Below are 72,089 nucleotides of genomic sequence, written 5' to 3' on the forward strand. Positions count from 1 at the left end.
GCTTCAATGCATGCTCATATCCTCTACCAAGCTAATTACTAAGCTAAGCTATGCTAATATGAGTGATTATGTGAGGAGATGTACATCTTTCTCGTAAGATACTCCTTCTTCATCTCAATCTACTCTCATACCCTGCTAGCTCTCACCATGTTCGAAGGTGTGTGAGGTCTTGGGTCTGAGAACGGGGATAATTCAAGTTGTGTTTGATTAAGTGTTTTGCTTGGTGTATGAAGCTTCCATCTTCATTACACTAGCTAGTCTTGAAGGAACACAAAGAATCGTATTGTACAATGTCTCTCTTGATGGAAGAAACCATAATACAAAGCCTTTTGGAGGGGGGACCGGCTCCATGAAAATCCGGTCCTCAACTGTTGTCAATAGCTTAATTTCTCTCTCTTTTGAAAGTATTGTCGATGCTATCTAACTAGGTGTTATGCTTTTTGTTGCTCTCTCCACCCAAGCACTCTTGTAATTCTCATTAGGAATCTATTCTAATGAAATGCCCACTATGTTCATGCTAATTTCAGCTACACATAAGTTATTAGGCCATTAAATGTTACATTGGTATCAGAGCTCAAGGTTTCTCTTTTCTTGCTCAAGAAGGGAGGTCCTCAAGCTAGCTACAAATGGTTGGTATTATTAATTGCCTGTGAGTAAGTAGAATAGGGATTTTTCAGCCTTGCAGTGCGCCTGCCTTTGTGTAGTTAACGGGGCATCACCGTCGAGAGCTATGGTCTTAATAGTGGAGTCCTACGGGGCTTGCCTACGGCTTAACCACTATTGAGCTATTAGAAGCTTGACAGGAGCCGGTGGTGTCTTGGTGTCGAAAGACCCTCTCTTCTATTCCTTGCAATTAATGGTATTCGAGCCACGGGTACAGTAGCTTGAGTGCTTTTTCTAAAGGGGTAAAGAGGAGTAGCAACTAGGGCTCGAAGTGCCAAAGTATACCTAAAAAGTTTACACCTAAAAGTTGTTAGAATGGCTAACAATAGTGAAGAGAGTGAAATTAATGTTGATAACTTTGATTTTGCTCATGAGCAAGCTACTAATGATGCTTCAATGCTTGTTAACTATCTTGTTTGTAGGCTTCAACAAGCCATGGGCAATCCATCTCTCCAAAGTGAAGTGCAACGGCAGCTCCGTGCTCACGGGATTCTCCAAGCTCATCACCATGACGAGAGAACACCTAGGAAGCCTCCTTGTGAGACTACCAAAAGAGGTCTCTCTCCGATTCGGGAAGAAGAAGAGAATCCATATGAAGGGCTCAAGAATTTACTTCTTGATGATGCATCTCCTTCCCAAAGGAGAACTCAAGAGCCTCCACTGAAGGAACGAGAAAGAAGCGAGTCTCCCGCCACCTCAGCGGAGATGGCTCCACGAAGACGGCGGGCTAAACGCTCTCCATCACCACCAAAGCGGAGAAGACCATCGTATTCTTCTCCTCACCACAATTCAAAGAGGGATGATAAAAAGCAAGAGAAGAAAAAGGCGAGAAAGAGGACACCCTCTTCTCCATCTTCTTCATCCTCTTCCTCTTATGAAAGCTATGGTGAAGACGACAAAGATCAAGACAAGAAAAAGGCGAGAAAGAGGTCACCCTCTTCTCCACCTTCTTCAAATTCTTCACCTTCTGAAGAAAGTGATGGTGCAACTTTTGAACCATCAAAAAGAAGAGGCCATAGGAAATCCTATGCCGCATGGAAGAGGTCGTCCAAGCTGAAGAAATTCAAAGAGGGAGGGAAGAGCATCTCTTTCCTTACCTATGATGGCACCTTCGGTGCTACGGACAAAGTCTTGGCCTTTATCCAGCAATTCGATGCGGCGTTTGGAGATGAGGGCTTTACGGAGTCCTCTAAGCTACGCCATGTAGCTATGCACTTTCAAAAGTCCGCCAGACAATGGTGGTCTAGCCTACGAGCCAACGGTGAAGCTCCACGAACATGGAAGGCTTTAAGAGCTTCCATTATGAAGCAGTTGTTGGCCACCGATGCCAAAGACAAAGTACTCACCGAATGGCGAAGCTTAAAGCTCTCTCCCAATGAATCCATCCACAAATATGTAGACAAGTTTTGGGACCCACAACTCAAAGCCACTGTCTTCAAAAAGTTGGATTTTGGAGAGCAAAAGCAACAATTTTGTGCGGGCTTAACCAAAGAAATGGTGGAGTATGTCAACTCCCAAAGGCCACATACCATATCGGCGGTAATACACCATACTATGGTGGCCTCTCGAATCAATTTCCAAACGGGGGGTAAAAGAAATAATAAGCCCCCGGAAAACAAGGGTTCCAATGAGCCTAAGGGGAAGGACAATGTCCAAAAGTCTCCTAAGGGCAATTCCAACAAAGCTAAAGAGAAGGGAGTTTACAAAGGAAAGAATAAACTCTCTCCTGAAGAGCTTGATCATTATCGTAAGGATAACCGGTGTTTCAAGTGCGGCGAACAAGGGCATGCGTACCGCGCTTGTCCCCAAAAGAACAACCGCCAAGATCCTCCTAGAGCTTCTTTGGTTGAAATCCAAGAGGAGGAGATTCACCAAACTCACCACAAAGGATCTCCTCTATGCCATGCTTGGGGAAAGGTAAGAGAACATGATGCTTTTATTCTCTTTGACCTTGGTTCTACTCACAATTTCATATCTATGGAGTTAGCCACCAAGCTAGGCATACAATCTTACGAGATGGGAGATATCCTACCCGCAGACAGTACCTTCAAGGGGCTCTTAAGAAGCTTCAGTCACTCCCTTAATCGGGAAATTGAGGCTTCATGTCCAAGGCTATGTGGACAAAGAGGACTTCTTTATCTCTCCTCTCAAGCATGAGGATGTAATCCTAGGGGCACCATGGTTTGACCGCCTGGCTGCCGATGTTAAATTTCCTGAAAGGAGAATCTCCTTTAAGTTCAGGGAAAAAGACATGTATATAGATGCTAAGGATATGGGTAACACCATCCCCATTGTACATACACCAGCTTTCAACAAGTCAATAAAGAGCTCTATTTCCGTGTACATGATTTTTGTTAAAGATTCTCAAAATGAACCTAATTCTTTAGCAAAAGAAAATAAAAGCAACCAAAAGGAATTAGAGTTATCCAATTTTCTCAAGGGGTTTCAAGATGTTTTTATTGACGACATCCCTTGTGAGCTACCTCCTAAACGAGGTAATGATGACCATGCAATTGAACTTCTTCCAGGGAGTTCACCGCCTAACAAACCTCCTTATAGAGTTTCTCAAGCTCAACAAGAGGAGATTATGCGGCAAGTGCATGAGTTAGTTGAGAAGGGCATGGTTAGGCCTAGCTCATCTCCATTTTGCTCACCTGTGCTATTAGTGCAAAAGAAAGACGGCACATATCATATGTGTGTCGACTATAGAGCACTAAATAGGATCACTATCAAGAATAGGTTTCCCGTTCCACGGGTAGAAGACCTATTTGATAAGCTACAAGGATCGACCTACTTCAGTAGGATTGACCTAAAAAGTGGCTATCATCAAATAAGGATAGTTGATCAAGACATTGTAAAGACCGCATTTCGTACTACATTTGGTCTTTACGAATACATTGTCATGCCTTTTGGCTTGACCAATGCACCAGCCACATTCAACCGCTTGATGGAGAAGCTGTTCAGGCCTCATCAAACCTTCACTGGAGTGTTCTTTGATGATATTATCATCTACTCTAATTCATTGGAGGAACACAAGCAACACCTCCAGGTAATATTTCAAGTTTTAAGAGAGAATAAACTTTATGTTAATCGAAAGAAAAGTGAATTTTTCTTGCAAGAGATTCAGTATTTAGGTCACATTATCTCTCAAGATGGCATCCAAATGGATCCATCCAAGTTAGAGGTAATAAAAGGATGGCCTAAACCAAGGAATCTTCATGAACTAAGAAGCTTTATAGGTATGTGTGCATACTATAGATGCTTCATAGAAAAGTTCTCACAAATTGCGGGACCATTACATGACCTAACAAAGAAAAGTGTTAGGTATACATGGTCTGCTAAGGAGAACAAAGCTTTCGAAAAGCTTAAAGAAAAGCTTATCCCTCAACCTGTGCTTACACTACCGGATCTCTCAAAACCATTTGAGGTCCAATGTGATGCTTGTGGTGATTGCCTTGGGGCTGTTTTTCTCCAAGAAGGGCACGCCATAGGCTATGAGAGTCGAAGGCTCGACCCTGTTGAGCAAGCTGTAGGCATATATGAAAAAGAACTCCTTGCAGTTCTACATGCCTTAGACTCATGGAAGCACTATTTATTTGGGACTCCTTTCATTCTGCGAACGGATCACCAAAGTCTTAAGTACTTCATGACGCAGACCAAGCTCTCCGACAAACAAATGAGGTGGGAAAATTTCCTTTCGCAATTTCATTTTCATATTGCTCACATTGCTGGCAAGCATAATCAAGTGGCCGATGCACTCTCAAGACGACCGAGAGTGAATGCGGTTTCCATAGCAACTCACAATGATCTATCTTCAATGATAGATGAGTATGCTATTGATCCCGATTTTAGAGATGTGATTTCAGCCCTTGCATTAGGGAAGAAAGAAGAACCATTTACTTTACAAGATGGTTATCTTCTCTATGGCAATAGACTATGCGTTACTAACTCACTACGTGAGAAAGTAATGTATGAATCTCACGCTCCCCCATATGCGGGGCATAGAGGGATTCAGTCTACCTTAAAGGGAATTGAAACATATTTCTATTGGCCTACCATGAAAGTGAACATACAAGAGTATGTTTCCAAATGTGTGGTATGTCAAAAGACAAAATTTGATAGAGGGAAGCAACCTGGATTGCTTCAACCCTTGCCAATCCCTAATTCACCTTGGGAGAGCATATCCATGGATTTTATCTTTGGATTGCCTAATTCTATCCATGGGAATACGGGGATATGGACGATAGTAGACAGGTTCAGTAAACAAGCTCATTTTATACCTGTCAAAAAGACTATCAAAGCCCATCAAATGGCAACCCTCTGCATTTCACAAATTTTCAAGTACCATGGCTTGCCAATGTCCATAGTGTCGGATAGAGATCCTAGAATGACCAGTAATTTCTGGAAGGGTCTCTTTGAGAATTTAGGAACAAGGCTAAACTTCTCTTCGGCCTATCATCCACAAACTGATGGCCAAAGTGAAATAGCTAACCTAACCATTCTCGATCTACTAAAATCCTATGTAACGGAAGTAGATCAAAGATCCCAATGGGAGAAGTACTTACCCTTAGTAGAGTATGCTTACAATAACACTGTACATACTTCCACAGGAAAATCACCTTTCGAGGTAATTGAGGGAAGATCAAAAAGTCCCTTGCTACTTAAGGTACATGGGAAGATCTTCGCTGCAGATGAGTATAGCCGAGACCTACAAGAATCTTTCCAAAAGATTAAGGATGCTATCTCTATCTCACAGCAAAGGCAAAAGGCTGCTGCTGACAAGCACAGAAGAGCCCAAGCCTTTAAAGAAAACGATTGGGTCTTGTTAAAGTTTCCCAAGGCTCGATTAAGGCACACGACGGGCAAGAATCCTACGGGCCACCAAAAGTACTATGCTAAACTAGCAAAAAGGTACTATGGTCCCTTCCAGATTCTTAGGCCAATCAATGAGATGGCATATCAACTTAAGTTGCCCAATCATTGTCTCATACACAATGCTTTTCATGTGAGCCTATTAAAGCCTTACAAAGGAGAGCCACCTCAAGAACCAACTATTGAAGACCCACCGGAGATCGAGGACCAAGAGGAGGTGTTGCAGCCCGAGTCCATTCTCCAACATGAAGACAAGGTATTAAGAGGCGGTAAGACTATCCGACGATATCTTATTAAGTTTAAGAATTATCCTTTCGAAGATGCTAGATGGATGCAAGGCATACAATTAAAGGATAACCTAAACCTTGTCAATGCTTACAATGCTTCCCAAGAGTAAGCAAATGTACAAAATGTTAAAAATGAACAAAATTTTTGTCTTATAAGACTCTCTTTTTCTTTATTTGTGCACAAAAATGTAGTATGCATGCTTAGATCAAGTTTGCGGAGACGACGTCTCCCAAACACCAAGTAGAGCTTGTCACTCTACTATGGAAGACTGATAGGACTAATGTGCAGACATGCTTGCGGCAGCCTCAGGCTCTCAAGCGCCAAATGGACTAGTCATCCATTATGGAATGATGTCGTAGGGTAACATAGGGATCCTCTACCCGCTAAGAAAAGGACTCATGAATATGCTTTATCTTCTCTACACCATAGTCGAGGACGACTATGATTTCAAGAGAGAGGTAATGTCATAATGATCAATATCTAATTCTCCTAAATGATTTTCTCATATTAAACTGATCATTTAATGTGGGGAAGTGCCAAGGGAGAAATAGCTAGAATATTGGTTAAGCCAGCAGACCGGCCACAGTAGGGATCCAAAGGAGGGAAAATAGGGATCCAAAGGGGGGGCCATCTGCAAAAGAGCCATGTGCAAAAATGGGCTAAAAAGACCCCAAGGTTCAGCCCATTAAGACTTCCAAAATGCTAAGGTTCCAAAATCCAAAGGTTGTGTCCAAAGGTCAACCCTAGGGAAAATTGGATGCTTTGTGTGTGCCCTAAAAGTCTTTGCACATCCCTACATGGGAGGGGGCGAGCCCCAAAGGTAGGGGATGAGAGAGAAAGCCACACACACACACACAGGCTCCCTTTACACAAAGGGAATGAGGGACACATGTCAGCTCCCTAGGCCAGATGCCCACAAGGTGTGCCCAATTCCTATTGGAAGACCCTTGAAGTGGACCAATGAGAATTAAGCTAGAGTAAATGTAGTTTAATTAATTTAAAAACATTTAATAAAAGAAACCAATGAGAATTAAGTCTCCTAGAAGACTATTGGGCAGTCTCCCAAAGGGTCCAATGAGCATTCAGAAGCCCCATGGCTTGCCTGATTTCTATTGGCCAGGAGACAAAGGGGTCCAATGAGAGTTTAGTTTAATTATTTAATTACCTAAAGCTCTCACAAAAGGGGAAAGGGGGACACATGTCAGAAGGCTATCACTTATGCTGCTTAATTCCTATTGGCTTGACTTGGGGAGGTCCAATGAGGCAAAAGCCAGACCAAATTAGCAGCTAGGGCTCGCCCAAGAGAGAGAGGGGGCTGATTTTTGCTTGGATTGACACACACACACTCACACTTGACCATGTGTGAAGGAAGAATACTCTATCTCCTCCCAAGCTTTAATGGAGAGCTCATCACCTACTCCAAGCTTGTGAGATAGAAGCCTACATCAACACTCTCTTGGCATGTGGATGCAAATCCAACCAAGAGCCAAGCTTCAATGCATGCTCATCTCCTCTACCAAGCTAATTACTAAGCTAAGCTATGCTAATATGAGTGATTATGTGAGGAGATGTACATCTTTCTCGTAAGATACTCCTTCTTCCTCTCAATCTACTCTCATACCCTGCTAGCTCTCACCATCTTCGAAGGTGTGTGAGGTCTTGGGTCTGAGAATGGGGATAATTCAAGTTGTGTTTGATTAAGTGTTTTGCTTGGTGTATGAAGCTTCCATCTTCATTACACTAGCTAGTCTTGAAGGAACACAAAGAATCGTATTGTACAATGTCTCTCTTGATGGGAGAAACCATAATACAAAGCCTTTTGGATGGGGGACCGGCTCCATGCAAATCCGGTCCTCAACTGTTGTCAATAGCTTAATTTCTCTCTCTTTTGAAAGTATTGTCGATGCTATATAACTAGGTGTTATGCTTTTTGTTGCTCTCTCCACCCAAGCACTCTTGTAATTCTCATTAGGAATCTATTCTAATGAAATGCCCACTATGTTCATGCTAATTTCCGCTACACATAAGTTATTAGGCCATTAAATGTTACAGGTGTCCTAGACCTCCTCCTAAATTTCCGTTGCATTTCGAGTCCGTTCAAGTGCCGAAATGGCGTGATGACTTAGAGCTGTGAGAAAGGACATAGGCAGATTTCCTTAATCATTGAGTGTTGGTTTGCTTGTTGAGCTAGTGTGTTTGCTTGTTAAGGTTCACTTCGTGAGATTGATGATCTCATAGAGTCTTCGTGCCCAATCCGAGTCACTTTCCCTGAGTATTGACATTATGTTAGTTCCAGAAAGCTATGCTGTAGACGTCCGTCGCGGCGATCCGCTAACATTGGCGCTACCGCCGGGGGTATGATCCTTAGATGGTGAGTGACCTAGTGCGTATTTAGAGTGTTCTTTTTCTAAAGATTTGTCTTCCATTCCATTTACACTTTAGTAGTGAAGCAGCTAGACACGGGGTTTAGTGCTTGATAGAGTCTAGAAGTCGAGGACTTGCTAGATCTATTCTTGATAAGTAAAGAGGGTTGTGAGTGAGATAGCCAAAAGCATTTCATTTTTCAATTTTCTCTATGCTTTCAGAGTGTTGTTCCATTTTTTGTTTTGACTTTATTTTGTACCGTTTTGTTTGTTTTTGTTTCATGTTTCATTTCAGTACACTTAGGAGTAGGGTAAGTAGAAACTACCACCATCAAATTTGGACTAAAGGATTCAGGAAAAAAAGGGTGAAAGCCATATTTTGGCAAAAATGACCATAACTCCGAAAATTTGAAGATTTGATGGTAGAGACCTCAAAAGTGATCCAAATTCAAACATTTGTGGATCAAGGGCATCAACATACTCTCTAGAATTAATCTAAAAAGTCTGGCCAGAATCTGTGGAGGAACATGGATCGTGATCCATGTACCCCAAAAAAACCATTTTTGGTGAAAAGTGACCAGTTACAGTGAGCATCGGTGGGAAACTGCTTTGATCAAGTTTGCTTGAAAGAAAAACTTAAAAATCACTTCAGAATTGGCTGTTAGGGCAGAAATAGTAAAATATGCATTTCAGACACAAATTAAGCAAATCTTGAGATTTTGGGATCCAAATTCAAAAAGGGGTGAGATTTAGCTTCTACAAGGCATAAAGAACCAACAGAACAAAATTCATGAAAAAATGCTGCCAAACATGGATCGCGATCCATGTACCTTTTTGACATTTGGGGTTGATATTTGACAAGTAAATCCCTGATATCATTTGAAACAACTTTGCCAAAAGGGACCACGTCAAAAAATTGAAAAAAGTTGGTCAATATAGCCAAATACAGAAACTAGTCAAAAACCGTAGGACGAACACAAAAACTCACTTTTGACTAGGAAAAAGTTATCCAAATTCAAAAAGATTTGGGGAATAGTATCACCATAACATGAACTCAAGCTGACCAAGTTTCATGTCAAAATGTGGTCAAACATGGATCGCGATCCATGTACCTCATGAAAAAATTTTGAATTTTTTTTGACTGAGATTTGAGCAGTAGGTAGCTGAGACATAGACAAACACTTTTCCCAAAAGAACTATATGCAAAAAAGTTGCAAAAAGTGGTCAAAAGAGCCAAAAACAGAACATTGTCAAAACTTTCACATCAGACTATAGAAGTCAGTTTTGGTTGAGCAAAAGCGATCCAAATTCAAAAATATTTGGGAAGCAAGCTACAAACATCATAAGCTATCAGCACACCAAAAATTCAAATCCAAAAGTGGCAGAACAAGGATCGCGATCCATGTACCCCTGAGAATTTTTTGGACAGAAACTTTTTCAGCCTATAGCAGAGACCATTGTGAATAAAATTCCCCAAGGAAATTTTGTCAAAAAAGTTCAAAAAGTGGGTGAAAAGAGCCAAAAAATTTTCAAGGTGAAAACCCTAAAACAGACCTGTGAATTGACTTTTTCCTGACCTAAAAAAATCCAAATCACACAAAAGCCATATAGCAAGGATCAGGGAACCAAGAGGAAGCTATGTGCCAAGTTTCAGTACCTTGTGACACAAAGGTACATGGATCGCGATCCATGTTCCTTTGTCACAAATTGAGACCAAATTTTCACCATAGTTAGAGGACATCACAAGGAGTCTAATGGTCTTTTCTAAAGTGAATTTGGATACCAAAAACTAAACCAAAAGCCTTGAACTACCAAGTACTCTGACAAAGTGCCAAAACTGACCTAACTTTCAATCTAGATGTCCATTTTCAAAAATTGATACCATAGGACCTCCTAAGCATGGTGAATCTGATGATACCAAGAGAAGTCAATTTGGGCTCCAAACATGGATTGCGATCCATGTACCCATAGTGACAGCTTGACCTAAAACTTTCCAGATCGGTAGTGCTTACACAACAAAACATATCCCCAAGTCCAATTTTGGAAAAAATTGAGCAAATTTGGGTCAAAAGTGAACAAAACAGGTGAGAGACTGAAAACCACAATGCAGACCTTGTATTGACCATTTGGCCTGTCAAAACAAGTCCAAATCCAAAAATATTTGAGATTTAGCTTGTGGACATAGAGTGCAATAAGCTGCCAAGAGATCAAGTCCGGATGTGGTTGAACATGGATCGCGATCTATGTATTTCAACCTCAGAATTTGATGAAAATTGGTATATAGCATGCACATGAACTTGTCTATACACATTAAAAATTTGGAGAAAGAAATCTGACAGGGAACATGGATCGCGATCCATGTACCTCTCAGCATAGTGGGGGTATCTGACTTGGTGATCTTGTAGACATACTTGAGGACATCCCAAATCTCAAGTTTGAGCTAAAAATACCTTCTAGAGACCTAGATACAAGCCAAAGTCCTTGTGTTTTGGTCTTAGAACTGTTTTGAGTGTTGTTTTAAGTGCAGTTCACTAAAAGTGCTCTAACTTTTGATAGACAACTCCAAATTGAGTCAGGTATAGCTAGGAAGAAAGCTTGCGGGCAATAGCAAATCCAAACTTTTAGGGTACCCAAAACTAGTTTCCTAAATCCAAACTTTTAGGGTGCCCAAAACTAGTTTCCAGAGACCAGAAAGTCATAAATTTCTAACTTCTGAGAGACCTCATCAAGGGCAAAAGGGGATAGGTTTCACTAAGCCAAAGTGGGATTGTCAAGGACTATCTTGAGAAACTTGAGTGGGCGTTAACCATGACAAATCATCCACCACCAGGGTTCTCTACTCCACTCAAAGACATGAAAAACGCTACAATGCCAACAACCATAGGATTGAGAGAATACATAGAGGAGAGGCATCCTCTGATCAACAAACCAAACGTGAGATTCATCAAAGCCGATGAATCCATGAGAGTGCATACAGATTACACACATGATGGCTTGTATAGATTCACAAACAGGGATCCATATATCTTTTACAAGTGTATAGAGCCCAATGCCAGGGAGTTGACCACCCATAAGAACCTCTATGCATTCACATATACAGATGCCAGTGGAGTGCAAGTTTTGATGGTAGGTAAGTATGGAAGAGAGTACAAAATTGGTCGATCCAATTGAATTAGAGAGATACACATACAAGGGTACTCCAATTCCTACTTACTTTCAGCCAAAAAGGATGCCAGAGCGCATATCAGAGAGGATTCCGTCTGGATTTTCTCCAAGATGAGAGGAGCAAATGAGAGATGTCTTTCCAAGAGACAACAAATTGGTAAGATTGGTGGCTGGACCACAACGATTAAGACCATATCAAGTGGCTCAATGTGTCAAGAAAAAGTATAGTGGGTCAAGGGATCCATATGCTCATGTCTCACTCTTCAAACAAGTTTTGAGAGCTGAACAAATTGCGGATTTCCATACTCAGTATGAGGGATTCGGGTTAACATTGGAAGGAACAGCCTTGACTTGGTTCCAACCACTAAACAGAGATGATTTCCCAAACATAGCACAACTCTTACGAGATTTTGTAGAGGTTTTTTCGAAAAGGGGAATCAAACACAACACAGTGTCCCAAATCTACGCTTTCAAACAAAAAGCAATCAAAAGAATGAAGGAAGCTTTGCTTCGCTTCAAACAATACATTGAGAGATGTCCTATGAGAGAGCTACCACAAGATGAGAGATTGTCAGTTCTCTTCATAGAGGGCTTGTTGAATGAAACTCTCAAAAAGGACCTACATTTGAAAGGATGCACGACGTTTGAGCAAGTCACTAGAGAAGCTCTATATCTAGTTGACAATTGCAAGGCCTACGGAGAGGTGACTGAAGATACAGACAACACGATTAGTAGTGCCTCTTCTCCGACGAGCGAACCCACCATAAAGCAAGATGTTCAAACTCCTTGGGAACCAATCATTGATCAAGTGGTTGAGGGAGTGATTAGAAGAATTAACCAAGGCTACATACAGAACCCAATTGTAAAACAACCTCAATTGAGGATATGCAATACTTGTGGAGGGGATCATCCCACTCCTCAGCCAAATCCACAACGTGTGGTAGGGCAACAATCACCTCTTCTGAATAATGGTAGAGTGGTAGTCAACTACACTCAGCCAACGTATGTGCCACAACCCACGAGAAACCAATACTCCATGGATGCAAATACGCTCATGTTCATAGCCAATCATGAGTATGGTTCAAAGAACATCCTCACAAAGAAAGAAAAAACATTGGCTGGATCACCAGCTATGAAACAAGAAGGTCCATGCTATGAGTGTGGAGATGATCATTGGGCACGAAGTTGTCCAAACAAGGGTCCACAAATAGAATTATTTGTGTTCTGTGAACGTTGTGGGATAGACCATCTACACCAACACTGTGCTAAAAATCCAGATTGCAAGGGGAAAGCAATAATGAACGTTGTAGGCGTGATGCCTTCTTCAAGCGGATCCGAGGTAGAACCTGCCATTCCTTTAAACGTGATGACTCGAGCTCAAGCTCAAGAAGCTTCCAAAAACAAACCAGCTAAAAAAGCGACATTGCCTGTGCAAACAGAATCTGAGAACAAATCGGTGAGAACCTTCGGAAGAAGATCATGGAAAGGCAAACGAGACAAAATGAAATTGAAGAGGCTGAAGGAGAAAGCGGCTTTGGAAACTAAACTAAATCAAACAAGAGAGCAGCTTAGACAAGAGCAAGAAAGGAACAAAAGCGCAAAGGGACCTAAAGAGTCAAAGACTAACTCAAGAGGTTCATTCTTGTTCGACAAAGTGAATGAACCTTTGGATGCAATCTTGAAAGCTTATGAAGCTAGGCTAAAACCCAACCAAACCCAAGAGGATAGATGGTTAACGTATCCTCATCCAGGGTATGAAAAATAGAGGTTGCAAATGTGCAAGGAGCTCATCCAGAAGGCCCAAGCTCTTATAAAACCACATGTTCCAGATGCTCCCAAAACGGAGGTGCTAATCCGTGAAAAAATCCAAGAATTGGAAAGTCATGGTATTGTAAACAAAGACCAGGAAGAGCCAAAATTTGAGGCACCTTTAGATACAAGGGAAGTACCCAATACCACAGATGGGGTGGGTTCACAAGTAGTGATGCCTATTCGGAGGTAGAAGAACCGTGGCCACAATCCTTATGGGAATCGATTAGAAACCAAAAAGATGGTAGTGCTACCTTACAATCAGCACCTATTCCTGAGATAAACATGGATCATGAATTTTTCCCAAGAGATATACGATCTTTATACGGGGATGTCGGGTCTGTCGCATCTGAAGATATTAAACCATGCTCTCTAAAGACTTTGCCATATTTCATAGGAGAACACGAGACAAAATCGGAGGTTAAAATGGTACCTTCTCAATGGAAAGCCACACCAAAAATGATGGATACCAAGAGCTTGCATGAATTGATGTCTTCTCCTATACAATGCACAGTTTATCTCTCAGAGCTACTAAAAATTAGACCGCATCTATGGGGCCAATGGGCAAACACTTGGAAAACATGGGGCTGAAAATCCCTTCACATGACCAACTTGCATATGAAAACATGGATGACACCATGCCTAAGAAACCACAGACAAAGCCAGTACTACCGGTAAATAACGTGGGTGACTACTTTGAAGGAGATGAAGGAAACACCACCTTACCACTTGAATACAAAGGCGTAAAGACGGTTGCTATATTAGATAGTGGGGCAGGAATTTCCATTGCAACCAAATAAATATGGAAAAAATAGGAAAAGCCTGCTCTTAGGAAAACTCGAATGAAACTGCAATTAGCGAATGGATACATGGAGAAACCGATTGGAATATTAGAAAAAATCATTGTATCCTCGTGTGGCATCGAGTATGAGCACACCTTTGCCATAATGAATTTTGACAAGAGCAACAACTTTGACATCATATTGGGCAAACCATTCATGCGTCAGCTCAAAATGGTACAAGATTGGGGCTATGACTATATCTACTTGAGACACAAAGAGATCACAACAAAAATCAGTGTCAAAGATCATAGTTATAGAGATGTAGTGCAAACCCCAAGGGAAGACTTAAACTCCACAACTGATTTGGAAAGCAAAGCGCATATTTGGATGTACGGAGCTCCTGAGAGTGGAAGTCTTAGAGAGGAAGATTTCATCCTAGAGCGTTCAGTAGAAGATGAGGCATATGTACCAGAGACATTTCCAGAGGAGTTATTTGAACCCTTTGGATGGGATCAAATACTGGCGACTCTTGATGTCTGTGTGAATGAGGTGACCCTTACTAAGTTTTGCGATGAAGATGGGTATGATGTAACTCCCTTGTTTACGATAAAGGCGTTGAAGGAAGCTAACGAAGTTTGTGAGTGTGAAAGCAGAAAAGGTGAAATAGATAGCTACGTCATGGAGCATGATGCCAAAGTGCACATAAAGGAAGCAGAGCAACAACGAGAATATGTCATCATTGACATACATAAAAAATCACCAGAAGCTATTTCAAAGAAGTCGACTACAGAAAAAGTACAAATGAAAGCAGATGAAGGAAAAAATATTCCAAATTCAACGTCAAATGTTCAAAAATGTTCAAAATCAACGTCAAATGTTCAAAAATTGCAAGATCAAAAGAAGAACAGGGACAAGGAAGAAGATCGATTGTCTCCTACGATGATCAAATTCAGCATAAGCGGGGAAACAGGACTCAAAATCACATGTTCAACTGTGATAGATCCAAAAGCAACAAAGAATCTAATGACATATGGAACTTGGATCATGATGGGAAAGCCGCCAATCACAGAGCTAGAGGAGATCGTGTACACAAGTTCAAAAATGCCGATTCCTAGCTTTGGCATGGCAGAAGCCATACTCAAGTTGAGTACTGGGGAGTACAAGGATACTTTCCACATAATCGACTCCCATCACATCAGGGAGATTCTAGTCTTGACAGAAAGCTAGAGGAACGTCTTCTTTCGACAACAATCAAAAGTTGCAACAAGAACACCATCAAAAGCCCCAAAAGCACCTCAAGTCAATGTAAAAAAGGAGCAACCAACCATCGCGGGAAAAGGTAAAGCAAAGATAAACACTGAAGTATATCAACCTCACAAGACGAATTTACCCTCAACGAGCCTCCATAAAGACTCCCACGAAACCTCTACATCAAGAGCCAAACCATCAACAATGCAATGGAAACCAAAGCAAATATTCTACCAACCAAAGTTTCCATCACACAAAAGCATCCAAAAGAAGCCAAAGAATGTCACCCAAGTGTTGGTATCCAAAGAGCACATCAAAGTCAAAGACCCAGTTTGTGTTGGGATTAAAGCCCAAGTGGCCTCTTATGCGGATATGGCCGCCCGCCCGCCTAACTCACTTACCTCTAATTCTTTGTATATACTAACTTATTCTTTGTGAATACTAAGGATTTGGGAGATAACCCTTCTAACAGATCTCTGCGTACTGTGTACTGTGTAAGCTCACTGTGTGTGTGAGAGAGTCGACCCACGCTCCGCTCCGCGACTTCAATTGGTATCAGAGCCTTGGTTCAGTGCGGATTTGCGCAATCGCGCGCGCGCGCACTTTTCCGGCAGATTCTGGATCCGGAGTTCGAAGATTCACACTCGGCGTTCCGGGAGCGTTTCCATCAGGCGACCTGGGGTTTTACCCCCCTTTCGAAGCCGTTTATGCCCTCAGAATTTCGTTCTGAGCACTACAGCAGAAGATAGATTTCAGCCGCAAAGAAATCCGTCTTGTGTAGATTGGCAAGCAGGAGGTGGTCGACATCAATATCGACATCGACATACATCACTTATTCGTCTTCAGAGCATCATCTATAGACAAGGTACACATATATATCATCAGATATATATATTGCAGTCTGCATTGCTACTTCTTGTGCTTGCCAGGTTCCAGGGGAGGTGTGGCCATACGACGGCTTGACACCACTGGCATGTATTGCAGATTGATGTACTGTGATTGTGGGTCTGCTAGTTGTGAGTCACGCTAGCAGACAGACCGCCGCAGCGGTCATAGGACAGTGATTGGTCTATTATAGGATGTATGTTAGTTCTGGGCAGTTTGCTGAGCCATCTGAGAGGGTCGTGTGTGAGGTTTTTTTGAAGCCAAGCACTGGGGGCTGGGTTACCCAGTGTGAGGTGGATTAGGTTGCTGGAGTTCCCCTCTACACGCATCCTCTTCGGCGACTTTTATCCCTTAGGATGTATGACTTTGTGTAGACACTGGATTGCATCTTATGCGTCAGGCCGTTGAGGCATTGTTCAGGGCTCAGTCTTGAGACAGATACAGGTTCTGTCATCGCCCAGAGAGGAGACAGTGTATGCTTACAGGACAGCATATTACAGGGATTTTTTAGATTTGTCATTGTTCAGCTTGTTGATTACAGCTTGTTTACTGTGTACAGAGGCCAGTTTACAGGGGAAACTCTGCCGGATTTTTCTCAGGAGTAAACAGTTTGGCAGATATGGCATCTTCTCACAGTGAGACTCTTTACAACATAAAGAAGCTGGATGGCACAAACTTTCCATTCTGGAAGAAGCAGATTTGGCAGGTTTTGGTGCAGAAAAAACAAGTGAAGCCACTGAAGCTCAAAGGGGAGAGACCAGAATTTATGGCTCAAGATGAGTGGGAAGAGCTTGACGAGTTAGCTTGTTCCACAATCATGCTGACACTGGCAGAAAATGTTTACTTCAACGTAGCAGAAGAGACTACAGCGTATGGCGTATGGCAAAAGCTATGTGATATGTACGAGAAACAAAGTGCTGCTTCTCAGATTTACTGGCTCAAGAAATTGGTGGATTTGAAGATGAAGGAAGGGACAGCCATGTCAAATCATCTGAATGAATTTCACTCAATTTTCAGCCAGTTAACAGCACAAGAGATAGTCTTTCCAGATTCAGTGAAGGCTATGTTTCTCTTAATCACTTTGCCAGACAGTTGGGATACTTTTCGTACAGCGTTAAGTAATTCTGTCGTGCCAGAAGGTCTTACAAGTGCCAATGTAGAAGGCAGCTTGCTCACAGAGGAAGTGAACAGGAAGAACATTGACAAAGGCAAAGGCAATAGCGCTTTGGTCGTTCGAGGGAGACAACAGTTTAAAGAGAAGAAGGGTAAGAAGGCACAAAACCGAAGTAAGTCTCGTGATTCGAAGTCAAAGGATGACATAGAATGCTACCATTGTGGCAAGAAGGGTCACATGAAGCGAGACTGTACGAAGTGGAAACAAGAAAAAGGCAAAACAAAGAGTTCTGAGCAAGATGAAAAGAAGAGTTCAGTGAAGATTGAAGAGGTGAATGTCGCAGGATCTGGTTCAGACAGTGATTCTGGTATAGCAGCTGGTGACATCTTCCTTACAAGCAATCTTGATTCTGTTTTCTTGACTGCAGAGGATGGACATGCTATGAGTGATTGGATTATCGACTCAGGGGCATCTTTACATGTTTCTCCGCACAAAGAGTGGTTTACATCATATGTGGCTACTAAAGATTATGTCAGACTTGGCAATGAGCAGGTTTGTGACATACTTGGAGTGGGAGATGTGCAGTTGAAGTTTCAGAATGGCTCTTCTTTATGGCTTAAGAATGTCAGACATGTTCCAGCAATCCGAAAGAGCTTGATTAGTACAGGGAAGTTGGATGATGCGGGTTATGTGACAGTTTTTGGGAACAGCGCTTGGAAGATCTCCAAAGGTTCGATGACTGTAGCACATGGCAGCAAGTCAGGAACTCTGTACACTTTACATGTTTCAGAGGTTAAAAACCATGTAATTAATGTGATTGAGCAGCCAAGTGTGTCACTGTGGCATCGTAGGTTGGGACATATGTCAAAAAGAGGAATGGAAATACTTTCTCATTATGGTTATTTGCCTGGATTTTCATTTCAAGATTTCGAGTTTTGTGAGCATTGTGTTTATGGTAAGCAAACACAGGAACCGCACAGATCAAAGAGGAATCGTAGGGACGAACGGTTAGCTCTTGTACACAGTGATCTATGCGGACCAATGCCTAGTTTGTCACTAGGGGGAGCAGCGTACTTTTGTACATTCATAGATGACTATTCTCGCAAAGTATGGGTTTACTTCTTGAAGCACAAGGATGAGGCGCTCAAGGTCTTTAAGACATTCTTGCAGCTGGTGGAGAATCAGAGTGGTCAGAAGCTGAAGTGCTTGAGAACTGACAATGGTGGAGAGTACGTTTCCAAAGCTTTTCAAGACTTTTGTGAAGCAAAAGGGATTAAGCGGGAACTTACTGCACCATATAATCCTTCACAGAATGGGGTTGCAGAACGTATGAATAGGACCATACAAGAGAAGGTCAGAAGCATGTTGTCAAATGCTGAGTTGCCTGATGGATTTTGGGCGGAAGCAGTGGCTACAGCAGTCCATTTGATCAACAGGTCTCCTAGTAGGGTTCTGGATAAGAGTGCAGTGGCCGAGATGCTATGGACAGGCAAGGCACCTTCGTATAAGCATCTCAGAGTCTTTGGTTGTGAAGCTTATAGCCATATTCCTAAGGAGTTCAGAAATAAGTTAGAACCAAAGAGCAAGAAGTGTATATTTCTTGGCTACGGAGAATCGGGCGAGATGGGTTACCGGCTTTGGGATCCTGAGTCCAGAAAGCTTATTCGTAGCAATGATGTGCATTTCAATGAAGCCAAGTTTCACGCTAAGCCAGAGAAGACAGAGGAGATCAGAAGAGTTGTCTTCAGGGAAGATGGACCTAGTGCTAGCACATCAAGACAGCATGGTCAGGCTCAGGAACAGCCTATAGTGGCTAGAGAGGCAGAATCAGTTGTGGTGAGACGTTCTGAGCGTGTCTCCAAACCACCTGATCGTTATGTGCCATCTCTAAATTATGTCATGCTCACAGATTGCGGAGAACCATCTTGTTACAAGGAAGCATTACAAGTGGTTGACTCGAAAAAATGGCAGTTGGCCATGCAGTCAGAGATGACAGCTCTGCATAAAAACCAGACATGGAAGTTGGTTAAATTACCACAGGGCAAAAAGGCTCTACCTTGTAAATGGGTTTACAGGTATAAGATCACCGCTCATGATAGTCAGCCAAAGTACAAAGCAAGGCTTGTTGCCAAGGGCTTTAAGCAAGAACAAGGCATTGACTTTGATGAAGTCTTCTCTCCAGTGGTCAAGATGACTACATTGAGATGCTTTCTTGCATTGGTTGCTATATTGGATTTGGTGTTGCACCAAATGGATGTCAAGACAGCGTTCTTGCATGGTGATTTAGATGTGGAAATTTACATGCAGCAGCCAGAAGGGTTTGTTGAGAAAGGCATGGAACATTTGGTATGCCAGTTGTTAAAGAGTCTTTATGGCTTAAAACAATCACCGAGGGCATGGTACCATAAGTTCCACCAGTTTATGCTTTCTCAAGGCTACAAACGTAGTGACTTCGATCACTGTCTATATACAAAGAAGGCTAAGGATGGCAGTTGGCTGATCCTTATTTTGTATGTGGATGACATGTTGATTGCCGGCAAACACTTGGAAGAAATTTCAGCTTTGAAGTCAAAGATGGCAAAATCGTTTGACATGAAAGACATGGGTGAGGCAAGTCATATACTTGGTATGCGCATTGAGAGAGACAGATCAAAGAAGTTGATTTGGTTATCTCAAACAGAGTATATTGACAAGGTTTTGCAACGTTTCAATATGGAGAAGGGAAAGGCATTGAGTGTTCCATTGCCACCATATGTGAAACTTAGCAAACAAGATTGTCCTGTGTCTGAGGAAGAAAAGGCTGAAATGGATAAGATTCCATATGCGTCTGCAGTGGGTAGTTTGATGTATGCAATGATTGCTACACGTCCGGATATTGCATTTGCAGTGGGAGTGGCTAGCAGATATATGTCAAATCCCGGCAAGAAACATTGGGAGGCAGTGAAAGGTATCATGAGATACTTAAAACATACAAAGAGTATGCGCATATGCTATGGTAGTCAGGATTTGAGTGTCAGAGGATACACTGACTCAGATTATGCAGGAGACTTGGATAAGAGGAGATCTACATCAGGCTATGTCTTTACATTGGCTGGAGGTGCCATATCATGGCGATCTCGATTACAAGATTGTGTTACGCAGTCTACTACAGAAGCTGAGTATGTTGCAGCAAATGAGGCATGCAAAGAAGCTATTTGGCTTGGTAGATTGGTTGCAGACTTGGGAATCAATGCAGATATGCCAGAGTTATATTGTGATAGTCAAAGTGCTATACAATTGGCAAAGAATCCAGTGTTCCATTCGAAGACTAAGCATATTGATGTCAAATATCACTTCATTAGGGAAGTACTTGAAGACAAGCAGATACAACTGCTGAAGATCCACACCAAGGACACTCCTGCTGATCTACTCACAAAGGGACTTCCAGGAGAGGGCTTTGTGCATTGTCGTGAGTTATTGGGCATTGGATAGATGGCAGCCATGTAAATCTTTGTACATTTATGTTCATAGATTTACAGTTACTTAAAGTGCCACATTGGACTTTAAGTGGGAGGTTGTTGGGATTAAAGCCCAAGTGGCCTCTTATGCGGATATGGCCGCCCGCCCGCCTAACTCACTTACCTCTAATTCTTTGTATATACTAACTTATTCTTTGTGAATACTAAGGATTTGGGAGATAACCCTTCTAACAGATCTCTGCGTACTGTGTACTGTGTAAGCTCACTGTGTGTGTGAGAGAGTCGACCCACGCTCCGCTCCGCGACTTCAGTTTGGATACATGAAGCACAAGTTCAGCCTCAACAACAAAAGGTGACAGGGTGGGTAGCATCAAACGAGTCAATCACTGCTCAAGGCTACTTCGAAGGAAACATTAATGTTTGGGCCAAAAAGCCTAAACTAGCAGCCTGGATGTACTCACCTCAAGAAAGAAGTTCTACAAGGAGCAAGCCAAGATATCAACGGAATACAAAAAACACAGGCAATCAAAAGAACAACAACAAAAGGCAAACGAAAATACCTTCCAAGCGGGCAACGCAAAAAGTTTGGGTACCGAAATCATACTTCAACGAATATACCCAACACAAACAGGTGAATCAACGGATGATTCCGATTAAGCTACTCGAAGCACAAGGATTTTATGAAGGTAACAATCAAATATGGTTACCAAAAATTGTAGCTCAACCTAGAAAAATGGTACTCAATCAAGAAGCGCCACAAGGCTCCACCCAAAGGCACACAATCAATAGACAGAGCCAAGAACAAGTCACCATTAAGGGTGCTACAACCTCCAGATGGATACCTTGTCATCAATTACAAAAGCAAGGCTTCTACAAAGGAAATCATCAGATCTGGCTACCAAAGCCTAGTGTCCATCAAGTCATCGAGCAAAAGGAGCAAATGTAAAAGACGATCACACACGAACCAAAAACAAGATGGGTTCCAAAATTGCTAAAGGAAATTCAATCACAAAGAACCCACACCTATCAACAACCGCTTCTCATGGGATATAAAGCAAAGGCTCCATCAATCTCTACAGCAGCTGAAGAACTTGTTTCACAAAGCAGTGTGAACATACGACAAGCAAGTCAAGAAGAGCCAACATATGCCAACCTACTAGACAAAATGGTGGCATCCAAAGACCAAAACAAGGGAAAAGGCCTAAATTTTTAGAACTTATGGAATTGGGTTTCTGGACTTGAACAGGTAAGTCCAAGTTGCCATTAAAAATACATGGCGTTGCACTTCACTTTGGAGGGATGGATTGCCCATAGCTTGTTAAAGCCTAGAAACAAGGTAGTTAACAAGCATAGGGGCATCATTAGTAGCCTGCTCATTAGCGAAATCAAAATTATCAACATTAATTTTACTCTCTTTACTAATGTCAACCATTCTAACAAATTTTAAGTGTAAATTTTTTAGGTGTACATTGGCACTTCAAGACCTAGTTGCTACTCCGCTTTACCCCTTTAGAAAAAGCACTCAAGCTATTGTACCCGTGGCTCGAATACCATTAATTGCAAGGAATAGAAGAGAGGGTCATTCAACTCCAAAACAGCAGCGGCTCCTGTCAAGCTTCAAGTAGCTCAATAGTGGTTAAGCTGAAGGCAACAAGCCCCGTAGGACTCCACTATTAAGACCATAGCTCTCGATGGTGATGCCCCGTCATCTGCACGAAGGCAGGCGCATTGGAAGGCTGAAAAATCCCTATTCTACTTACTCAATTGCAATTAATAATACCAACCATTTATAGCTAGCTTGAGGACCTCCCTTCTTGAGCAAGAAAAGAGAAACCTTGTGCTCTGATACCAATGTAAAATTTAATGGCCTAGTAACTTGTGTGTAGTGAAAAATAGCATGAGCATAGTGAGCATTTCATTAGAATAGACTCCTAATGAGAATAACAAGAGTGCTTGGGTGGAGAGAGCAACAAAAAGTATAACACCTAGTTAGATAGCATGAACAATACTTGAAAAGAGAGAGAAATTAAGCTATTGACAACATTTGAGGACCGGATTTACATGGAGCCGGTCCCCCTTCCAAAAGGCTTTGTAATATGGTTTCTCCCATCAAGAGAGACAGTTTACAATACAATTCTTTGTGTTCCTTCAATACTAGCTAGTGCAATGAAGATGAAAACTTCAAGCACTAAACACAACATCAATTCCCTCACGCTCTCAGACCCAAGACCTCACACACCTTCAAAGATGGTGAGAGCTAGCGGGATATGAGAGTAGATTGAGAGAAAGAAGGGGTAGTCTTACGAGAAAGATGTACATCTCCTCACATAATCACTCATATTAGCATAGCTTAGATTAGTAATTAGCATGGTAGAGGAGATGCGCATGAATTGAATCTTGGTTCTTGGTTGGATTTGCATCACAAAGCCAAGAGTTGTTGGTGAAGGCCTCCCTTCTCACAAGCTTGGAGTAGGTGATAAGCTTTCCATTAAAGCTTGAGAAGGAGAGAGAGAGTCTTCTTGCTTCACACATGAGTTTGTGTGAGTGTGTGTGGATAATGCCTTGAGAAAATCAGTCCCCCTCTATCTCTTGGTCGACCCCTCTTGCTATTTGCTCATGTTGTAACCCTATTGGCCCTTTCCAGGCTTAGCCAATGAGTATTAAGAAGCATAAGTGATAGCCTTCTGACATGTTTCCCCCTTTTCCCTTTTGTGAGAGCTATAGGTAATTAATAAATGCAACTAAACTCTCATTGGACCCCTTTGCCTCCTGGCCAATAGGAATCAAGCAAGCCATTGGGCTACTAAAAGCTCATTGGACCCCTTGGGAGACCGTCCAATAGTCTTCTAGAGAGCTTAATTCTTATTGGTTCTTTTATTAAGTGTTTTTAAATTAATTAAACTAGTTTTACTCTAGCCTAATTCTCATTGGTCCACCTCCATGGCCATCCAATAGGATTTGAGTACACCTTGTAGGCATCTAGGCTAGGGAGCTGATATGTGTCCCTCTTTCCCCTTGTGTAAAGGAAGCTTGTGAGAGAGAGAGAGAGAGAGAGTGGGTGTGTGTGTGTGTGTGTGTGTGTGTGTGTGTGTGTGTGTGTGTGTGTTTCTCTCTCATCCCCTACTTCCAGGGCTCGCCCCCTCCTATGTAGGACTTGTGAAGACTTTTTGGGACACACACAAAGCATCCAATTTCCCTAGTGTTTGACCTTTGGACACAACCTTTGAATTTTGGAACCTTAGCATTTTGGAAGTCTTAATGGACTGAACCTTAGGGTCTTTTAAACCCATTGTTGAACATTTCTCGTTTGCAGATGGCCCCCCCTTTGGATCCATATTTTCCCTCCTTTAGATCCCTCTTGTGGCCGGTCTGCCAGCTTAACCAATATTCTAGATTTTTTCTCCCTTGGTACTTCTCCATATTAAATGATCAGTTTAACATGAGAAAATCATTTAGGAAAATTAGATATTAGTTATTATGACACACTTACCCTAATATAATTAACAAAATCAACCATTATAGGCTACTTAAGGACCTCTCTTCTTAAGGAAGAAAAGAGAAACCAAATGCTCTGATACCAATGTAATGGAATTGGCCTATTAACTTGAGAGTAACGGAAATTAGAGAGAGTATAGCGGGTGAATATAATTGAAGTTAGCAACATAAACATAGCATTTAGTTAACTTGGCATGAACAATACTTTTGCAAGAGAGAGAATTTAGAGTACATGACAATAGTTGAGGACGAGATTTATGTGGAACCGGTCCCCCCTTCAGTAGGCATTTGTATTATGATTTCTCCCATCAAGAGAGACTTGTTACAATACAATCTTTGTGTTCCTTGTGACCTAGGTGATGCAATGAAGATGGAAAGCTTCATGTATCACAAGCATAACATAAACTTTGAGGAAAGCATTAACTATCCCAAGACCTCAAACACCTTCGAAGGTGGAGAGAGCTAGCAGGGAATGAGGGTAGGGAAGATGAAGACAAAACATTTCATAGGAGAAAGAATTAGTTCCTCACTTATCATCACTCTTCTTGTTAGCATACATCATAGCATAGTAATGAAGATGGAGAAGATGGAAAGATTAAGCATTCAAACATGGCTCTTGGTTTGATTTGCACTCCATAGCCAAGAGTGTTGTTGTAGGCTCTCAACCTCTCTACTTTCTTGGAGAAGGAGAGGGAGCTCTTTCACTTTGCACTTCACACAATGAGAGTGTGTATGAGTGTGTGTAGGAGAGTATACCCACTAAGAAACCCCCCTACTAGCTTTGGTAGACTCCCCCCCCCCCCTTGTAGCTCATGCTTGAAGCTCAATGGACCCCTCCAGGCCTAGCCAATCATAAGCAGGAGTCATACCAAGCAACAAAGATAGTCTTGGGACAAGTGTCTCCCTTTACCTTTGAGAGAGAGGACTTGATAAATGTTAAAACAATTAATTAAATCTTCTAAATTATCATTGGTCCCCTTGGGTGGCCAACCAATAGGCTTTAGGCACACCATGAGAGAAACATGAGGAGAAACTTGATAAGTGTCCCTTTTGCTTTGTTTGTACCAAGTATGCCTTGTGTGTGTGTGTGTGTGTGTGTGTGTGTGTGTGTGTGTGTGTGTGTTCTCTCTCATCCCCCCTCATGTAGGGATCGCCCCGTCCTTGTAGGGATTGGCATTGACTTTTGCACACCTCAAGCCACTCAACCTTGGGCCTAGTTCTCACCACAAGCTTGGGTTGGGTTCTCACCTCAAGTACAGCCCTAGCATGACAAGCATGACAAGCACATCAAGCATCTCAAACATCTCAGTCATCAAGCACCTCAAGCACCTTAGTCATCAAGCACGACAAGCACCTTAAGCACCTTAACCTTGGGCTGGGTTCCCACCTGAAGCTCGGCCCTAGCTTACCTAAGGTCAAAGGACTTTTACACTAATTATTGGAGGTCTTCAATGAAGCTAACCCTAATGTCTTATGCTCCATTGGTTAGCCTTGCTCTTTGATAAACCATCTCTCATTTGGGCCCCTTAACCATTGGCCCTGTGTTGAGATAGATCTATAAGCACATGTCTATATCTTAACCCTTGTTCCCGTTTATTCTCCCGTATTAAATGATCAGTTTAATATGAGAAAATCATTTGGGTTGGTTAGATATTAGATTTTAAGAGAGAGAGAGAGAGAGAGAGAGAGAGATGCCAGGTGCGAGAGGGAGAGAGTTCTTTTGCTTTGTCATGCGATGCAAATGAGTAAGAGATTCGTGTTGATTGTCATGTTGACGTGTTTGGGGAGTTGTGTGGGAGAGGGAGGCAGACGGGAGGCACAGAGGGACGGAAAGCAGTTTGGGTGAGGCTTTGGTAGCGCAGGCGCCTGGGTGCAGGTTCATGAGTTCATGGAGGTGAAAATGCTACTAGGTAACGCTACACGGGCCAAGAGGGGTCCGTCGCAGAGGGGATACAGTGTGCCGTGAGCAGCCGATCTCGAAGAGGGAGAACTTGCAGAGCGCTACGCAAGGGGGAGGGCCTTGTCTGGCTGAGGAGGGGTGACAAGAGAGAAGGAGATGGACAGGAGCTGAAGGAGCACCGAGAGCGTGTTCTGGTGAAGCGACAGTTGGCTGCCTTGTGGTAATGAAGCCAGGCGAGGAGGAAGATGTGAACCAGTGCAGCTGCAATCGACAACGAACAAGAACAGCTTTTATGACATCTCCAAGACTCCGATAATGAAAAAGGTGTGGCAATGGTGATGATGAAGCAGGAGGAAGGCACAAGTTCATAGGGAGCTCGAGCACGAGGCTGAGCCGCTGAGGCATGGCGATGGAGCACTATGTTGTCCTCTCTCTCTCTCTCTCTCTCTCTCTCTCTCTCTCTCTCTCTCTCTCTCTCTCTCTCTCGGGTGATCAGGTAAGTGGTATTTTTAGGGGCACCAAATTTAGACTAGTAGGTACTAAAGATCTCACTCAAGATTCGTATCCTGTCGAACCACTAATTAAAGTAAATGACCACTAACTTCATCCATCATGAGAAAGTATAATTAATTTTTAAAAATAAAAAATCAAGCTTTAAAATATTCTCACTTTTTCACTAACAAAAAGGGAACACATCATTAAGGCCTTAGCCCTTTGTGCAGGCCTAATTTTTTTTGTTTGGTGTGACATAGGGAGGCGAGAGAGAGAGAGAGAGAGAGAGAGACGTTTGGTTTTTGTTTGGTGCTTGCATGGGTTAATTAAAATAAAGAAATAAAGGAAAATCGAAGGTGGTCGTGGCAAAAATAAGACTTGTTTACCGCTTGCCACTCGCTGTCCCACAAATTTTACCACGTGTGCAGGACGTGGCATGCAGAAGCGCTTTGTGACTGGGTGGCGGCCATTTGGAGCCAAAGAAGAGGCAGCCAGCTCTCTCTCTCTCTCTCTCTCTCTCTCTCTCTGTGCATCAAGCGCCGCTTATTTCAACTCTCCTGTTGCATTTCCACTCTGCAGATTGATTCTCGTCTACAAGCAGACTCTGAGAGAGAGAGAGAGAGAGAGAGAGAGAGAGAGAGAGAGAGAGACGAGCTTGTGTGTGATTTTGCTAGAAAAAATGAGGGCTTTCTCCACCCGTCTTGTTGCCAAGGTCCAGCGCCCTCCCTTGGGATTCCCCTCTGGTGCCTTCCGTGGCTTTGCTTCCGCCCAGCCTCAGGAGACGATCAACTACGGCAACATTGCGGACGACTTGAAACCCAAGCCCAACCCTGCTGCCAAGCAGCTAAACCTCGACCAGCAGCCGCCCTCTGGCACCCACGCAAAGGGAGACCGCCCAAAAACCATCGGTGATGTATGTCGATGCAATGTGCATCTTACATTTGTAGTGTTCAATGGCAAGCTGCATTTTCTCTATATTGGATTCTGTTATGTCTTGCATTTTGATCAAGCGCTAATGTGGGTCTCCTTCGACAGGCGCTTGAGAACGCCGCCCAGAAGGCGAAGGACAAGCCCTTGGAAGTGAAGGATACCAGGGCAATACAAAGTGCCGAGGCCCGTGCTGCGGGGGCACCTTCGGGTGTGATGGGTGGTCCATCAGCCCATGCTAGCAATTTGCTCAACAACCAGGATGGGGCAACCCTTGGTGATGCTCTGAAGGCATGTCCTTATCTATATTTGTCCTCCTTTTTCTGTTATATTGAAGCAATTGATTGCTTATGTATGCGCGTGCCGGGGCGAAAATGCTTGTTTTTGTTGATCATTTGCAATGTGGTTGTTGGAGCTAGAGAAGTTCTTGAAAGAGATTGGATGGATTGGAGCAGGATGCAAAGGATTATCTACCCGCGGACAAGGTGGCGACACAAAGGGATGCATATCGGGTGATGCAAGCGGAGGCTCGAAATGATCCACGGGGGCAGGTGCATCCAGAGGGAGTGGCAGCATCACTCCAAGATGCGGTGGAGTACAATAAGGAGAAGGGCTTCATACCACAAGACAATGCAGCAACTTCTCCCATGGGAAGAGGGCGGGGTGCAGGGGGGGCCTCTTAAGCAGTTAAAGAAACTTAAGCCCCTTTTCTCGCTTTGTATAGCGTTCACACAGAGTCAAGTTTTTTGGTCCCAAAGCTTAGGGAAATCCATGTTGATAGGCACTTTCTAGATTAAACCTCCTTTTTTCCCCTTTGTCTTGGAGAGCCTGCTTCACAAACATCTTAGCGCATGGAACCTAGGGAGAGGTCAAATGTCTTCCTGGTACTCGTACTGCGAAGTCACTTCTTGGAATCAACTTTCATGCCAGTTTTTCATGGGGTTCGGTTTTGATTCTTCAATTGCTGGATGTGTTTGTCAACTTTCATTACATGTGAGCTAGCTAAAATCATAAAATCCCAGTTAGATTTTGAGCTTGCCTTGATGGAAACCGGCAAATTTGCTCAACTTTTAGTGTAAATACCTGCAAAAGCTTCAAATTTTGACCTTGACTGGTCGGATTTCAAGTTTGCCCTTATTGTCTTCGGTTAGGAAAAATGTACTTTTCTAGCCCTGGCCCTCCTTCCGACTTTGCCCCTCGCGAGTGGGAGTGGTCGTGCACGCATACTCTCTCTCTCTCTCTCTCTCTCTCTCTCTCTCTCTCTCTCTCTCTGCACAACATTACAATTCTCCCCTCGTTTTTGCACACGTGCAAACACTCGTCTCACACACACACTAAAGGGGTTAATGTATGGCCACTTAAAACATGGGTCAGCAGGTGCCTCATCTTTTTTGGGGTCTCAATATAGAATAGAAGGATATTTAATTTGAATGATTTGACAATTCCCATTGAAATTATATGTTACAATGGTAGTTTTTTGTAACTACTCTCTTTCTTTAATATAAATATGCTCGCCCTTTATGAAAAAAGAAATTATCTGGTACAATTGATAGTTCCCATTGATATTTGATACGAGAAGATAGATCAAAAGAAATTATCTGGTACAATTGATAGTTCCCATTGATATTTGATACGAGAAGATAGATCATATCAAGATTTTACCGCTCCCCAACATTTGCCAATCATAATTCCTATATATTTTGGTGATATTTTCCATTTAATTTTAAGATGGCCTTATTTGGATTTCAATCCATTATTGGCCCATCTATCTTATGCTAAATAGATCATATCAAGATTTTACCGTTCCCTAACATCTGCCAATCATAATTCCTATATATTTTGGTGATATTTTTCATTTAATTTTAAGATGGCCTTGTTTGGATTTCAATCCATTATTGGCCCATTTATTCTATGCTAAACAACGCTAGTGCGGCAAAAAAATCCCCAAGTATTACGCATGGCATAATTTGAGAATCTCTTGTCTAAAAAAGGACTTGATTTGCCATAATTTGAAAATCTCTCTTCTAAAAAACAACTTGATTTGTATAGCGTTGAGACGAGCCAATTTTTTGGTCTATCCAAAAGAAAACTAATCAACTAATCTGGCTAGGTTGACCTTGTCATAGTAGTTAATGTGCCAATTGGTGTAAATGTACAAGTACTAGTCATTGTAGATAATGAGTAAATTAAAGAAAAGAATAACGTCTATGTATATTTATCCCCTGCTCGCTCTCTTAAGAACGAGATAATGGACTTGGAATTCACTATGGTGATTTCATTTTTTGTGCACTCTACTTTCATCACTTTGTTGTCATTGATACTCGTTGAATTGTAATTCACCGTTCTTAAAAGAGGGGTGAATAGAGTATCAGTAAAAGGTAAAATAACTAGTTACAGAATGAGAACAACAGACGATTATTTTGAAAATAAAATTATGCACGGTATTAATCTCGTCGTGGTTTTGTCCACTCATGCATAGAGTTGATAGGTGACCTTGTTGCAAAACCCACATGCCTTGAAGATGGAAGATGATCTCATATGTGCACTTCTATTTTTCTGTGGCAACCATTTTGGAATCTCGCTTTCAGACAAATCCTTGCAAGAACTAGTGCAGTCGGCGGACCAAGAGATACCTAAGGTTATGGTGGTGTAGAAATCTGTATCGCGCCAAGGAACTACTATTTGTTGCTCCACTTTACTCATGTCTTTGAACGACTTCTACTACAAGCTCCAGGTACTCTTTGTTGATCGCGATAATTGTGCAACAATTGACCTGCTTGTGTATTAGTGCATTGAAAGCTATCGCTCTTGCTTTTGTATCGGGGGTTTATCGTTCAGTACCCCCTTATATAACGTGCATTCGTCGGATATTTAAAAAAACCTTTTTTTTAACATGTCTAAATGAATAAAATGAACTTATTTTAAAAAAAAATTTCAAAATTGAATATAAAAACCTTTTATTTTAATGTATCTTTGTTGGATTCCCTAAATTTTTTGCATTTTAAAACCCTTCTTTTCGAACTCACGTTATACATTAACATGATTACATAGTGCATCCCGCGAGGCTTTTGTGCCATGTGGTTTTTGCTATTGATGCCAAGAATTTACAATTGACATCTTTTTATTTTTTTAGAAGTTTTTCTATGCAATATAAACTAAAGTCAATGTTTCGTGTGTAGTTCATTTGATGAACATGAGACATAATGTTATGCATAAATATTCATTGATGCTCGAGGGAAGCCTGAAAATGTAACTACTAGCATTGTCGTTGTGTCTTCATCGGTATGGAGCTATCACATCCCTACCTTGGCTCTTGTGCGTGAATTTTTTAGTTGTATTTTCACTATTTTGCTGCAAAATGCAAGCAAAGTTTTTCCTTTTCACTCTCCTCTAAATCAAATGTCTTGAATTTTTACTGACTCAAGGCTAAATCAAGAACCGTGCTATTGAGATGTGGATGCAAAATAATAAAAACAAGTTACCAAGATGATATGAATAATTCATCCACCTTGAGAACTTGTGCTGCATGTCATGGACAATGAGTAAACCCTATGTCCCATGGACCATGGCTGCTTTGTGGAGCTTGTGGGATGTGTGATCGAAAGAAAGCAACTCCAAGAGATGGCCCAGAGACAAAATTGTGCATACCAATATTTTAAAATGGCTACAAATTTATCATTCCATTAGTATGATCATTGATATTAGCACCAACCTCATACCATCAGCATTGTCGTCGCATGCACCGCTATTTTTGACGTTTATGCCATTGATAAAACCCATAACTTTTTTTGGGAAGAGTAAGTTTTTTTGTTGTAGCTACTACAAATAACTTATTGACAACCATTTTCAGTAGTTGTAGCAAATAATTCACACTATACCCAAAGAAAGAGCGATTTAGAACTTTTGGTCACATGGCTTAGCACTCACAAATTTCTCTTTCAAATCATGCGCCTATACTGACATCCTTAAAACTATGGTGACAATTTGGTTTAAAAATTGATAATCATAACTTGTTTGCGAACAGATATGATAACAAAGTATGTCAAAACTTTCTATACGAACCATACGACCAAAAACAGTAACTTCTCAAAATATATCATTTGCATTTCAATATCACTTGAAATGTAGATAAAAATGCAACCACAATATATAGCAATGGCGAGGTATATACTTTACTTCGTTCAAATTGTCAATATCATTGAAATGCAAATAAAAATGCAACCTACAATGTACAACAATGGCGATTTATATACATATTTCCAAAAGTATACATATGCAAAACCAATTGACGGGTTGGACTAATAATTATATTATCATTTGACAAAATATACAAAATCACCATCAAGCTATAGTACGTATAGTTGATACCATGCCACAATAACAATAATATGCTCTAAAAAATATGCGATAAATAAAGTCCGACTATCTGCAAAGCTTTACAAATAAGTGTCAAATGGTCAAAAACTCAAACAATACTTGGAGTTAAGAGTACATGTATCATACATATCAAAGATAATGAAAACATTCACATAAATAGCAAAAGTAAGGCATATAAAAAATACCATATCTCATATTCTCACATCAAAATGATAGACATGCAGGACCAATCGACTTGCGTCCGTAAATATTCTCCATGTGCTCTAAAAGAGCAATCAGGCCGTGTGAGTAATCATAGCCAGGGTTTAGTGCTTGGTAGAGGCTAGAAGTTGAGGATTTGCCAGGTCTACTATTGATAGGCATAGAGAGTTTTGAGTGAGATACGAAAAGCATATCATTCTTGATTCTTTGAAAGTACTGCTTAACCATCCATTTCACCTTCAAATTCGCATTGTTATGTTAGTTTTTGTTCCTAGATTCATTTCAATACTTAGTAGGCCAAGTAGGCAGCCAAAACGACTTTTTCACAAATGCATTAATTAGTTTGGGGAGGGGGAAGAAAGGAAAAGGGAAGGGTGGGGAAAAAAAAGGGAAAGGAGAGGGGGGGGCGGGGGGGGGGGGGGTAGGGTAGGTTGTTGGGGTGGGGGGGATTGTATCCTTTTTTTTAATGGCTCAAAGGGAGCTCAAGGACCAACGTAGGCATATAGCCTAGTGGTTTAAGTTGAGTTTCATACTATGTAGGTGATGAGGTCAAGTGCTACTCATTAATATTGGTTTTAAGTGGTGACATGCATGGACATGCTAATTGGAGATGCTAAAGGATCTTGGGGAGATTTTATCTAATGAAAAACAAAAGTGGAGCGAGTAGGAGCGAAGTAGAAACCATTACGATCAAATTGGATTGAAAAGTTCAAGGCAAAAACTGTCAAAGACCACATTTTGGGCAAAGATACCATAACTCTAAAAATTGGTATATTTGATGGTCAGCTTGAAAATTGATCAAAACTCAAAAAATTGTGCAAAAGGGGATTACCAAACCCATAAGAAGCAAATTGGAAAATTGGGAAATCTAATGGTCATAGCTTGAAAGACTATATAGTATTCTATACCTTGAAACAACACTCCAAGAAATTGAAAAGACAAGGTAATGATGGCATTTGTAATCAGTGATATATCACTTAGTGGAGCCATAAAGTTTGCAACATTAGAGGGAGAGGAGATGCATAATTTGCCTCTCAACACTGACATGCTAGACATGATTCACCAAGCAAAGGAACGCAAGTAGATTTTTCAAGCCATCCAAGACCATGCCCAAAAGGAAGAAAAGTTGGGAACTTCAAAGTGCAAAGATCGATAAAACACAACTCTAATTTGACAACTCGAAACATCATCTCCTTCTATTGAAGAAATTCACATAGAGCAAAATTGGTTGGAGATATGGATGTACAAATAAATATCCAATTGGCAGATGGATCAACAGAAAGGGAACTTGTAGATATTGGTGCAAGAGTCAATGCTATGAACTATTCGACGTACCTAAATCTGTCGCCAATCAAAATCGAGCTCAGAGGAGCTAACAAGGGCACCATAGTCAGCTTAGGATAGCCAATGTATCAATCAACATTGATGGAAATCAATGTCCACATAAATTTTCAGATAATGGCATACACTAACCTTAACAAAGCAATTCTTAAGAGTTTCGTGGATACGAATCTATATATGAGAGAATGTATATATGAGTGCAAGGAATAATTTTGGCCAAATAATAATTATTTTTAGTAATTTGTTTTTTTTTTACATAATAAGGATTAAAATTTAATAAACAAAGCCAAAAAAGTCAGATTCAGGTTCTAAAAGCAAACACCAAAACACAGCAAGAGCTTCGAACATGTCAAGTTTGGAAAGATTTGGCACAAGTCAAAATTTGGGCCAACTTACGCTAGACAAAAATTGTAAAATCAGGGGCAATAAACAACCAGACATCCAAATTATGAGCCATCTGAGCTGCACGTGGTATACCATGAAAAAGGTGAGCAAATAAGGTAAGTATGCGTTCAACACTTCGGGTATGTCAAACACATATAGGTAAAATTCAACATGATAGGCCTCATTTGCATTCTGTCTGAGAGAGAGAGAGAGAGAGATTCTTGTCACATTTCCACCTACTACGGACACTCAGAGCCCTCTTATTCCACCAAATTTCATAGGTATGAACCTTAACCAAGCAAGATTAATTATGAATGTTCCACACTACACAAAAATGATCATAGCAACTACACAGATTGAATCCACAATAGTGATTGTGCAACTAGTTAGGGGCCCATTGGGGCATCATATGAAGCAGATTTACCCAATGGGTTCACTCCTAGTCGGCTAGACCATCACAGGGCCATGATTTTTTGTAATCTTTTTTTTTTGGGAAAACCTTGTATAAAAGAGGAGTCTTGATTATTGAGCCGCATTGTTGTACACTCTAAGCTGTAAAATTTTTGTCTTTGAGCTAAGAGCCTTGTAATCCTTCCATTGGCCAAATGAGAAGCCCTAGGTATAAGGTTCAAATTTTTCAAGTTTTAACACATCATTGTATCTTTATTTAAAATTTTGAAGATCTCTGAGCGTATGACTGAGAGCCGCTAATTTGAAGCACATTGTAATCCATTTTTCTCAAGCTCGGGTAATGAAATTTTGATTCCAAAAAGTGGATTGTGGTCCTTGTCTCTTGCTCTTTAAGTTAAGTGTGATCATTCTCAATTTTTTTGTGGTTTGTGATTGCTTGTCTATGAGCTAAATCTGTAGTTTTGAGTGCAAAAATGGTTTTTTTTTCACATTTTGACCATAGGAGAGTGCTCCTAGACCATAGGGGCGTACTTTCTAGACAAGACCTAGATAATGATGGATCGTGATTTTGGTGTTGTAATTAGGTTGCAAGAAAGCACACACAACCTGAAGAAGACGAAGGAAACTCAAGGCACACAACAAAGAGTGTGTTACTTAGTGTGCAATGAAAAGATAGATAGTCCAAGAGTGATGGGCATATATACAATGCACGGGGGAAAAAAACTCCTAGTGAGGGAAAAAATGCCACAACGGTCCTAAGTGTGTTCACACACATCACACCACATGTATATGGTAACAAATCCCCCTTAGGAGTGATGCAGGGAACGAGAGCTGGCTCATAAAGTATAGGGAAGTGCCATGCCCTGAGGACATGATCAGTTCACAAAGGGGAGTAAGCCCAAAGCTTTGCAAAAAGCTTCAAACTTCTCACGAAACAATGCCTTTGTGAAAAGATCTGCAAGGTTGTCATGTGTTGGCACATAAGCCAAATTGATCTCTCGTGCTTAGAGCCTCTCCATGACATAGTGGTAATTCACCTCAATGTTCTTTATGAGAGCACAAAAAACTCGGTTCCTCACAACTACCAATGCTCTCATAGTGTTGGCAGTGTCCTATCTAACACACAAATCAACCATAAGGCGTCTAAGCCATACAAAATCGATCATAGCTATGAAGACTGTCTTGTACCTAGCCTCACAACTAGAAGTGGCCACATTAGGTTGCTTCTTGCTCAACCATGAGATACATGAACTTCCAAGCATGAAACAAAAACCACTTGTGGACACTCCATGTCAAAACAACCAACCCAATTCGAGTCCGAAAAAGCATCTAAGTATGGCGGCAATGACCCCCATTGGGATAAAACAAGCGAAGATGTAAAGTGCCACTTAAGTAGCAAAAAATACTCTTGACAGTCTGTCAATGCTTAGAACCTGGGCTATGCATGAATTGTTGACCTATGAGACTGCAGACTAAATATCTAGCCAAATAAGGAAACCAACAAAAGTTTGGACACCGGAAAGATCATTGATGAGCTCACAGCTATGGCGGGTGCCTTTGGAGCATGGCGTGCAGGTGTGGTGCAGCAGACGAGGAAGAGAGAGAGAGAGAGAGAGAGAGAGAGAGAGAGAGAGAGAGAGAGAGAGAGAGAGAGAGAGAGAGAGAGAGATTCGATACCACTGACAATGGACTCGAGACAAACAGACCATGGCAAAGTTCAATCACCTGAAACTATGAGTAGAAGTCCCCCCCTTGACTATAACATAGGTGTGTGTGTGTACTTCCCTCAAACAACCATCAGTGTGAGACATACCAGAACCCGACCAAACAACAAAGGGTGGTCTTACCATTATATTTTTATGGCAGTGTCTATAACCTATGCAATTATTGAGAAATAACTGACATAAAGGAAACATAAAGACAGACTAAAGAAAAACAAACTACAGGACATCACTTGATGTGTTGAAAATCACTACTTAGGCCAGGGTGAATCCTCTGATGCCGATTATGGGCAAAATTATGCAGTTCAATTTCCTCCCCTCTCTCTGAATAGGCGGCTGCTCCGGCGTTGCTAAGCCGAGAGCTGAGGCTGGGTAGGGCTCTGATACCATATGATGAGCTCATAGCTATGACGGGTGCCTTTGGAGCATGGCGTGTAGGTGTGGTGCAGCAGAAGAAGAGAAGAGAGAGAGAGAGAGAGAGAGAGAGAGAGAGAGAGAGAGAGAGAGAGAGAGAGAGAGAGAGATATTCGATATTGCACCTCAAAAATAATGCTACATACCTATTGCATTAAAATGTCTTTACATATATAACTTTGTGAAGTGATATCGACCACTCCTTGACTCATGCAATCTCTAGTAAGCCTCTGCATGTGTGAAGAGGCTAGACATCACTGCAAAGGGCTTGAATACCCAACAATCACCAGCATCATGAAGACTCAATTTCAAACCTATTTCCATGGGAGTGGAAATAGGTTTGCAATCCTCAAGTAAAAACTTTACATAGTAATGTCTCTATGTAACATGTCTGCAAAAGGTAATACCACCATCAAACTGCTTAAATTGTATGCCCAAGTAATGATGCAACAACCCCAAATTTAGAGAACCAGAATGAGAAGTACATCATCCTCACGCTTTACATACAATGTGCTTTCTATTGGACTGTTACGAAAGCCTCGTTTGATCGAATGAGTGTCATCCTTCTCATACCAAGAACGAGGAGATTGCTTCAACCCATACAAAGATTTCTTACATTTGCACAATTTATCCTCTTGTCCTTTCTTGACAAAACCGTGAGGCTGCATTACATAAACTTCCTAAAAAATGTCACCATTTAAGAAAGCAATAACAATGTCTAATTGATGTACATCCCAACCAAAATGAGCTGCCAATGCACATAGAAAATGCACAATAGTCATACAACAAGTGGGAGGCGAAAGTCTCTTAATAATCTATGCCTTTTTGTTGTGCATAACCCTTTGCAACAAGTCGAGCCTTATAGCGATTAATCTCACCATCCGGCTTGTGTTTCAACTTGTAAACCCACTTTGTACCAATGGCCTTTTTGGAAGGAGAAAAATCATATAAAGTCCATGTGTCATTTTCTATAAGTGCATCATGTTCTGATTGCATGGAAACCATCCAATTTTTTGGATTTTGTGCTTCATCAAAAGACAGAGGTTCCTCAACATCATGTAAGCTAAACATAGCCAAAGAATAACAATGTGATGCATAAGATGCATGGCAAGAACTTGCACGAGTACAAGTAGACAAAGGTGCATACAATTTACTGTCACAGAAAGTATGCACCAGCCCATTTAGGCATATCTCTAGCCTTTTCATTCTCAACCCTTTCCTCATCAAGCACATGATGTATATCTGCATCAATAATAGGCTCATCTGTAACATTTTTAGAAACCCCCATAGGTTGTATATTTGCCTCATTGAAATTCACATTCAAACTTCCACCACTAAAAAGAGGCAACAAAGTGTCATAAATGTCATGTAAGCTTACATTATTGTCTCTAGTACATGACAGGAAGGGCTGAACAAAATCTTTCACAAACACAACATCCCATGAGACTAAGATACGCTTTGTTTATGTATGATACAACCTGTAAACTTTTCTTTCAGCACTATAACCAACAAAAATGCATTTGACAGCCTTATCATCCAATTTTTTGCACTGCGTTTTTGGCACCAAAGCATAAGCCAAACAACCAAAAATGTGCATGTGCTCAATAGAAGGCTTTCTATCATGCCATGCTTCATGTCATAAACTACAAAGCTTTTTTAGGACACTTGTTAAGTACATAAGTGGCACACATAATAGCCTCAAGTCAAAACGAATGTGGAAAATCTTGACTTTTGACCATACATCTTGCCATTTTTGTGAGAGACCTATTTTTCCTCTCAGCAACACCATTTTGCTGAGTTGAATACGGAATTGTACATTGGTTTTTTGTCCACGACTATCCAGAAATGCATTAAATACATGAGACATATACTCCCCCCTCGATTGGAATGGAGGGTGCCCATATTACATTTTGACACATTTTTCAGTCATAGCCAGAAATTGTTTGAAGCACATAAACACTTTGGACTTCACTTTAAGAGGATACACCCATGCATGTCTAGAGTAATCATCAATGAAAGTCACAAAGTAAAGGTAATTTCCCAAGGACGAAGTTTGTATGGCCCCACAAACATCACTATGCACAAGCTGCACCCTGCATGTGGCCCTAATTGAACCATCCTTTGGAAAGTTTGAATGATGCATCTTACCCAAAATACAGCCTTCACAAACATATTTGACGGGTGCTTCAAGAGATGGCAAAGAAGCAACCATATCAAATTTTTGCAAACGTAGAAAATTGGTAAAATTCAGATGCCCAAAACATGCATGGCAAAGTTTTGCATCTAAAACAACCTTTGAATCCACAAAAAAATTTGCAAAATTTTGCCCACAATTGTCATACAAAGTGAGCTTCAACAGCCCATAGCATAAAATGCCATATGCAACAATTTCATCACCACAACTGAGGTCATGTATTGTACATCTGTCATCCACAAATTTGACTACATGTCCAAGTCTAGCAAGTGCATATATAGACAAAAGATTCTTCTTGATCCCAGGTACATAAGATGCATCAACACAGTGTGAAAGAACTACCATTTGTAGCAGTAATCACAATCTTTCCAACTCTCTAAACTGGATAAGAGGCATTGTTGGCACAAGTGACTGAATTCCCATGACGGATAGACTCAAGAGAGGTAAAAAAATCACGTTGTGAGGTAATGTGCTTTATAGAACCACTATCAAAATACCACACATGTGAATTTGCAGCAATTGACATGCATGAATCATGGACAACAGGATCATAAGTACACTCTGGACTAAAAGCCAATTCTGCATCAACATCAGCATCACAATCTCCTATCACAGAAGACTCAACAATAGTTGCATTTTTAGTGAAACCAGCATTTGTAGTGGAACTAGCCTCTTTCTTCTTAGCCTCTTTTGCCTTCAACTTAGGACACTGCTTCATCAAGTGATCATTAGCTTTACAATAATGGCAATGCATCTCCTTTTTTCTCTTTTCACCAGAATTCTAGATAAATTGCTGCCAGCAGAAGCATTAGGAACATGTGATTTACCACTCGTAGAATAACCATGAGAAGTGGCTACATTGCAGTTATCACCTTTTCTTTGAGCAGCAATAAAGGCATGCTCAATTGCAAGCTCTCAAGTCCTTTTTTTTTTGGAAAGTGACTCTTGCAAAACAATGTGCAAAATGCATCAAACTTGACAACATCAGGATTTCCTTGGGTCATAAGTCTCCAAGCACTAGCAAAAGTCTGGTAAGAATATGGTAAAGCATCAAGAACAATCTGCACAAGAGAATTGTCATAAATGACTTCACCTATAGAAATAAGTTACTCATTGATATCCTTGACACTAGCAAGGAAAGTTTCCATATCATCTTCCGCATGCATAAGCTTTGAATCCAGCTCTTTACGCGGCAATGCAATTTTTTCCTCATTACGACTTGCATAAAGACCAGCCAGAATATCCCAAGCCTGTTTTGCAGATTTCACAAAATGAATGTGAGGAGTAATAGTGCTCTTTATAGACAATGTAATCAATGCATGAGTCTGCGCATCTTTTATATCCCAACAAGCTTGCTCAATCGTAGGGAAAATAGCTCTGGAAACAGCAACCCTGCCACCAAAACCTGCAGCATCCTCAACATTGCCTACATCCTCAGAACCATGAGGTACATCAATGCCCTACACAATATTCCAAATTCCCTTTGACACAAGAACATGTTGCGTCATATAAACCCACATAGGCTAATTGTCCCCATCCTCATTAGCAAACATCTTGAACACATATGTGTTGCTGTTTGCCATGGCAAATGTTGCACCTAATGTGAAAACTTCCCAAAAGAGGATAACAAAGCATGTGCAACGGAAAGATAGATATCCCTAGAGTGATGGGCGTGTATACAATGCAAGGGGGAAAAAACCTCCTAGTGAGGGAAAAAATGCCCCGACGGTCCTAAGTGTGTTCACACACATCACTACCACATGTATATGGTAACATTTGGTACCTTATTGGATAGTGACCAAACTTATTAAGATAGTGCCTGTAGGCCTATTATACCTCCTCCTAAAGTTTTGTTGCATTTTAAGTTCGTTTGAGTGACGAAATGGCATGATGACCTAGAGCGGTGAGACAATACATATGCAAATTTTCTCGACTAGAGAGTGAAATATTTTCTAGTGTTGATGATATCTTAGTTCCATAGGTTCACTTCTTGAGGACTGACAACCTCAAAGAGTCATATGCCCCATCCAAGTCGCTTCTCTGAGTATTGAAATTATGTTATTGTCAGACAGCTATGTTGCAGACGTCTGCGCGACGACTCGCTAACAGGAGTCCTGATGGTTTGTCAAAGAGAAAGGCTAACCAATGGAGCTCAAAGACCTTAGGGTTAGCTTCATTGAACAACTCCAAAGGTTAGTGTTAAAAGTCATTTGCCCTTAGGTAAGCTAGGGTTGTGCTTAAGGTGGAAACCAGGCCCAAGCTTGAGGTGCTTGTCGTTTCTGATGACTGAAATGCTTGAGATGCTTGAAGTGCTTGATGATTTAGATGCTTGAGGTGCTTTTCATGCTTGAGATTCTAGGATTGTACTTGAGGTGGCAACCCAGCCCATGCTTGAGGAGCTTAAGGGCCGAGCTTGTAGTGAGAAATGGGCCCAAGGTTGAGGGGCTTGAGGTGTCACAAAAGTCAACACATATCCCTACAAGGAGGGGGCAAGCCATGCAAGTAGGGGGGGTGGTTTCTTGACCACTCTATCTTCCAGAAGAGACCCCCAAAAGAAGACTCTCTCCCATAAGATAGGATGAATCCAAAGAGCAAGAAATTAATGAAACTTTAAGTTCCTCTAAAGATGTGTCTCCACAAAGACGGCGGTCTAGACGATCGCCAACTCTTCCCAAGAGAAAATGTTCAACCCACAGCCCTTGTCCTTGTCACTCCAAAAGGGAAGAGACGAAACAAAGGAAGAAAAGGGTAAGAAAGAGGCCACCCTCTTCTCCTTCTTCTTCACCTTCCTCCTCTTCCAACGAAATCTATGGCTATTCTCCTAGAGAATACAAGAGGGGACGACATCACGAATCATACCCTGCATGGCGAAGGTCACAAAAGCTCAAGAATTTCAAAGAGGGAGAAAGAGTATCTCTTTTCTCACCTATGATAGCACCTTTGGTGCCACCAACGAAGCATTGGCCTTCATCCAGCAATTTGATGCGGCCTTTGGAGACGAGGGCTTTACGGAGTCCTCCAAGCTACGCCATGTAGCTATGCACTTCCAAAAATTGGCTCGTCAATGGTGGGCTAGCCTTCGTGGCAACGAAAAAGCCCCAAAGACATGGAAAACTCTACGAGTTTCCATCATGAAGCAATTCCTTGCAAGCGATGCAAAGGACAAAGTGCATATTGAATGGCGCGGTTTAAAGCTTCTCTCTTATGAGTCTATCCACAAGTTTTGGGATTTACATCTCAAGGAAACTGTCTTTCAAAAGATAATACTTTGCTGAGCAAAAGTAACAATTCTGTGCGGGATTACCTAAAGAGATAGCAAGCAAGCACACATTCCTGTCAAAAAGACTATTAAGGCACACCAAATGGCAACTCTCTTCATATCTCATATTTTCAAACACCATGGATTACCAACAACCGTCATGTCAGATAGCAATCCTAGAATGACCAGTAATTTTTGGAAGTCTCTTTGAAAATCTAGGAACAAGATTAAATTTCTCTTCGGCCTATCACCCACAAACAGATGCCCAAAGTGAGATAGCCAATCTTACGATACTCGATCTACTAAAGACTTATGTTACCGAAGTAGATCAACGCTCACAATGAAAAAAGTACTTAACTCTTGTAGAGTATGCTAACAGTAATATTGTACATACTTCTACGGGAAAAGCACCTTCTGAAATCATTGAGGGAAGAGTTAAAAGTCCCTTGCTACTTAAAGTACATGGAAAGATCCCGTTGCCAATGAGGATAACGACGGGCAAAAATCCTACGGGCCATCAAAAGTATTATGCTAAGCTAGCAAAAAGATACTATGGTCCTTTCCAAATCTTGAAGCCCATCAATGAGATGGCTTATCAACTCAAGTTGCCCAACCATTGGTCCATACACAATGCTTTTCATGTGAGCCTACTTAAGCCCTACAAAGGAGAGCCACCAAGTGAACCAATTATTGAAGACCCTCCCGAAATTCAAGACCAAGAAGAGGTGCTACAACCCAAAGCTATCCTTCGGCATGAAGACAAGGTACTACGACATGGTAAGATTATCCGACTCTATCTTATTAAGTTAAAAAATTATCCTTTTGAAGATGCTAGATGGATCAAGGAATACAGCTTAAGGATAGTATGAACCTTGTCAATGCTTACAATGCTACATTAGAGTAAACAAATATACACATTTCTTTTGAATGACCAATGTTTTTGTCTTATAAGACTAGTTCTCTCTTTTTATTGTACACAATTTAAGTAGTTTGCATACTTAAAATCATCTTTGTGATGACGGCATCTCTCAAACACCAAGTAGAATTTGTCACTCTACTTGGGAGAATGAAATAGACTAAAGAGCAAACATGCTTGTGGCAACTATGTCTCCCAAGCACCAAATGGGTTAGTCATCCATCTTAGAAAGATGTCGTAGGGTAAAAAAGGATCCTCTACCCGCTAAGAAACATTGACTAATGGCTAAGGCTTTATCTCTTCTACCTCATAGTCGAGGATGACTATGATTTCAAGAGAGAGGTAATGTCATAAAATCTAATATCTAACCAACCCAAATGATTTTCTCATATTAAATTGATCATTTAATGTGGAGAATAAACGGGAACAAGGGTTAGGATATAAACATGTGCTTACAGACCTATCTCAACACGAGGCCAATGGTAAAGGAGTCCAAATGAGAGATGGTATGTCAAAGAGCAAGGCTAATCAACGGAGCTTAAAAACCTTAGGGTTGACTTCATTGAAGACCTCCAAAGGTTAGTGTTAAAAGTCCTTTGACCTTAGGTAAGGTAAGACTGCGCTTGAGGTGGGAACCGAACCCAAGTTTGAGGTGCTTGTCGTGCCTGATGACTGAGATGCTTGATGATTAAGATGCTTGAGGTGCTTGTCATGCTTGAGATGCTAGGGTTGTACTTGAGGTGGGAACCCAGTCCAAGCTTGAGGGGCTTAAGAGCCGAGCTTGTGGTGAGAATTGGGCCCAAGGTTGAGGGACTTGAGGTGTGACAAAAGTCAACACATATCGCTACAAGGAGGGGCGGTTGCTTGACCACTCTCTCTTCCAAAGGGCACCCCTTTCTCAAGAGGCAAGTAGAACAGATGTCAAGCCCCTGGCTAGGCTACCCTCAAGGAGTGTCCAAAGCCTATCGGTTGGCCTCCCAAGGGGTCCAATGATAATTAAGTAGATTTAATTATCATCAAGTCCTCTCTCTCAAAGGGAAAAGGGGGGGACACTTGTCCTAAGACTGCCCTTGTTGCTTGCCATGCATCTTGCATGTGATTGGCCAGTCTTACAGGGGTCCAATGAGCTTCAGGCTTGAGCTACAAGAGGGGTCGACCAAAGCAAGAAGGGGGCTAGCTTGGGGGGTATACTCTCCCACACACACACACGCACACTCTCATTGTGTAAAGTGCAAAGTGCAAGAGATCCATCTCCTTCTCCAAGCTAGTAGAGAAGTTGAGAGCCTACACCAACACTCTTGGCTATGGAATGCAAATCCAACCAAGAGCCATGCTTCAATGAATTGCACACACACGCGTACTAAAGAGCTCCGAATCACGTAGGTTCCATCACCAAAAAACGAGGATGAAACTGCGAAGGTCACCACTCATTTCATGGTTGTCTTGGAAGAGAAAAATACCATGTTCTCAAGCCACAAGCCCTAGAGCACGTGCACGCATACACATAAACGCTTCTATTCTAAAATCTCCACCCACTACCCAAGCTACAACAAGGGCTTCCTTCTCCAAAAATGAAAACCCCACTTCACTCACAACTAAAAGTTCATAAAAATTGTTTTCTACATGTCTTTTAAGTACTAAGTTCAATTTTCAAGACCCCACACTTCTATGTACAAAATCATAAAAAACAACCTACCCACATAGTTACACGTGTAGAAACACTTAGCACATACCGACATACACCACTTGTGTACATTTTGTACATACATTCTTTATTCATATGTTTTAAGTCCTAAACCTTAAAAACCCCATCTTGAAGTCTTTAGGATGGCCTACACCATTTAACAAAAACATGTCACAAGGTCATGAAGACCCTTAAATAAAAACACATCACAGTGAAGACCCTTACAAGTTTGGCATCTCACAAAATGCATGAAACTTGAAATTTGTAGACTACCTTATGGATCTTAAGCAAAATATTGATGGGAGATGCCCCATACTATAACTGTCCATTGAGCAAAACAAACTTCAGCAAGTTGGACCAAAATCTGGCTACAAGCTGTGCTTGAAGAAGCAACTAGCATACCATAAATGGATGGGTGAAACCCATGTCCCATTATGAGAAGTAAAATAATGCTCTCTGAATTCATAGCATCTTTGCCACGTACAAAATGTTAGTAGATAAACCTTTGGCTACCATATGATGAGACATACTCATCTTAAATTATCCTTGAAGTGTGTGACACGCTGGCCGAAAATATTAGAAAACGTTAGAAAAGGGCATGCAAGGCACCATCTTATGGTAAATCAGTAGAAGATTAAAGGAGGACACACTATCACCATACCATATTGTATGATAGAATCATGCAGAATTGATCATGTTGACAACAAACATGAAGATCTCTTCTTATAAAAGTATCAACAAAAACCTTGTTTTAACTGGCACAACCATGCCATGCATGTTATGATGGTAATTGGAAAGCCCCAAAAAAAACTCGGTGCAATGTCTGTCACATGCTCATTCATTAGCAGCTCCTCACCACATGTTTGCTACAATTTCACACACGAACCAAAAAAAACCATGCCATGCATGTTATGATGGTAATTGGAAAGCCCCAAAAAAAACTCGGTGCAATGTCTGTCACATGCTCATTCATTAGCAGCTCCTCACCACATGTTTGCTACAATTTCACACACGAACCAGTTCATACGTTAGACTTGTCCCTCTGTCAGTTGCCACACCCTCCGCCCAAAATGCAAATCAAAAGCAAGACATTTGTGGTCAGAGCTATGGAAGCTCAAGTTGAAACAGTTAGAGCAGCAACGATACATAATTACTTAAGTAGCCACTCCACTCCATTAGATTACAAAAGCTGCACACAGCTATGCACAGAATGCATTACATGGGAATGTATGGAAATTGGGATAAATACAAGGTCTTAGCTACTCACACCCCTTAAACATACATACATTTAAACAATAGGATACATACAAGGTCCTAGCTACATAATACATGATAAGCTGCACACTCCTCACTCTTACTGACACCTGATTTACAAATCTAGGAAGAAAAATTGGTACAAACAAGACTCAGGCAGCGGATGATGTGTTTGAGGATCTTGAGCTGAAAAACCGGAGCTTGTCTTTCACAGCTTCCACCTCACTGTTGTATTCCTTAAAGCAATATTCTGCTTGTTTGCCTGATGACGGCACTTTGCCTTCACTGTAGCATAAGCAGCACAAGCTAAAATTCACTGTGACTTCCTTAAACCATGGTCCCGTGATCGGATATGCACATACAGCACAAGTCTGACTTCTATGTCTAACCCGATCGCTGGCTTCCAACTTCACTAGCACATCCAAAATACCAAAACCCCAATCAGGGTCGTCGAAAAGTTTTTGAAACTGCGAAAAAGACATGGTTGATTGATCATCCTCCCCGTGAAGTTCCATTATATCACTCACTCCTTGCTTTGGCAAATACACTGCGCGCAACACCCTCGTGTAATATGAAGCATCTGTCTTTGGAATTTCTGCACTATTTCCCCTAGAGGAACGCCATGCAAGAGCATCAAAAGCTGCCTTCTTCCTCTGGTCTTGTGATCCAGCACATATTGGTGCAATGACAGCAAAGAATATGCCCAAATCAATCTGTCCGCTGGAAGCCTGATCGAGAACGTTGAGAACTTTTTTATTGATGGCCTTAACTGTCCCTTGGAACGTGTCGGGCTTTAAGAAAGGTAAAAGCCTGCTAAGAATTTTCTCTAGCTCATGTTTGGGAGCCATATGAAGAGCAGTATTGCCAGCAGTCTGTTCTTTATTGTCCATAAACTCTTTCCCCAGATTAACTACTTCACAGCGACCCAAGCGAGTATCTCTTTGGAACCGACGTATATCCAGCGCGGTTGAGAGCCATGGGCGAGGAGTAGTCTTGTCACTTGCTCTCCGAAAGCGTGAGGGCTCTACCACCAGCACACCCACATCTCTGCTATTAGTGACACCCGCCTCCACATCAGTAGTACCCTCTTCAGCTCCTTTCAAGGCAGTGCCAAGTCCTTTGGGCTTCTTCCCCATTAGCTTCATGTGCATGACAGCATCATATAATTCCACCCTGTTGGTCATTTTGAATGCCTCCTTAAAAGCCTTATTTGCCTCCTCTCTTTCCCCTGCTCCTAGCAAGGCCACTGCCCTGTTCAGCTGGGCCCGCCAATGGCCTGGCTGCAATGCCAACACTTTTGAATACATCTCTGCAGCTCTTTGAAACCTTCCAATGTCCTTAAACAGACCGCCCAAATTATACAAGGCTTCCATATGGTCTGGCTTCAAATCTAAAGCCTTCTGAAACTCATGTATTGCACCTTCATTGTCTTCCCCGAGTGCATGCAGGGTTGATCCAAGGTCACAATGCGCATCTGCAAAATCAGGTTTCAAAGCAATGGCCTCCCTAAGTGCATTTTCAGCCACCCTAAAATCACCTATGCCATAAAGTGCACTGCCCAAGAGCTTAAAAGCTCTGTGATTTTTGGGTGAAAGTTTTGCTGCTTCTTTGTAGTGTTCGGCAGCGCTCAACAACATTCCTTCTCCTTCAAGAGCAATACCCAAGTTTACATGAAGGAATGGGAGCACCGGAAGCGACTGCTTATCAGAAACTAATCTGAGAGCTGCTGAATAGCTCTCTATAGCTTCCGCATTCTTTCCAAGGCAATACAAAGCATTGCCCAAGTGAAAATGCGGTCTTACATCAGTGGCCTTCAGCTCAACAGCCTTCTTGAGACTAGCCATAGCCTCCTTATGCAAGACATGATCAAACAGAGCCCTTCCAATGGCCAGGTGTGCATCGAAAACCTCATCCGGTGACCCAAGCTTGTTTGCTTTCTGCACAATGTCAGAAAGCTCTTTACAAAAGTTTGCATAGTCTTGACCAAGCTCTTCCCAAGGACGACATCCGCTCCCGCCAGAACCAAGCGTAACGCTAAGATCATTGGACCAAGGAACTTCAGAAGACCCATCTGTGCTACCAAAAGTCTTGCCTTCTCTGAGCTTGTCGGCCATTTTTGTCTCGAGACGCTTGATGATAATCAGCAGATCCTCCACAAGCAGCCATGAAGAGTCAAAGGCAATGTTGGAGGGTGCCCATGATGGCATGTGCTCTCTTCGCCTCACAAGAGGCGCATTGTCTCCACGTTCGTCCACAATTGACGATGCAGCTGCAGCCTTGCTTGAGGCATCATTGCCATTGTCATCAAGCGAGAGCTTCAGGGCACTGAAGTCTCTATCTACATCCCCTGCCCCATCCTCATATGTGCGAAGGAGCCCCTCGAAGCTGAGGCCTGCAGAGCCATCAATGAAATCGCTGTATGTGCGAAAGACTTCATCGAGAATCTCTTTGACATGGTGTTCTGTGAATCTCACGCGAGGGTTGACAGCTACAACCAGAGCACCCATTTCCTCTCTGCTAAGCCGCCCGTCCTGGTTCAAGTCGAAGTGGGCAAAGATTTTGCGAACCTTCCGAGTGTGAAGACTCTCCATATCCGCCATAGCTGCTAGAATGGAGACAAGCTTAGGTGTTAACGGACGTAGAGAGAAGCTGGCATGGCATATGCAGAGGGAGAAGGGGCGGAGGCTCTGTGGAGGCAATCGCTTGTAACTCGGATGAGGGACCACCCTGCTAGCAAATTGTACTTCTGGGTTTTATTGAATACCATTTGGCGTTTTGCCAGCTTACCGGCATGGGCCCTCTTTTGAAGAAAAAGGGAAAGGGGGGGATTGGTGATCATTGGTCACGTTGTTCATCAGGGATGATCTTCACGGTCAATGAGAAAATTAGGAAGCTGCAAAACACCTCTCAAATTTGTGAAAATTCCCAAAATACCCCTCAAATTTAGGCTAAAATTCCTTTGAAAGTTACCAAATTTCTCAATCTACCCCTAGCATGAATAGCAAGCATGGGTAAAATGATAATCATTTACAAGTTTCTATTAAAAGCACTCTGTTCTACCAATGGAGTAGGTCAAAATGTGGATTCTTTTTTTTAAGGAAAACTCACAATTCGTGAGTAAATTGTATTAAGCATAGCATGAAATCACAGAACCAACCTCAAGCTCAGATCGAGCCTTGAGGTGCTTAAGATTACAAGCTAGATGCTTACCGCCTCTTATCGAGGCTTATCACCATAGTATGTGAATGAAAGTTCTAAGCTTTACTTATCGCCAGTTGAAGGCTTTAGCAAAATGCGGATTCTTAATAATATTATGGGCTAGAGGGATATAATAGCTCCACACACACACACACACACACACACACACACACACACACACAAATGCCATCATTTTTTGGGTATGTGCGTGATTATCTTTCACTAACAATTTTGTAAATCTGTGTTTATGCAATTTTTTTACTATCTTTGTGGAAATTGGAGCAATCCCTTGTAATTTTTCAAAATTACAATGAAAAATGACAAGGGTATTTGGGGAATTCCCACAAATTTGAGGGGTATTTTGGTAATTTTCCCATTAATGATTCATGCATGCATCATGGGGGAGATAAGGGAGTAGTCACAAAATGCATAGTTATCAGTGACTTTTTGAAGTAATTGAGCCTCATGAATGGTTACATATGCACCACTTCTTTGTTTTTTATGCAACTATGTAAGGCCTTTTGTAATTATGCGAATTTGATGTACATCCCAAACATAATGAGCTACCAATGCACATAGAAAACGCTCAATCATACAACAAGTGAGAGAGTCTCTTCATAATCTATGCCTTTTTGCTGTGCATAACCCTTTGCAACAAGTCGAGCCTTCTAGTGATCAATCTCACCATCTGGCATGCGTTTCAACTTGTAAACCCACTTCGTACCAATGGAGTTTTTTCTAGGAGGCAAATCCCCGGGGCGGTCACTTTTTAGAATGTGTATGCTATCACGTGAGTTAACCGGAGAGGATTATTAAAAGATCAAAATGTATACATACAGAGAGGGGTGGGGGTTTTTTAAATAGGCACGTAGTATAAATATAGTATGTATATTGAGGTATTATTAATAACCTCTTGAACGCACGTGATATAGGAAGCTTTTGATAAGTGACCGCCCCAGGGGCAAATCACATAAAGTCAAGGTGTCATTTTCTATAAGTGCATCATATTCTGATTGCATGGCAGCGATCCAATTTTCTGAATTCTGTGCTTCATCAAAAGACAGAGGTTCCTCAACATTATGTAAGCTAGACACAGCCAAAGCATAACAATCTGATGCATAAGATGCATGGAGAGAGCTTGAACGAGTGCGACTAGACAAAGGTGCATCAAATTTACTGTCATGCAATGTATGGACCATCCATTTTGGCATACCTCTAGCCTGCTCATTTTCAATCCTTTCCTCATCAAGTACATCATGTACGTCTGCATCAGTAATAGGCTGATTTGTAACATTTTCAGAAACCCACATAGGCTGTATATTTGCCCCATTGGAATTCACATTTGAACTTCCACCACTAAAAAGAGGCAACAAAGTGTCATAAATGTCCCGTGAGCTGACATTATTGTCTCTAGTACATGACAGTGAGGGCCGTTTTTAAAATTTTGCTCCACCTCTCTCTTGGTATGCATTTGATGCATGAAAATCACAAAAAAACCTATGTATTTATTTTGTACATAGCTATTGTTTTGACACATTTGGATCTTAGAAATAAGGAGAGGTAGGAACAAACCCTATGAAAAGGGGAAAAAATTTTCACTGGATGCTGATTCTCGACGCTCACTACCTGACGGTCACTACAGGTGAAGAGTAAAAGTCAATAGAGAAAGGGAGGAGAATCTTATGCATTATTGAGTTGGAGTCAACAAAATATTATCGAATTCAAGTATAATTCACTTGTGGACACAAGGTTTGCACACGAAGTCAAGAGGGGACCACCTAGAAGACTTTTGGAAGTGAAAAAACAAACACATATTTTTCGGGATTTTTCTCTATTTTTTTCATTCCGAATTGGAAAAGGTTTTCAAGAACAAATTTGTCGGCGTTGAGATGTTCTTTCTGCCCATATTTTTTATATAATTTTTGCAGCTACAATTTGGGAGATATGGCCGAAATGGTGGAGCCTATCTGTCCACATGGGAAGTAGTCATGATTATCCAACCCCACACACAATTTCCTAGACGTCTCACGGCTACGAATATTTCGACTACTTATGAAAGTAGAGGCTAAGTCTTGGTACAATGCTTTGCCCCAATCTACCAAGGATGCATGGGACTTACTACGTGTTGCCTTTGTGAAGAGGTTTGGTGGAGGCACAACCTCAGGAAAGTTATGGAAGCTATTGACAGAGTTAAAGCAGAAAGATTTGCTAGAGTATGCCACTTATGAATCTAAATTTGTGGATTTGTGGGAGCGATGGGTTGCCTCACTGGAGGAAGGTGAAGGAGCACCTAATTTCGTGAAGAAAGACCGTTTCATTGTTGCTGGCCGGTGGTCGCCGCTTAAAGAGAAGTTGAAGGGGAGATTCCCTGCAACGTAGGAGTTGGCAGTGGAAGTAGCCCGCTTGAAAGACAAGAAGTTGCACATGCAAGCAAGAGTCAACGAGTCAGAGGAATCAAGCTCAATCCGACTAACCCCAGTGATTGCAACAACCGCTCAGAGAACCCAACCACAAGAGGCATCAAAAGAACAGCAAGACCTGTTGAGTTGCATCACTACTCAGCTTGAGAATCTATCTATTCATTTGGTGCAACAAGGGCATGCACACAACCACAATCAAGAGCAAGGGAGAGGAAAACAAAGGAAAAACCAAGAATACCACTTCTATAATTGTGGGGAGGATGGACATGGCATGTATTACTGCCCACATCTAAGGAGGCAGAATTTCAATAGAGGAGCCAGACAAAACCAGGTTTCACCAGCAGGGCAAGACCACCACCACCAGGGCACCACAACAAGCACCACCCATGAAAATCCTACAACCACCCATTCAACCACATCCACCACCACCACCACAACCTCTCATTCCACCCTTACCCCCACCACCAATCGGCAACCAGGCAATAATAAGTGTCATCAGTCTTGAAGGTAAGGGAAAGGAGAAAGTGGAGGAGGATATCAAGGGAGTGGCGAAAGGTAAGACCAAGGTTAAAGGAGTAGATGCCATGGGGGTAAAGCACTCTAGGCATGGTGAATCTTCCCAAAAGGAAGAAAAGATGAAAATTAAAGGGGAATCTAGCAAAAATCCGTCCAAATGATGACGTAAAATTGACATTGTAGATTTCTCTTTGGGTGAATGTTCTAAACCATATGATTTGGTTCAAGATGTTTCCGTGCTGGGCCCAAAAATCACTTGGCCCCATTTACTCCACCTAGCACCTAGGGTGAGGAGACAATGGACAAAGATGGTTAGCACGAGACGACCAAATCCAAAGATAGTTGGGGCTATCTCTGGGAGGAATCTAGATGACATACTAAAGGTGATGGATGCTCATATCAAAGGGTAGCACATCTCCAATATTTACAACAATGGTGGCACACAAATATACGTCATAAGTGAAAAAATGATGCACCGTTTGAGTTTAGAGGTGAGTAGGCCGGCACCATGCCGAGCCAAAATGGCAAATAATGTAAAAGTTCAATGTATTGGTGCTATAAATGCACTTCAACACCGAGGTAGAAGTGGACATTTTTGTCATGCCACACAAGGGGGACGGCTATCCTATCATTCTAGGGAGGGCTTGGCTTATGGCTATGAGAGCTAAGTAAGACTGGGACACCGGCATAATCCAAATGAAGGATGCACAAGGGAAGCCAATACTTTATGACATAAAGACGTGTCTGCAACGCGACATGGATCTAGAAACCTCTGGGGATGAGTTTTTTAGTAGTGACTCTTCAACCACTTTAGAGGAGGAGTCAACAGTGATTGAAGAAAGCGAGAGTAGCATTGAGGTGATGGGGGTCATTCTCAAGGACCCTAAGAGGATGGAGCAACCTGATGCATCATCATCAAACCAAGGGGAGACACCAGGTATACAACCTCTGGTAGAAGCAAGTAAGTTACATCGAATGCTCTCTAGTGAGTTGTGTGGAAAGGAGCATGAAGATTATATTTTGATGCTAAGTAATTTCACCACATTGTTCATTGATGAATATGATAAAATCGTTGGTATCATAGTCATTCAACATCACATTAAGCTCAAGGAGGGAGTAAACCTATAGTGCAGAAGCTCAGGTGGCTAGGAGTAATTCAACAAGATGCCCTACTCAAAGAGGTGAGGAAACTGCTAGAAGCAGGTTTCATCTATCCTGTTGAAGACTCAGAGTGGGTTTCTCCAGTGGTAGTCACACCAAAGAAGAATGGTAAGTGGAGGGTTTGTGCTGATTACAAGCCCCTTAATGCAGCCACAAAGAGGAACCATTTTCCTCTTCCTTTCCAAGATGAAATTCTCAATGAGGTAGCAGGACATGAGTGCTACACGGTATGTGAGGGCTACTCAGGCTACTTCCAAATTAGCATCGGTGAAGAATATCAAAAGAAGAGAACCTTTACCACACCATGGGGATGTTTTTCTTACAGATTTATGCCTTTTGGTCTCACTAATGCTCCGGCCACTTTTCAGCGCTATGTGACATTTGTTTTTCAGCCATTATTTGGAAAATCAATCCGTGTTTTTATTGATGACTTTTGTATCTATAGCTCTTGCTCTCTTCATTTGGAGAAATTTTATGAAGGTCTAGCTAGGCTGCAAGCTTTGGGTGGCCAACTCAACGTGGAGAAATTCCACATTGGTGAAAGCAAGGTTACTCTTCTTGGCCATGTGATCTCTGCCAAGGGCATTGAAGCTGACCCAAGCAAGGTTCAAGCCTTGGTGACTTTGCCCTCTCCCACCACAACAAAGTAGTTGGACTCTTTTCTTCAAAAGGTGAGGTATTTGAGTAGGTTCATTCACTTCCTCTCTCAAGTGGCTCTCCTGTTACAACAAGTTACCCATCGAGATATCTTCAGTCGGAGTGAACAAAATGAACAGCAGTTCAATGAGATAAAACAAATTCTATCTTCACTTCCCACCATTGCACCTCCAAAGTCGGACATGATGTTTTATGTTAACCCTAGTGTGGGCAATGACACACTTGGGGTGGTATTGATACAAAAGGATCCTCAAACTTCTTTCATGTGTCCTATCTACTTCTCTAGTCGCATGATGACTCCATCAGAAAAGGGATACACGGTAGTGAGCACATGTTGCTTGCATTAATGTTTGCTACCACCAAATTTTTCTCTTATTTATTGTCTAGAACATTCATAATCTTAACAATGGAAGAAGTATTTCCTTATGTAATGCACCACATGGATGTTTCTTCTAGGATTTCCAAATGGCTCACAAGGTTGCAAGAGTTTGTCTACACAATGGAAGTGGAGAGCTCCAGAAGAGCCAGTCTAAGAGGCATTCTTACTCATCGCCACTATGAAAAAAAGATGAAGATAAAGACAAGTGACAAAAAAAGAAGTAACACATGTGTTGGAAGTCCCTAAGATAGAGAGGGTTCACTCTCTTTTCTTTGATGGAGCCTATAAGAGGACAGTGGACAAAGCTGCAGCGGGCATTGTCGTCTTCAATGAACAAAGGGAAAAGGTATTCTCCATTGGGCATCTCTTGGATTCCCACTCCAACAATGAAGCAGAATATGTAGCCTTAACTCTTGGGTTAGAGTGGTGTGTGACACAAGGTATTCAATGGTTAAATGCATTTGGTGATGCCATGCTTTTAATAAAACAGACACAAGGAACTTGGGCTTGTAAAAATCATAGCTTGCTAGGCCATTTGTGCAAGGTTAAGGGACTTTTAGGGAAGTTTCAAGTTGTACAATTACATCATGTCCCTCAAGCAGAAAATCAAGAAGAAAATGCTCTAGCTAGAGAGAAGCTACAAGATGTTCTAGTGGTGGGTGCTATCAAGTTAAAGATGCCTCTCTTCCAAGGTAGTGATGCTATGCCTGACATCATGAGTTTCTTGGACACAAGAGAGTGTCCTAAAGATCTTACTAAGGGCCAAAAGAAATGGCTTGTGCGCAAGGCAACAAAATACCTCCTTATCAATGATGACCTATACTGCAAGGGTAAGGATCAAATTCTTAGGCGTGTACCTCTCTCTAGAGAAATCATAGAAATAATTTCAAGTTGCCATGATGGTGTTTGTGGAAAAAACTTTGCACTTGACATCACCAGTAGGAAGGTTCTACAAGTCGGGTTTGTGTGGCCTAGTTTACAGAGAGATGTGCATCACTGGTGCAAAACATGCAAAGAGTGTCAGAAGGCTTGGGATAGGAGGCTCATGTATGAGCCACAGATTCCTATAATCTCTTATGAACCATTCAAGAAAAGGGGAATTGATGCCATTGGGCCTTTTTTTTTGCCAAGGAGCCAATCAGGTAAATTGTATATCATCATTGGTGTGGACTACATGACCAGGTGGGCTGCAGCAGTTGCTACCACTCAGATTATAGCTAAGGAAGTGGCTAAGTTTGTATTTGAAAACATTTGTTGCCGTTTTGGCACTCCTCTTTGTTGGAATAAGGGCTAGAGAGAAATGCACACAGCTTGGAGAAGACGAAGGAAGCTCAAGGCACACAACTGAGAGTGTGTTACTTAGTATGCAATAGAAAGATAGATACCCTAGAGTGATGGGCGTATATACAATGCACTGGGGAAAAAAAACTCCTAAAGCGGGAAAAAATGCCTCAACGGTCTTAGTGTGTTCACATACATCATTACCACATGTATATGGTAACAAATCCCCCCTGGAGTGATGCGGTGAACAAGAGCTGGCACATGAGTAAAGGGAAGTGCCATGCCCTGAGGACATGATCAGTTCACAAAGGGGAGTAAGCCCAAAGCTTTGTGGAAAGCTTCAAACTTCTCATGAGACAATGCCTTTGTGAAAACATCTGAAAGGTTTTCCTGTGTTGGAACATAAGCGAAGCTGATCTCTCCTGTTGAGAGCCTCTCCCTGACATAGTGGTCATGCACCTCAATGTGCTTTGTGCGAGCATGAAAAATTGGGTTCCTCACAACTGCCAATGTGCTCTGATTGTTAGTGTAGATAGTGTTGGTAGTGTCCTGTCCAACACCCAAATCAGCCATAAGGCGTCTGAGCCATACAACTCAATCGTAGCTATGAAAACTGCCATGTACTCAGCCTCACAACTCGAAGTGGCCACAGTAGGTTGCTTCTTGCTCAACCATGATATACATGAACTGCCAAGCATGAAACAAAAACCACTTGTGGACACTCGCGTGTCAAAACAACCAGCCTAATCTGAGTCCGAAAAAGCATGTAAGTCTAGCGGCAATGATCCTCCCTTGGGATAAAACAAGCCAAGATGTGAAGTGCCACAAAGGTAGCGAAAAATCCTCTTGACAGCCTGCCAATGCTTAGACCCTGGGCTATGCATAAATCTGTTGACCTGTGTTTGGAGGTGATAACAACATACAAGTGCCCACCTAGCCAAGGCGGCCGTTGGGTCAGCCGGCCAAAGTTTTGATGTGGTCACATTATTTTTCCGATGTTTAATACATCAAAACCTGTAAAAGTCTAATGGCAATCGTCTATGTCAAGTCTGAGTCAAAGATGTAATTTTTCCAATGATGTATGTAAAGGTCCATGAGAAGTTGGCCGCCGCCGGCCACTTTAGAAAGCCCTAGGTATATAATACACTAAGGTTAGTGGGAAAGGGAGATTATTTTTTTGGAAGATAAGTGACTACTGCGTTACGTACAGAGAGCTACCTCTTTGCTCCAACTTGTAATCATCGCTTCTGGGTCTACGGTAATCCAAACTCAGTTTTGTTTCTTGCATTGTGTTCCTCTTACTCTACTCTTTCATTCAAGTGTAAGCATTCAAGATTCGGTGAAGGTTTCAAACGCATCTGTTTAGGCCTTAAATCGCTGTTTTGAGTGTTTATATGCGTATTTTATGCTGTTTTGACCCTAGGAGAGGCTTTAGGGACCCTAAAACGACCCTTTAGGATCATCCGTTTATTGTTTTTGCGTACTGTGGGACGAACGATCGCGATCGTTGTACCTCTCCAGAATGATGTGACAGTGATAGGATATGTTCCTGATAGTCCCCTGTAGCTTCCCTTCAAGTTTCGTGCGATTCCGATATGATTTGCATGGTGAACGGACGTGATGACTGTAGAGCTGTGTAGAAGGACATAGGCAGATTACTTGGCTTTAGTGCGATTGATTTGCTTGTAGAGTTAGTAGTTGCATCTCTTCGAGTTCACTTCATTAGGATTGACAACCTAATGAGTTTCCATGCCTCATCCGAGTCGCTTCCCCTGTATCGATAATTTTATGTTGATGCTTGAGAGCTATGCTATGGACGTCCGTCGCAGCGACCCGCAAACAACCTGTGAGACCGCAAACTGAATATCTGGCCTTGTATTGCATACATAAATGAGGCAGCCAATAGCAGTTTGGTAAAGAGTGACATCAGTAGGATCGCCAGCATCATGTAGACTCAACTTCAAACTTGTTTACATGGGAGTGGCAATAGGTTTGCAATCCTCAAGTCCAAACTTACATGGCAATGTCTCTATGTAACTTTTCCTGACACGAGGCAATACCACCATCACACTGCTTAAACTGTATGCCCAAATAATGATGCAACAGCCCCAAATCTTTCATCTTGAAAGTAGCATTCAAATCAGCCTTAAATTCAACAATATGTGCCTCATTGGGACCAGTGATCAACAAATCGTCCACATAAAGAACAAAAATGAGAAGTACATCGCCCTCACGCTTGACATACAATGTGCTTTCTATTGGACTGTTACGACAGCCTCGTTTGACCAAATGAGTGTCATCTTTCTCATATCAAGCATGAGGAGATTGCTTCAACCCATACAAAGCCTTCTTACATCTGCACACTTTGTCCTCTTGTCCTTTCTTGACAAAACCGCGAGGTTGCGCTACATAAGCTTCCTCAATATGCCACCATTCAAGAAAGCTGTAACAATGACTGATTGATGTACATCCCAACCAAAATGAGCTTCCAATGCACATAGAAAATTCACAGTAGTCATACGACAAGTGGGAGCAAGTCTCTTCATAATCTATGCCTTTTTTCTGTGCATAACCCTTTGCAACAAGTCAAGCCTTATGGCGACCGCTCTCACTATCCGGCTTGCGTTTCAACTTGTAAACCCACTTTGTACCAATGGCCTTTTTCCCAGGAGGCAAATCACATAAAGTCCATGTGTCATTTTCTATAAGTGCATCATATCTAATTGCATGGCAGCCATCCAATTTTTTGAATTCTGTGCTTCATCAAAAGACAGAGGTTCCTCAACATCATGTAAGCTAGACACAACCAAAGCATAACAATCTAATGCATAAGATGCATGGTGAGAGCCTGAATGAGTACGACTAGACAAAGGTGCATCCAATTTACTTTCACGTAGTGTATGCACCAGCCATTTTGGCATACCTCTAGCCTGCTCGTTTTCAGCCCTTTCCTCATCAAGTACATCCTGCACATCTGCATTTTCAGAAACCCCATAGGTTGTACATTTGCCTCATTGGAATTTACATTCGTATTTCCACCACTAAAAAGAGGCAACAAAGTGTCATAAATGTCCTGTGAGCTTACATTACTATCTCTAGTACATGGCAATGTCATAATAATCAATATCTAATTCTCCTAAATGATTTTCTCATATTAAACTGATCATTTAATGTGGGGAAGTGCCAAGGGAGAAAAAGCTAGAATATTGGTTAAGCTAGCAGACCGGCCACAGTAGGGATCCAAAGGAGGGAAAATAGGGATCCAAAGGGGGGGCCATCTGCAAAAGAGCCATGTGAAACAATGGGCTAAAAAGACCCTAAGGTTCAGCCCATTAAGACTTCCAAAATGCTAAGGTTCCAAAATTCAAAGGTTGTGTCCAAAGGTCAACCCTAGGGAAAATTGGATGCTTAGTGTGTGCCCTAAAAAGTCTTTGCACATCCCTACATGGGAGGGGGCGAGCCCCAAAGCTAGGGGATGAGAGAGAAAGCCACACACACACACACAGGCTCCCTTTACACAAAGGGAATGAAGGACACATGTCAGCTCCCTAGGCCAGATGCCCACAAGGTGTGCCCAATTCCTATTGGAAGACCCTTGAAGTGGACCAATGAGAATTAAGCTAGAGTAAATCTAGTTTAATTAATTTAAAAACATTTAATAAAAGAAACCAATGAGAATTAAGTCTCCTAGAAGACTATTGGGCAGTCTCCCAAGGGGTCCAATGAGCATTCAGGAGCCCCATGGCTTGCCTGATTCCTATTGGCCAGGAGGCAAAGGGGTCCAATGAGAGTTTAGTTTAATTATTTAATTACCTAAAGCTCTCACAAAAGGGGAAAGGGGGACACATGTCAGAAGGCTATCACTTATGCTGCTTAATTCCTATTGGCTTGACCTGGGGAGGTCCAATGAGGCAAAAGCCAGACCTAATTAGCAGCTAGGGCTCGCCCAAGAGAGAGGCGGGGCTGATTTTTGCTTGGCATTGACACACACACACTCACACTTGACCATGTGTGAAGGAAGAATACTCTATCTCCTCCCAAGCTTTAATGGAGAGCTCATCACCTACTCCAAGCTTGTGAGATAGAAGCCTACATCAACACTCTCTTGGCATATGGATGCAAATCCAACCAAGAGCCAAGCTTCAATGCATGCTCATCTTCTCTACCAAGCTAATTACTAAGCTAAGCTATGCTAATATGAGTGATTATGTGAGGAGATGTACATCTTTCTCGTAAGATACTTCTTTTTCTTCTCAATCTACTCTCATACCCTGCTAGCTCTCACCATGTTCGAAGGTGTGTGAGGTCTTGGGTCTGAGAACGGGGATAATTCAAGTTGTGTTTGATTAAGTGTTTTGCTTGGTGTATGAAGCTTCCATCTTCATTGCACTAGCTAGTCTTGAAGGAACACAAAGAATTGTATTGTACAATGTCTCTCTTGATGGGAGAAACCATAATACAAAGCCTTTTGGAGGGGGGACCGGCTCCATGCAAATCCGGTCCTCAACTGTTGTCAATAGCTTAATTGCTCTCTCTTTTGAAAGTATTGTCGATGCTATCTAACTAAGTGTTATGCTTTTTGTTGCTCTCTCCACCCAAGCACTCTTGTAATTCTCATTAGGAATCTATTCTAATGAAATGCCCACTATATTCATACTAATTTCCGCTACACATAAGATTTTAGGCCATTAAATGTTACATTGGTATCAGAGCTCAAGGTTTCTCTTTTCTTGCTCAAGAAGGGAGGTCCTCAAGCTAGCTACAAATGGTTGGTATTATTAATTGCCTGTGAGTAAGTAGAATAGGGATTTTTCAGCCTTGCAGTGCGCCTGCCTTTGTGCAGTTAACGGGGCATCACCGTCGAGAGCTATGGTCTTAATAGTGGAGTCCTACGGGGCTTGCCTATGGCTTAACCACTATTGAGCTATTAGAAGCTTGACAGGAGCCGGTGCTGTTTTGGTGTCGAAAGACCCTCTCTTCTATTCCTTGCAATTAATGGTATTCGAACCGCGGGTACAGTAGCTTGAGTGCTTTTTCTAAAAGGGTAAAGAGGAGTAGCAACTAGGGCTTGAAGTGCCAAAGTACACCTAAAAAGTTTACACCTAAAAGTTGTTAGAATGGCTGACAATAGTAAAGAGAGTGAAATTAATGTTGATAACTTTGATTTTGCTCATGAGCAAGCTACTAATGATGCTTCAATGCTTGTTAACTATCTTGTTTCTAGGCTTCAACAAGCCATGGGCAATCCATCTCTCCAAAGTGAAGTGCAACGGCAGCTCCGTGCTCACGGGATTCTCCAAGCTCATCACCATGACGAGAGAACACCTAGGAAGCCTCCTTGTGAGACTACCAAAAGAGGTCTCTCTCCGATTCGGGAAGAAGAAGAGAATCCATATGAAGGGCTCAAGAACTTACTTCTTGATGATGCATCTCCTTCCCAAAGCAGAACTCAAGAGCCTCCACCGAAGGAACGAGAAAGAAGCGAGTCTCCCGCCACCTCGGCGGAGATGGCTCCACGAAGACGGCGGGCTAAACGCTCTCCATCACCACCAAAGCGGAGAAGACCATCACACTCTTCTCCACGCCATAATTCAAAGAGGGATGATAAAAAGCAAGAGAAGAAAAAGGCGAGAAAGAGGACACCCTCTTCTCCATCTTCTTCATCCTCTTCCTCTTATGAAAGCTATCGTGAAGACGACAAAGATCAAGACAAGAAAAAGGCGAGAAAGAGGTCACCCTCTTCTCCACCTTCTTCAAATTCTTCATCTTCTGAAGAAAGTGATGGTGCAACTTTTGAACCATCAAAAAGAAGAGGCCATAGGAAATCCTATGCCGCATGGAAGAGGTCGTCCAAGCTGAAGAAATTCAAAGAGGGAGGGAAGAGCATCTCTTTCCTTACCTATGATGGCACCTTCGGTGCTACAGACAAAGTTTTGGCCTTTATCGAGCAATTCGATGCGGCGTTTGGAGATGAGGGCTTCACGGAGTCCTCTAAGCTACGCCATGTAGCTATGCACTTTCAAAAGTCCGCCAGACAATGGTGGTCTAGCCTACGAGCCAACGGTGAAGCTCCACGAACATGGAAGGCTTTAAGAGCTTCCATTATGAAGCAGTTTTTGGCCACCGATGCCAAAGATAAAGTACTCACCGAATGGCGAAGCTTAAAGCTCTCTCCCAATGAATCCATCCACAAATATGTAGACAAGTTTTGGGACCTACAACTCAAAGCCACTGTCTTCAAAAAGTTGGATTTTGGAGAGCAAAAGCAACAATTTTGTGCGGGCTTAACCGAAGAAATGGCGGAGTATGTCAACTCCCAAAGGCCACGTACCATATCGGCGGTAATACACCATACTATGGTGGCCTCGCGAATCAATTTCCAAACGGGGGGTAAAAGAAATAATAAGCCCCCGGAAAACAAGGGTTCCAATGAGCCTAAGGGGAAGGACAATGTCCAAAAGTCTCCTAAGGGCACTTCCAACAAAGCTAAAGAGAAGGGAGTTTACAAAGGAAAGAATAAACTCTCTCCTGAAGAGCTTGAGCGTTATCGTAAAGATAACCGGTGTTTCAAGTGCGGCGAACAAGGGCATGCGTACCGCGCTTGTCCCCAAAAGAACAACCGCCAAGATCCTCCTAGAGCTTCTTTGGTTGAAATCCAAGAGGAGGAGATTCACCAAACTCACCACAAAGGATCTCCTCTATGCCATGCTTGGGGAAAGGTAAGAGAACATGATGCTTTTATTCTCTTTGACCCTGGTTCTACTCACAATTTCATATCTATGGAGTTAGCCACCAGGTTAGGCATACAATCCTACGAGATGGGAGATATCCTACCCGTAGACAGTGCCTTCAAGGGGCAAGAAGCTTCAGTCACTCCCTTAATCGGGAAATTGAGGCTTCATGTCCAAGGCTATGTGGACAAAGAGGACTTCTTTATCTCTCCTCTCAAGCATGAGGATGTAATCCTAGGGGCACCATGGTTTGACCGCCTGGCTGCCCATGTTAAATTTCCTGAAAGGAGAATCTCCTTTAAGTTCATGGAAAAGGACATGTATATAGATGCTAAGGAGATGGGTAACACCATCCCCATTGTACATACACCAGCTTTCAACAAGTCAATAAAGAGCTCTATTTCCGTGTACATGATTTTTGTTAAAGATTCTCAAAATGAACCTAATGCTTTAGCAAAAGAAAATAAAAGCAACCAAAAGGAATTAGAGTTATCCAATTTTCTCAAGGGGTTTCAAGATGTCTTTATTGACAACATCCCTTGTGAGCTACCTCCTAAACGAGGTAATGACGACCATGCAATTGAACTTCTTCCAGGAAGTTCACCGCCTAACAAACCTCCTTATAGAGTTTCTCAAGCTCAACAAGAGGAGATTATGCGGCAAGTGCATGAGTTAGTTGAGAAGGGCATGGTTAGGCCTAGCTCATCTCCATTTTGCTCACCTGTGCTATTAGTGCAAAAGAAAGACGGCACATATCGTATGTGTGTCGACTATAGAGCACTAAATAGGATCACTATCAAAAATAGGTTTCCCGTTCCACGGGTAGAAGACCTATTTGATAAGCTACAAGGATCGACCTACTTCAGTAGGATTGACCTAAAAAGTGGCTATCATCAAATAAGGATAGTTGATCAAGACATTGTAAAGACCGCATTTCGTACTACATTTGGTCTTTACGAATACATTGTCATGCCTTTTGGCTTGACTAATGCACCAGCCACATTTAACCGCTTGATGGAGAAGCTGTTCAGGCCTCATCGAACCTTCACTGGAGTGTTCTTTGATGATATTATCATCTACTCTAATTCATTGGAGGAACACAAGCAACACCTCCAGGTAATATTTCAAGTTTTAAGAGAGAATAAACTTTATGTTAATCGAAAGAAAAGTGAATTTTTCTTGCAAGAGATTCAATATTTAGGTCACATTATCTCTCAAGATGGAATCCAAATGGATCCATCCAAGTTAGAGGTAATAAAAGGATGGCCTAAACCAAGGAATATTCATGAACTAAGAAGCTTTATAGGTATGTGTGCATACTATAGACGCTTCATAGAAAAGTTCTCACAAATTGCGGGACCATTACATGACCTAACAAAGAAAAATGTTAGGTATACGTGGTCTGCTAAAGAGAACAATGCTTTTGAAAAGCTTAAAGAAAATCTTATCTCTCAACCTGTGCTTACACTACCGGATCTCTCAAAACCATTTGAGGTCCAATGTGATGCTTGTGGTGATTGCCTTGGGGCTGTTCTGCTCCAAGAAGGGCACGCCATAGGCTATGAGAGTCGAAGGCTCGACCCTGTTGAGCAAGCTCTAGGCATATACGAAAAAGAACTCCTTGCAGTTCTGCATGCCTTAGACTCATGGAAGCACTATTTATTGGGGACTCCTTTCATTCTGCGAACGGATCACCAAAGTCTTAAGTACTTCATGACGCAGACCAAGCTTTCCGACAAACAAATGAGGTGGGCAAATTTCCTTTCGCAATTTCATTTTCATATTGCTCACATTGCTGGCAAGCATAATCAAGTAGCCGATGCACTCTCAAGACGACCGAGAGTGAATGCGGTTTCCATAGCAACTCACAATGATCTATCTTCAATGATAGATGAGTATGCTATTGATCCCGATTTTAGAGATGTGATTTCAGCCCTTGCATTAGGGAAGAAAGAAGAACCATTTACTTTACAAGATGGTTATCTTCTCTATGGCAATAGACTATGCGTTACTAACTCACTACGTGAGAAAGTAATGTATGAATCTCATGTTCCCCCATATGCGGGGCATAGAGGGATTCAGTCTACCCTAAAGGGAATTGAAACATATTTCTATTGGCCTACCATGAAAGTGAACATACACGAGTATGTTTCCAAATGTGTGGTATGTCAAAAGACAAAATTTGATAGAGGGAAGCAACTTGGATTGCTTCAACCCTTGCCAATCCCTAATTCACCGTGGGAGAGCATATCCATGGATTTTATCTTTGGATTGCTTAAGTCTATCCATGGGAATACGGGAATATGGACGATAGTAGACAGGTTCAGTAAACAAGCTCATTTTATACCTGTAAAAAAGACTATCAAAGCCCATCAAATGGCAACCCTCTTCATTTCACAAATTTTCAAGTACCATGGCTTGCCAATGTCCATAGTGTCGGATAGAGATCATAGAATGACCAGTAATTTCTGGAAGGGTCTCTTTGAGAATTTAGGAACAAGGCTAAACTTCTCTTCGGCCTATCATTCACAAACTGATGGCCAAAGTGAAATAGCTAACCTAACCATTCTTGATCTACTAAAAGCCTATGTAACGGAAGTAGATCAAAGATCCCAATGGGAGAAGTACTTACCCTTAGTAGAGTATGCTTACAATAACACTGTACATACTTCCACAGGAAAAGCACCTTTCGAGGTAATTGAGGGAAGATCAAAAAGTCCCTTGCTACTTAAGGTACATGGGAAGATCTTCGCTGCAGATGAGTATAGCCGAGACCTACAAGAATCTTTCCAAAAGATTAAGGATGCTATCTCTATCTCACAGCCCCACAACTAGCCAGAAATGCATTAAATTCATGAGACATATACTCCCCCCCTCGATCGGAACGGAGGGTGCCCATAGTACATTTTGAGACATTTTCATCCATAGCTAGAAATTGTTTGAAGCACATAAAAACTGCGGACTTCTGTTTAAGCGGAAATACCCATGCATGCCTGGAGTAACCACCAATGAAAGTCACGAAGTACAGGTAATTGCCCAAGGACGAAGTTTGCATGGGCCCACAAACATCACTATGCACAAGCTGCAACCTGCATGTGGCCCTAATTGAAGCATCCTTTGGAAACTTAGAACGCTGCATTTTACCCAGAATACAACCTTCACAAACATGTTTGACAGGTGCTTCAAGAGGCGGCAAAGAAGCAACCATATCAAATTTTTGCAAACGCAGCAAACTGGCAAAATTCAGATGACCAAAACTTGCATGCCAAAGTTTTGCATCTGAAATAGCCTTTGAATCCACTGCAAAATTTTGTCCACACTTGTCATACAAAGTGAGCTTATACAGCCCACAGCACAAAAGGCCAGATGCAACAATTTCATCACCAAAGCTGAGATCATGAATTGTATATCTGTCATCCACAATTTGACTACGAGTCCAAGTCTAGCAAGTGCGATATAGACCAGAGATTCTTCTTGATCCCAGGTGCATAAAGTGCATCAACAAGTGTGAAGGAACTGCCATTTGCAAAAATAAGCACAATCTTTCCAACTCCCTGAACCGGATAAGAGGCATAGTTGGCACAAGTGTCTGAATTCCCATGAGGGACAGACTCAAGAGAGGTAAACAATTCACGATGTGAGGTAATGAGCTTTGTAGCACCACTGTCAAAATACCACACATGTGAATCTGCAACAACTGACATGCATGCATCATGGACAACAGGATTGTAAGTGCACTCTGCACTAAAAGCCCATTCTGCATCAACATTAGTAGCACAGTCTCCTTTCACAGAAGACTCAACAATGGTTGCATTTGTAGTGGAACCAACATTTGCATTGGAACCACCCTCTTTCTTCTTAGCCTCTTTGGCCTTCAACTTAGCTTAGCCTCTTTGGCCTTCAACTTAGGACACTGCTTGATCAAGTGATCATTAGCTTTACAATAATGGCAACGCATCTTCTATTTGCCCTTATCACCAGAATTTCCAGACGAATTGCTGCCAGTAGAAGCATTAGGAACAGAAGTTTTGCCACTCGCAGCAGAACCATAAGAAGTGGTTGCATTGCTGTTACCACCCTTTCTTTGACAAGCAATAAAAGCATGTTCAACTGCACACTGTGTAGTCCTGTTTTTTTTTTAAATGTGACTCTTGCAACAGCAATGTGCATAATGCATCAAATTTGACAACTTCAGGATTTCCTTGGGTCATAAGTCTCCAAGTACGGGTTAATTTATTTGCGAGTTAATCAATTCGTGTTTTTTTGCTAAAGGTGATGCTTTTTCGAGTTTATAGAAGCATGGATTTCACTCATATGTATGCACTCTAAGGTGGTGTTGTGGTATGTCAAATAAGTACCGAGGGAAGGAGAGAGAAGAAGGATTAGACGGAGAGAGAAAAGCATACTTGTGAAATAGAGATAGGATCGGGGTGTGAGAGTACCGACAACGAGAGAGAGAGAGAGAGAGAGAGAGAGAGAGAGAGAGAGAGAGAGAGAGAGAGAGAGAGAGAGAGAGAGAGTGAGTCCGAGAGTGGGAGATGAGGGGGAGAGAGGGTGCTAGAGAAAAGATAGGTTCAAAATGAAAAAAGTCCGGCTCAAGTTTGGGCAAGAAGGTTCTCAAGCCGGTTCAAATTATTTCATTTAGTAACTTGGTATAGAATTGTTTATGTGTTGGTTTAATGTATATATTTTATAAATATCCCACATTTTAATTGAGATGAAAGTGGAGTTAAGTAAAAGTGGAGTTTTGTTGTGAAGAAGGAGGTTGTGTGCACGTTTTCTACTCATGTGTGTGTGTGTGTGTGTGTGTGTGTGTGTGAGAGAGAGAGAGAGAGAGAGAGGGAGAGAGAGAGAGTTTGCCTGTTCGTATGCGTGTGAAAAGGTTACTTATACAATGCCTATAGAATATGCAACTACTGGTAATGAGGTATTTGGAAAAATCCATGCTTCACAAACTCCCCCCCAACGCACCCCTTGAAGAAAAGAAGATGTTTACACATAGAGCGTGACACAAACAAGGCGATCCAGATGTTCAACCACCTTAATTGCGCTCGCAACACCGGAGACCAGGAACTCAATGATGGCTTTGAGACAATGCGAGAAGCTCTGGGCAAGTGGGAGACATGGGGGTACATAGACAACTCTTGAAGGGCCGCTTTACAGGAGGATATTGACCATTTGCTTGTCTGCAAACGCACAATCAACTTGGTCGACATCTTTGGCTCTAATGTGGTAGAAGATTGAGGAAGATTTAAATAATTATGCACTACTTTATATATTTAAATAAATATGCACTAGCACATGATAAATTGTACTAGTGTGATGCAAGTTGTACTCAGTGTGTGTGTGTGTGTGTGTGTGTGTAGGTTTGATTCCCTACCTAATCATGTAAACAACTTATTTTAATTATATGATGCTTATTTTAACTATATGATGGTGTTCCACTATTCAGTGCCTTGGCGAGAATAATTCATATGTCAAGGTTTGGGACCGTCCCCTCCCTCTGTCTGACTTATTATTATTGAAGTAGTTGTGATACTTTTAATCGGCCAGGTCTACTAACACATCTTCAAGATCTGTCATAGCTTAGGGTATTGTTGATATCTTGTAGCTAAACTAAACTGCCAAATGTAACTACAAGCTGTTTGAAAGCCAAACGTAAAGAAAATCTATGTGAGTTTTTTTTATAATGCAAGAAAAAGATGAGCATGTCTTTAGTATTTACCCTACTTTTAGTAGAATGTTGTTTCCTGTCCATGTAGGTGTTGTTGCAAACAAGAATGAATGCCTAATAAGCCAATTTGAAACTAGGAATCTAAAAAATATTGATGGTTGTACTTGTTTGGGCAGAGACCTCAAAGTAATGATACACGCATAGACTCTTGCATATAAAATAGTAATTAAGAACACTTTACTGAGTTGAAGAACTGCATACGTACATAAAAACACACATATAAATAACTATATATATTGTATAAACAAGTACTTAAAAACACTTTACCGAGTTGAAGAACTGCTTACGTACATAAACACACACATATAAATAAATAAATAAATAAATAAAAAGATATTATATATATATAATATAAATATTATATATATATAATATAAATATTATATATAAAACTATATATATTTTTAGACCGACAGTGTAAAGAAATACTGACAAGCAATCAAAATCTTGACAGCATAACAACGTGAAAAATAAAAAAAAACCCATTCCATACTTGCTTCCGTGAAAGCTTGCCTAACTTTCGTTAAGATTTCCCATTCTATACTTGCTTCCGTGAAGCTTGCCTAACTTTTGTGTATACATGAAACCGTGATTATGTTTCTAAACATGAACAAAAAGTATGATTATATTCACAAGCAATCAAAATTTCGACAGCATAATGACGCGAAAATTCAAACAATAAAATTTGTCATTCCATACTTGCTTCCGTGAAGCTTGCCTAACTTTTCTGTATACATGAAACCATGATTATGTTTCCAAACATGAACAAAAAGCATGATTATATTGACAAGCAATCAAAATTTTGGCAGCATAACGGCATGAAAATTCAAACCAAAAAAATCCCCATTCCATACTTGATTCCGTGCATCAGCGAATGCTCATGGGAAGAAGAAATTACATAGGCAAAGAAGCATGTGTTGGTATATTACTTTGGTAAATCCAAAGCTCTCAACTAACTTCTATCTAGCATAATAAATATGAAATCATGGCTGAATTGATAAGGACGATCAACACCAACAACATGTCTTCAGTAATACCAAAAAAGTGGCACCCAAACACCATGGTCACACGTCGTTCCATAAAAATCACAAACTAGAAAAAATGATAGATAATACCAATGTTGATATCAATCAAGGGCAATGTGATCCGGGCTCATATTGTTGCCAATCAGTCTCCTCATCGCTATCTACATCAACTGCTGAAATAGCACGTACACATGGAGCCTTGAAGTGTGAAAGATGTTGATGGAAGACCTCTGGATCACTATCTATGCAGAGACAGTGTCTAGACAACTCAACGCAAAAATTGCCCAAGCCACCACATCCAGATAACATATCAACAATGTAGGTGTGCTCCGCAGTAAATGTCCGCACAAGCCAGCTAAAAAAAGAAAAAAATATGCGCATTTTTACTTTATGTAACATAGTCCAATAACACATAGCAGGAAGCATATATTCTTACCGAAAGAAGTCAAGGCTACGCTCGACGGCACCTCTAAGAGCGTGTCCTCCAATGTACTCTCCGTCGGCGCGCTCCACCAGTATTCCGGACTTAGCATCGAAAGAGTTGTTGTCCACGCTCTCTCCATCTCGTCGATCGTAGATAGGACATTGACCCTTATGATAAAACAATCCTAGCAATAGTGTTTCCACCTACAAATTACAATTAGAATGTGATCTAATTGAAGAAAACTACGAGCATGCTTTTCAATCAACAAATAAATTTACTTACTCTCTCAATCTCAATGGTCTTTCGCACATAACCATCGAGGATCAAAATAAGGATAGTGTGTATCATTTTGAATCCCATCTCGATGGCATGGCTAGACACAATGCCAAAGTGATCAGTGGAGCTTAAGGTGATGTACCACCCATTGTCTGCCACATACTTTGAAGCTATTATGGGCACTTTCTTACTTAATTTTCGAGAGAATTGATTCCATGGAGGGACCTGCATAATATGCATTGTTAATTTAATTGAAGTTCCAAAACTATCATAGAGTGTCCATTGTGGTTTTGAAGGATGCATACCTCGTTCTCCGAAAAAATTTCAACTTTAAAATTTGTTGAAAAATCCGCAAACAAAAGAGAGGCCACTTCATTGCTCTTTTCCCCATCAACATGGGCTGAATGAAGAAAATCCAAGATCCTGCATACGATCAAATACATGTATTTCAAACATTCACAACACACACCACACATAGTTAGTCTTTCTTTTCACACGTGTTTACCATTTCTCATCATCGCGAGAAATTTTGTAAACATCTAGCATGTTGCCAATAACGGTCACATCACAATCTATGGAAGGCACTGCATAATCAGAAAATAAAATATTTAATCAAGAATTGTTGAGTAGAAAGAAAGTGACAGCTAGATATCTTTACAAGCAAGTTTACCTGTGGAGCCTTGAGCACCTTTTTTGTTATTTTTGGGAGACTTCTTGGGCTTCTTGGATCTAACAAAATCCAATCGTTTCTTTATAGAGGACATTGTACTATTGTTTACTCTTTTCGAAGAGGTGGCTTTCTTGGAAGCTGAGCCAATCTCCTCAATACCATTTTATTTCTTTCAAGAACGTTCTCTAAAGCAAACAAAAATATATTTCTCACAAACATAATCTAAATAGTATGAGCACTTTAACAATTTTGTAGTTTTTATAAATGCCAAAAATAACCTTTATATAAGTTCCCTTTATCACATGGGTAGGTGCCTCGAGTGTAATCTAGCCACCAAGGGCAATACTCAATTTCCCAAGCAATCAAACCATAATCTCTCATCCATAGTGGATACATACACTCCTCGCAAGAGAGGTCCCTCCAACTTTCAACAGCAAAGCTGGCAACTTCTCCAACAAAGTTTGATCGTAAAGCTGAATTAGCCATCTACATAAAATGCAGTTAACTTTATTTGAGCTCCTTTCCTAAGTGACTTATTTATTATACAAACTCTAAGTAAAAAATAAAATAACAACCATAAAAATATCAATTGTATTACCTGAATAATACTCTCCTCGAAGATTCCATAAGCTTTGGAATTTTTTCATCCGACTCTTTTGTGTTGAGCTTACTCCAAAGCTCCACAAAAGCTTTATCAATGTGGTCCCTCAATTGGTGATGAAACCATGCTTCAAAGCCCTCCAACATTTCTTCAATCATTTTCCCTTTGATCCTCAAGCATTGCTTCAAGATACTTCCCCAATACCACTCTTTATGCAATACATTCTAAATTTCATTGCACTAATATAACGCTCAGAAGTAACGTCATCTACACGGCAATGCATCAAAGAGTGCAATATTTCCTTTTTCCTATAGAGAAAACAATAAACAAACCATAAATGCATTGATTCATTTGATGATTTCATGTGTATTTTTTATCCAAAAATTATTACCTCTCTGGTGATATTTTATAAGGTGCCAAAGAGTGGACCTTGTCTCTTGTAAGGTCCACTTGATTCTTTTCTCTTATCCAATTGAAGTTAAATAACAAAGAGAAGAATCCATGGCCATTGGCGGGGTTGGCAATGGCCAACATCTATGTTGCATTAGCACGAGATCAAATCAAATCAATTTTTCAATCAAATAAATCAAATTCAAATGACATGTCAACTTACAATTTTGTAGAAATTCAAACATGAACGGTAAGAAGAGAAAGTGTTTACCTTATAAGCTCTTTCTTTGAATATTTTTTCTACTCTTCCTCAAGCAACCATTTCCTTTTCTGGCAGTGAAATCGAGGGATCATTGATCTCTTGCATCTCTTTGATAAGAGACAAGTCAAAGTCTTTCTTTTGTAGAGAAAATGAAAAAAAAAAGTAAGATTTTACAAAATAATGTCAAGCTTTAGAAATTACATAAAAAGTGTACTTTAAGGCAAAAAAATATACCTTCCATATGAGCATTGCTAATAAAAGAGTAGGAGCGTTGTACCAACTCCCTTTAGATGCCTTCTTCTCACAAGCAAGCTCTACCTCTATCCATCGAACCCAATCTTGGGGAAAGTCTTTCATTAAAGAATCTTTGCTTGCCACAGCCAGTTTTTGGAATAAGAAGATCTCTTGCCCAAAATTTGTGCTTATAGTGGTTCTACCAATCCTAAACCACAATATCTTAAATTAAATGGCAAGAGAATGACATGATAAAGTAATAGCAATAACTTTCAAAACAACAAATGTGCCTACTCATTTTGAGCGTGCAAAGCTAGCATAAGCTCCCCCTCAGCACTTCTATCAACATAGACAAATTGACACTTGACAGAACAATGTCTCCACTTTATCATTGAAAATTCTACAACAACAAAAAAGAAAATTAGAAAGCATAGAGTAATACAAGACAACTTTACATTAAACAAAAAAGAAATCACTTACGTGTTCTTATTAAGCGCATCCAAGTTTTCAAAC

At 41.4% G+C, this 72,089-nt stretch overlaps 1 protein-coding gene and 1 pseudogene across 1 annotated transcript; one reads left to right on the forward strand and one right to left on the reverse strand.

Annotated features, from left to right (window-relative positions):
- Positions 1 to 27,112: 27,112 nt before the first annotated feature.
- Positions 27,113 to 28,398, forward strand: LOC147433035 (late embryogenesis abundant protein 47-like). The gene is made up of 3 exons (XM_086491695.1): positions 27,113 to 27,447; positions 27,570 to 27,752; positions 27,917 to 28,398. Exons 1-3 carry the CDS (start codon positions 27,214 to 27,216, stop codon positions 28,142 to 28,144), a joined length of 645 nt encoding a protein of 214 aa, XP_086347821.1. The 5' UTR covers positions 27,113 to 27,213; the 3' UTR covers positions 28,145 to 28,398.
- A 17,093-nt stretch (positions 28,399 to 45,491) lies between these two features.
- LOC147433036 (putative TPR repeat-containing protein At1g05150 pseudogene) lies at positions 45,492 to 48,360 on the reverse strand (annotated as a pseudogene).
- Between the last annotated feature and the right edge of the window lie 23,729 nt (positions 48,361 to 72,089).

This window comes from Adiantum capillus-veneris, chromosome 20 (genome assembly GCF_014529385.1).
Source record: "Adiantum capillus-veneris isolate H3 chromosome 20, ASM1452938v2, whole genome shotgun sequence".
Classification (NCBI taxonomy): Eukaryota; Viridiplantae; Streptophyta; class Polypodiopsida; order Polypodiales; family Pteridaceae; genus Adiantum; species Adiantum capillus-veneris.

Excerpts from the sequence above, each read along its gene's own strand:
- LOC147433035 (XM_086491695.1), top strand. The coding sequence starts at position 27,214 with ATGAGGGCTTTCTCCACCCGTCTTGTTGCCAAGGTCCAGCGCCCTCCC. Across the intron at positions 27,448-27,569 it reads GCCCAAAAACCATCGGTGAT|GCGCTTGAGAACGCCGCCCA; the intron begins GTATGTCGATGC and ends CTCCTTCGACAG. Across the intron at positions 27,753-27,916 it reads CCCTTGGTGATGCTCTGAAG|GATGCAAAGGATTATCTACC; the intron begins GCATGTCCTTAT and ends GGATTGGAGCAG.